This window comes from Triticum dicoccoides, chromosome 7B (genome assembly GCF_002162155.2).
Source record: "Triticum dicoccoides isolate Atlit2015 ecotype Zavitan chromosome 7B, WEW_v2.0, whole genome shotgun sequence".
In the NCBI taxonomy this organism is placed as follows: Eukaryota; Viridiplantae; Streptophyta; class Magnoliopsida; order Poales; family Poaceae; genus Triticum; species Triticum dicoccoides.
In genome coordinates, this window is record NC_041393.1 from 482,970,047 (window position 1) to 483,042,135 (window position 72,089).

At 44.7% G+C, this 72,089-nt stretch overlaps 1 protein-coding gene across 2 annotated transcripts; it reads left to right on the forward strand.

Annotated features, from left to right (window-relative positions):
- Nucleotides 1-38,192: 38,192 nt before the first annotated feature.
- LOC119337591 (probable protein phosphatase 2C 57) lies at nucleotides 38,193-43,006 on the forward strand. Of its 2 annotated transcripts, XM_037609752.1 has the most exons (5): nucleotides 38,193-38,452; nucleotides 40,714-40,920; nucleotides 41,186-41,244; nucleotides 41,331-41,397; nucleotides 42,187-43,006. In XM_037609752.1, the coding sequence occupies exons 2-5, from the start codon at nucleotides 40,772-40,774 to the stop codon at nucleotides 42,752-42,754; spliced, it is 843 nt and encodes a 280-aa protein (XP_037465649.1). In that variant the 5' UTR covers nucleotides 38,193-38,452; nucleotides 40,714-40,771; the 3' UTR covers nucleotides 42,755-43,006. The 2 variants fall into 2 exon arrangements, with proteins under 2 accessions (XP_037465649.1, XP_037465648.1); XM_037609751.1 differs by having other exon boundaries at nucleotides 41,186-41,397.
- Nucleotides 43,007-72,089: the final 29,083 nt, after the last annotated feature.

Here is a 72,089-nt window from a genome sequence, read left to right on the forward strand (position 1 = left end):
TTAAATCGAAAGTTTGATGTCAGATGAGCTGGGAGTATCACCATCCTCCTAACCATCCAACCACATGTTGGTCTTCCTTGCTTCCATTTTCTTCCATTTTCTTCTCTACTAGGACTAAAAATGTGTAATCAATCATTGTTCTGACAAGATAGGCCACCCTGCTAAAAGAGACAAAAGGTGGGGGTGCAGAGGTTTTTGTATTATCGTTGGAAGTCCGAGCTTCATGTTGATAGTTGGAACATGTGACCAAGATTTCCCAAAGTAGAGACATATGCAATGGATAGCTTCAAGCTTCTTCTTGAAACTTGTGAATGTGGTTCAACGTTTTGCAACTTTTTTTTGGATAAAATTTAGTAGAAAGTTTCACGATTTTCATAATATTTTGAAAGCCAGACTCTTCCCAAATTTGGAAATCGCAAATTCAAATTAGTGAAGCCAATGAAAAGAAGTTGTGAGTATTTGTTTGTGTTAATTACAAGTTTTAGTCCTAGTTTCATGATCATGATAGGAAATGCCCCATTTTGGAGACATTTCACATTTTTACGCAATATAGACAAACTTGTGGCAATGGTATTTTTCGTAAATTAGGTAAAAGTGTAAAAGTCTGCTAAATGGGGCATTTTCTGGCGTAACCGTGAAACTAAGGGGTCATGCAACTATATTTATCTTTCTATGTTGCCACCAAGAAGAGAGTAAAAGTGTGCTGATAATGTCAAAAGAGATCAATCGGGGTAGTTCAAATTTGATATGAGAAGAGACCGTTAAAAGAGGTATGAAGAACTGAAATATCATCAAAAAAGCTTGTCATGGATCAGGATGCGTGAAAAATTCTATCTACGTATCAGAACCGAGTTGATATCAGAGATTTTGCTGGTTTTTACTCTAAACTATCACAACTTGGTTGGGACTAGAAACTTTTTGGACGTTGATGTTGTTGCACTGTTCATCGGAATAGTATCCGCGCAGGGCACTTGACTGGGTTATAGAGAAAGAGGGAGGAAAGGTGCAGATGGGACTGGCTATGACTGGCCCTAAATCTGTCCCTTGTGTGTTTTTTTTTATCATCGATCTCTAACCGATATGAAGAGGTCAGAGAAGGATACCATCGTTCATGTCTTGCATGCTCGGTCAAGAAGTTTTTTTTTTTTGAGGGGACACTCGGTCAAGAAGTTAACAACCATACGTTTGCACAGTTTATTAGTCTATTCTAGAGGAAGAGTCAACGCACTGATCGGACCGTCTACATATGTGGGTACACCTAGTATGGCGGCAATAGTGAGACTGAGCCGCACACGGGTGACGTTGGCGTTGAAAAGAAGTCGCCGTGCCACCGCGTGCACCGCAGACGCTGTCTGCATGGGCACTGGCTGGCCGCTGGCGCGCGCGCCACGTAACGTGAGCACCGCGCCAGGAAGATGAGCACGGCCCCGAGACACTACACGCATGGACCTTCTAGAAGGTAAATCTTACGAGCGGAAAATTCTGCAATGCATCGATCTTTGGTTCAGATAAAAGTTCGCAGCTTTTATTAGTGTGCCCGCTGGTTTTCACGTCCTCTATGGTCGATTAGATTTAGAGCATCTCCACTCGTTTCCCCAGGGACTTACAAAAGTGCCGTCTTAAGGCGCGCCGGCGAAAATATCGGCGTGAGGGCGGTTGATTTTCCAGCCGCCGACCTCAGGCCGCCCTCAAACGTCGATTTTTAAAATATTTAAAATAAAAAAAACGGCCAAACACAACACATTTCGGGCAAACTAGAGATTGTATTAATGTTTGTACATAAAAACTTAAAAACATAATTAAAAAACTAAAAAAACAACTAGGGCGCCGCCGTCCGCCGCACCTACAGGCCGAAGAACGTGTCGAAGGCGCCGTAGCTGCCGTCGTCGGCCTCCTCCTTCTTCACGCCGCCACCATCCTTACTGCACCCCTGGCCTGCGTCGCCTTGGCGGGCGGGCTTGGTTGGCGGCGGTGGGGCGTCGTCGTCGAGGAGATGACACCGCCCTCGCCGCGGCCACGTCGCCGGGCGGCGATCTCCTCAAGGGTGTGGTGCTGGCGCTCCATCTCCAGCTTGACGTAGTCCTGGCGCGCTCACTTGAGGGTGGCCTCGTCATCGGCGGCCATGTCGTCGTGCTCGTTCTTCACAGTGACGAGCCCCGGCTCCGGCTTGGGCTTCATGAGGCGGGAGGAGGAGGAGCCACGGCCGCCCTCGTTGATGAAGAGGGCGCTGTCGCGGGTGCGCCGCCCGAGCGGCGTCTCCACGGGCTCGGGCTTGACGCTGGTCAGCACCGGCGAGTCAGAGGAGAGAGAGGAGGAGGAGGATGACGAACCCGTCATGCGCCTCGGCATCCAAATGTCGCCACTCCGGCAGGGGACAGGTGTCGGGGCCGCCGGGTACTGGAGCGGCGGCGCATTGCCGCCCTCGAGGTGCTCGAGGACGTAGTGCAACGTCCGCCCGGGGACGCCCCACAATAGGCGGCAGTCATCGACGTTGTGGCGCCCCCTCACCGGCGCATTGTTGGTGGAGGCGATCTACTCGTCGTAGCGGTGCTAGAAGTACGCCGCCCATCTTGCTTGGTTGTTGGCGGCGTACTCCGGGAGGCAACGCACCACCTCCGGCAGGGAGGCCCGGACGCATGCAATCTCGTCGTGGAATTGGTCGGGGTGCTCGGCGTCGGGCAGGGAGGGGACTGGGACTCCTCCGGCCCTGCGCCTCGACCGCCCCGGCGCGCGCATGCCAGGCGGCGCCGGGTAGTCCGCCTCATGCAGGAGGTATGCCTCCCATTCGTGCAGTGTGCAGCGGCCGAAGCCGTTAGCCACCGCACCGTCGCCGAGGAAGCGTTCGCCCATCAGAGGCTGGTGGCGGGGGGAGAAGAAGACGAGATGGGGTGCCGACGATGAGAAAGAGAGGGGGGACTGCGGGGGCGAAGGAGTTTACATCCACCGGCGAGGAGGGGTGGCTTTTTGTAGCCGTCGGGGGGCGGCATGTTGGAAATATGCCCTAGAGGCAATAATAAAAGGATTATTATTATATTTCTTTGTTCATGATATTTTATTCATGCTATAATTGTATTATCCGGAAATCGTAATACACGTGTGAATACATAGACCACAATACGTCCCTAGTAAGCCTCTAGTTGACTAGCTCGTTGGTCAACAGATAGTCATGGTTTCCTGACTATGGACATTAGATGTCGTTGACAACGGGATCACATCATTAGGAGAATGATGTAATGGACAAGACCCAATCCAAAGCATAGCACAAGATCGTGTAGTTCGTTTTGCTAGAGCTTTTCCTATGTCAAGTATCTCTTCCTTAGACCATGAGATCGTGTAACTCCCGGATACCGCAGGAGTGCTTTGGGTGTACCAAACGTCACAACGTAACTGGGTGACTATAAAGGTGCACTACATGTATCTCCGAAAGTGTCTGTTGGGTTGACACGGATCGAGACTGGGATTTGTCACTCCGTATTACGGAGAGGTATCACTGGGCCCACTCGGTAGTGCATCATCATAATGAGCTCAAAGTGACCAAGTGTCTGGTCAAGGGATCATGCATTACGGTACGAGTAAAGTGACTTGCCGGCAACGAGATTGAACGAGGTATTGGGATACCGACGATCGAATCTCGGGTAAGTAACATACCGTCTGACAAAGGGAATAGTATACGGGGTTGCTTGAATCCTCGACATCGTGGTTCATCCGATGAGATCATTGAGGAGTATGTGGGAGCCAACATGGGTATCCAGATCCCACTGTTGGTTATTGACCGGAGAGCCGTCTCGGTCATGTCTGCATGTCTCCCGAACCCGTAGGGTCTACACACTTAAGGTTCAGTGACGCTAGGGTTGTATGAATATGAGTATGCAGCAAACCGAATGTTGTTCGGAGTCCCTGATAAGATCCCGGACGTCACGAGGAGTTCCGGAATGGTCCGGAGGTAAAGAATTATATATAGGAAGTGCTGTTTCGGCCATCGGGAAGGTTTCGGGGTCACCCGGTATTGTACCGGGACCACCGGAAGGGTCCCGAGGGTCCACCGGGTGGGGCCACCTATCCCGGAGGGCCCCGTGGGCTGAAGTGGGAGGGGAACCAGCCCCTAGTGGGCTAGTGCGCCCCCCTGGCCCCCCCCTGCGCCTAGGGTTGGAAACCCTAGGTGGGGGGCACGCCCCACTAGCCTTAGGGGGCACTCCACCCCCCCTGGCCGCCCCCTTGGGAGATTGGATCTCCCAGGGCCGGCGCCCCCCTGGGGGCCTATATAAAGGAGGGCAAGGGGGAGGGCAGCCGCACCCTGTGTCTTGGCGCCTCCCTCCCCCTGCTACACCTCGTCCTCCTCCCGCAGCAGCTTGGCAAAGCCCTGCCGGAGTCCTGCTGCATCCACCACCACGCCGTTGTGCTGCTGGATCTTCATCAACCTTTCCTTCCCCCTTGCTGGATTAAGAAGGAGGAGACGTCATCCACTCCGTACGTGTGTTGAACGCGGAGGTGCTGTCCGTTCGGCACTTAGTCATCGGTGATTTGGATCACGGCGAGTACGACTCCATCATCCCTGTTCCATTGAACGCTTCTGCACGCGATCTACAAGTGGTATGTAGATGCAATCTCTCTCCTATGACTCGTTGCTTAGATGAACTCATAGATGGATCTTGGTGAAACCGTAGGAAAAATTTTAATTTTCTGCAACGTTCGCCAACAGTGGCATCATGAGCTAGGTCTATGCGTAGTTCTCTATTGCACAAGTAGAACACAATTTTGTTGTGGGCGTAGATCTTGTCAACTTGCTTGCCGCTACTAGTCTTTTCTTGCTTCAGCGGTATTGTGGGATGAAGCGGCCCAGGCCGACCTTACACGTACGCTTACGTGAGACAGGTTCCACCGACTGACATGCACTAGTTGCATAAGGTGGCTAGCGGGTGTCTGTCTCTCCTACTTTAGTTGGAGCGGATTAGATGAAAAGGGTCCTTATGAAGGGTAAATAGAAGTTGACAAAATCACGTTATGGTTATTCGTAGGTAAGAAAACGATCTTGCTAGAACCCAATTGCAGCCACGTAAAAGATGCAACAACAATTAGAGGACGTCTAACTTGTTTTTGCAGCAATTGTCATGTGATGTGATATGGCCAGAAGTTGTGATGAATGATGAATGATATATTGTGATGTATGAGATCATGTTCTTGTAATAGGAATCACGACTTGCATGTCGATGAGTATGACAACCGGCAGGAGCCATAGGAGTTGTCTTTATTTTTGTATGACCTACGTGTCATTGAAGAACGCCATGTAAATTGCTTTACTTTATTGCTAAACGTGTTAGCCATAGAAGTAGAAGTAGTCGTTGGCGTGACAACTTCATGAAGACACGATGATGGAGATCATGATGATGGAGATCATGATGATGGAGATCATGGTGTCATGCCGGTGACGAAGATGATCATGGAGCCCCGAAGATGGAGATCAAAGGAGCTATATGATATTGGCCATATCATGTCACTATTATATAATTGCATGTGATGTTTATTATGTATGCATCTTGTTTACTTAGAACAACGGTAGTAAATAAGATGATCCTTTATAATAATTTCAAGAAAGTGTTCCCCCTAACTGTGCGTCGTTGCTAAAGTTCGTCGTTTCGAAGCACCACGTGATGATCGGGTGTGATAGATCCTTACGTTCACATACAACGGGTGTAAGACAGTTTTACACACGCAGAAACACTTAGGGTTAACTTGACGAGCCTAGCATGTACAGACATGGCCTCGGAACACAAGAGACCGAAAGGTCGAACATGAGTCGTATGGAAGATACGATCAACATGGAGATGTTCACCGATGATGACTAGTCCATCTCACGTGATGATCGGACACGGCCTAGTCGACTCGGATCGTGTAACACTTAGATGACTAGAGGGATGTCAATCTGAGTGGGAGTTCATTAAATAATTTGATTAGATGAACTTAGTCTAAAGTCTTTGCAAAATATGTCTTGTAGATCAAATGGCCAATGCTCATGTCAACATGAACTTCAACGCATTCCTAGAGAAAACCAAGTTGAAAGATGATGGCAGCAACTATTCGGACTGGGTCCGGAACCTGAGGATCATCCTCATAGCAGCCAAGAAAGATTATGTCCTAGATGCACCGCTAGGTGAAGCACCCATCCCAGAGAACCAAGACGTTATGAACACTTGGCAATCACGTGTTGATGATTACTCCCTCGTTCAGTGCAGCATGCTTTACAGCTTAGAACCGGGGCTCCAAAAGCGTTTTGAGCGACACGGAGCATATGAGATGTTCGAGGAGCTGAAAATGGTGTTTCAAGCTCATGCCCGGGTCGAGAGATATGAAGTCTCTGACAAGTTCTATAGTTGTAAGATGGAGGAAAACAGTTCTGTCAGTGAGCACATACTCAAAATGTCTGGGTTGCACAACCGCCTGTCCCAGCTGGAGATCAACCTCCCGGACGAGGCGGTCATTGACAGAATCCTTCAGTCGCTCCCACCGAGCTACAAGAGCTTTGTGTTGAACTACAATATGCAGGGGATGGTGAAGACCATTCCTGAAGTATTTTCAATGCTGAAGTCAGCAGAGGTTGAAATCAAGAAAGAACATCAAGTGTTGATGGTCAATAAGACCACTAAGTTCAAGAAGGGAAAGGGTAATAAGAACTTCAAGAAGGACGGCAAAGATGTTGCCACGCCCGGTAAGTCAGTTGCCGGGAAGAAGTCAAAGAATGGACCCAAGCCTGAGCCTGAGTGCTTTTATTGCAAAGGGAAGGGTCACTGGAAGCGGAACTGCCCCAAATACTTAGCGGACAAGAAGGCCGGCAACACTAAAGGTATATTTGATATACATGTAATTGATGTGTACCTTACCAGTACTCGTAGTAACTCCTGGGTATTTGATACCGGTGCCGTTGCTCATATTTGTAACTCACAGGAGGGGTTGCGGAATAAGCGGAGACTAGCGAAGGATGAGGTGACGATGCACGTCGGGAATGGTTCCAAGGTCGATGTGATCGCCGTCGGCACGCTACCTCTACATTTACCTACAGGATTAGTTTTAAACCTCAATAATTGTTATTTAGTGCCAAGTTTGAGCATGAACATTGTATCTGGATCTCGTTTGATGCGAGATGGCTACTCATTTAAATCCGAGAATAATGGCTGTTCTATTTATATGAGAGATATGTTTTATGGTCATGCCCCGATGGTCAATGGTTTATTCTTAATGAATCTCGAACGTAATGTTACACATATTCATAGTGTGAATACCAAAAGATGTAAAGTTGATAACGATAGTCCCACATACTTGTGGCACTGCCGCCTTGGTCACATTGGTGTCAAGCGCATGAAGAAACTCCATGCTGATGGACTTTTAGAGTCTCTGGATTATGAATCATTTGACACATGTGAACCATGCCTCATGGGCAAAATGACCAAGACCCCGTTCTCCGGAACAATGGAGCGAGCAACCAACTTATTGGAAATCATACATACTGATGCGTGTGGTCCAATGAGCGTTGAGGCTCGCAGAGGATATCGTTATGTTCTCACTCTCACTGATGACTTGAGTAGATATGGGTATGTCTACTTGATGAAACACAAGTCTGAGACCTTTGAAAAGTTCAAGGAATTTCAGAATGAGGTAGAGAATCAACGTGACCGAAAGATAAAATTCTTACGATCAGATCGTGAAGGAGAATATTTAAGTCACGAATTTGGTACACACTTAAGAAAATGTGGAATCGTTTCACAACTCACGCCGCATGGAACACCTCAGCGTAACGGTGTGTCCAAACGTCGTAATCGCACTCTATTAGATATGGTGCGATCTATGATGTCTCTTACCGATTTACCACTATCATTTTGGGGATACGCTCTAGAGACAGCTGAAGGAAATATGCCCTAGAGGCAATAATAAAGTTATTATTTATTTCCTCATATCATGATAAATGTTTATTATTCATGCTAGAATTGTATTAACCGGAAACATGATACATGTGTGAATACATAGACAAACATATAGTCACTAGTATGCCTCTACTTGACTAGCTCATTAATCAAAGATGGTTATGTTTCCTAACCAAAGACATGTGTTGTCATTTGATTAATGGGATCACATCATTAGGAGAATGATGTGATTGACATGACCCATTCCGTTAGCCTAGCACTTGATCGTTTAGTATATTGTTATTGCTTTCTTCATGACTTATACATGTTCCTGTAACTATGAGATTATGCAACTCCCGTTTACCGGAGGAACACTTTGGGTACTACCAAACGTCATAACGTAACTGGGTGATTATAAAGGAGTACTACAGGTGTCTCCGAAGGTACATGTTGAGTTGGCGTATTTCGAGATTAGGTTTTGTCACTCCGATTGTCGAAGAGGTATCTCTGGGCCCTCTCGGTAATGCACATCACTATAAGCCTTGCAATCAATGTGACCAATGAGTTGGTTACAAGATGATGCATTACGTAACGAGTAAAGAGACTTGCCGGTAATGAGATTGAACTAGGTATTGGATACCGACGATCAAATCTCGGGCAAGTAACATACCGATGACAAAGGGAACAACGTATGTTGTTATGCGGTTTGACCGATAAAGATCTTCGTAGAATATGTAGGAACCAATATGGGCATCCAGGTTCCGCTATTGTTTATTGACCGAGAATAGTTCTAGGTCATGTCTACATAGTTCTCGAACCCGTAGGGTCCGCACGCTTAACGTTACGATGACAGTTTTATTATGAGTTTATAAGTTTTGATGTACCGAAGTTTGTTCGGAGTCCCGGATGTGATCACGGACATGACGAGGAGTCTCGAAATGGTCGAGACATAAAGATTGATATATTGGACGACTATATTCGGACACCGGAAGTGTTCCGGGTGATTTCGGAGAAAATCGGAGTGCCGGAGGGTTACCGGAACTCCCCCGGGAGAGTTAATGGGCCACATGGGCCTTGGTGGGAAGAGAGAGGGGCGGCCAGGGTGGGCCGCGCGCCCCCTCTCCCTCTGGTCTGAATTGGACTAGGTGAGGGGGCGGCGCCCCCCTCTTTCCTTCCCCCTCTCCCTCTTCCTTTCCCCCTCCTAGTAGGAGTAGGAAAGGGGGAGTCCTACTCCTACTAGGAGGAGGACTCCTCCTCCTTGGCGCGTCCCAAGGGGTCGGCCGGCCTCCCCCCTTGCTCCTTTATATACGGGGGCAGGGGGGCACCCTAGGACACACAAGTTGATCTACAGATCGTTCCTTAGCCGTGTGCGGTGCCCCCCTCCACCATATTCCACCTCGGTCATATCGTCGCGGAGTTTAGGCGAAGCCCTGCGCCGGTAGAGCATCATCATCATCACCACGCCGTCGTGCTGACAGAACTCATCCCCGAAGCTTTGCTGGATCGGAGCCCGGGGATCGTCATCGAGCTGAATGTGTGCTGAACTCGGAGGTGCCGTACGTTCGGTACTTGGATCGGTCGGATCGTGAAGACGTACGACTACATCAACCGCGTCGTCATAACGCTTCCGCTTACGGTCTACGAGGGTACATGGACAACACTCTCCCCTCTCGTTGCTATGCCATCACCATGATCTTGCGTGTACGTAGGAATTTTTTGAAATTACTACGTTCCCCAACAGTGGCATCCGAGCCTGGTTTTATGCGTAGATGTCATATGCACGAGTAGAACACAAGTGAGTTGTGGGCGATACAAGTCATACTGCTTACCAGCATGTCATACTTTGGTTCGGCGGTATTGTGAGATGAAGCGGCCCGGACCGACATTACGCGTACGCTTACGCGAGACTGGTTTCACCGTTACGAGCACTCGTGCTTAAAGGTGGCGGGCGGGTGTCTGTCTCTCTCACTTTAGCTGAATCGAGCGTGGCTACGCCCGGTCCTTGCGAAGATTAAAACAGCACTAACTTGACGAACTATCGTTGTGGTTTTGATGCGTAGGTAAGAACGGTTCTTGCTAAGCCCGTAGCAGCCACGTAAAATTTGCAACAACAAAGTAGATGATGTCTAACTTGTTTTTGCAGGGCATGTTGTGATGTGATATGGTCAAGACGTGATGCTATATTTTATTGTATGAGATGATCATGTTTTGTAACCGAAGTTATCGGCAACTGGCAGGAGCCATATGGTTGTCGCTTTATTGTATGAAATGCAAACGCCCTGTAATTGCTTTACTTTATCACTAAGCGGTAGCGATAGTCGTAGAAGCAATAGATGGCGTAACGACAACGATGCTACGATGGAGATCAAGGTGTCGCGCCGGTGACGATGGTGATCACGACGGTGCTTCGAAGATGGAGATCACAAGCACAAGATGATGATGGCCATATCATATCACTTATATTGATTGCATGTGATGTTTATCCTTTATGCATTTTATCTTGCTTTGATTGACGGTAGCATTTTAAGATGATCTCTCACTAATTATCAAGAAGTGTTCTCCCTGAGTATGCACCGTTGCGAAAGTTCTTCGTGCTGAGACACCACGTGATGATCGGGTGTGATAGGCTCTACGTTCAAATACAACGGGTGCAAAATAGTTGCACACGCGGAATACTCGGGTTAAACTTGACGAGCCTAGCATATACAGATATGGCCTCGGAACACGGAGACCGAAAGGTCGAGCGTGAATCATATAGTAGATATGATCAACATAATGATGTTCATCATTGAAACTACTCCATCTCACGTGATGATCGGACATGGTTTAGTTGATTTGGATCACGTGATCACTTAGATGACTAGAGAGATGTCTGTCTAAGTGGGAGTTCTTAAGTAATATGATTAATTGAACTTAAATTTATCATGAACTTAGTACCTGATAGTATTTTGCTTGTCTATGTTTGTTGTAGATAGATGGCTCATGCTATTGTTCTGTTGAATTTTAATGCGTTCCTTGAGAAAGCAAAGTTGAAAGATGATGGTAGCAATTACACAGACTGGGTCCGTAACCTGAGGATTATCCTCATTGCTGCACAGAAGAATTACGTCCTGGAAGCACCGCTGGGTGCTAGGCCTACTGCTGATGCAACTGACGACGTTAAGAACGTCTGGCAGAGCAAAGCTGATGACTACTCGATAGTTTAGTGTGCCATGCTTTACGGCTTAGAACCGGGTCTTCAACGACGTTTTGAACGTCATGGGGCATATGAGATGTTCCGGGAGTTGAAGTTAATATTTCAAGCAAATGCCCGGATTGAGAGATATGAAGTCTCCAATAAGTTCTATAGCTGCAAGATGGAAGAGAATAGTTCTGTCAGTGAACACATACTCAAAATGTCTGGGTATAATAATCACTTGATTCAACTGGGAGTTAATCTTCCTGATGATAGTGTCATTGACAGAATTCTCCAATCACTGCCACCAAGCTACAAGAGCTTCTTGATGAACTATAATATGCAAGGGATGGACAAGACTATTCCCGAGCTCTTCGCAATGCTAAAAGCCGCGGAGGTAGAAATCAAGAAGGAACATCAAGTGTTGATGGTTAACAAGACCACCAGTTTCAAGAAAAAGGGCAAAGGGAAGAAGAAGGGGAACTTCAAGAAGAACAGCAAACAAGTTGCTGCTCAAGAGAAGAAACCCAAGTCTGGACCAAAGCCTGAAACTGAGTGCTTCTACTGCAAGCAGACTGGGCACTGGAAGCGGAACTGCCCTAAGTATTTGGCGGGTAAGAAGGATGGCAAAGTGAACAAAGGTATATATGATATACATGTTATTGATGTGTACCTTACTAATGCTCGCAGTAGTACCTGGGTATTTGATACTGGTTCTGTTGCTAATATTTGCAACTCAAAACAGGGACTACGGATTAAGCGAAGATTGGCTAAGGACGAGGTGACGATGCGCGTGGGAAATGGTTCCAAAGTCGATGTGATCGCGGTCGGCACGCTACCTCTACATCTACCATCGGGATTAGTTTTAGACCTAAATAATTGTTATTTGGTGCCAGCGTTAAGCATGAACATTATATCTGGATCTTGTTTGATGCGAGACGGTTATTCATTTAAATCAGAGAATAATGGTTGTTCTATTTATATGAGTAATATATTTTATGGTCATGCACCCTTGAAGAGTGGTCTATTTTTATTGAATCTCGATAGTAGTGATACACATATTCATAGTGTTGAAACCAAAAGATGCAGATTTGATAATGATAGTGCAACTTATTTATGGCACTGCCGTTTAGGTCATATCGGTGTAAAGCGCATGAAGAAACTCCATGTTGATGGGCTTTTGGAATCACTTGGTACTTGCGAACCATGCCTTATGGGCAAGATGACTAAAACGCCGTTCTCCGGAACTATGGAGCAAGCAACTGATTTGTTGGAAATCATACATACTGATGTTTGTGGGCCAATGAATGTTGAAGCTCGCGGCGGGTATCGTTATTTTCTCACCTTCACAGATGACTTGAGCAGATATGGGTATATCTACTTGATGAAACACAAGTCTGAAACATTTGAAAAGTTCAAAGAATTTCAGAGTGAAGTGGAAAATCATCGTAACAACAAAATAAAGTTTCTACGATCTGATCGTGGAGGAGAATATTTGAGTTACGAGTTTGGTTTACATTTGAAACAATGCGGAATAGTTTCGCAACTCACGCCACCCGGAACACCACAACGAAATGGTGTGTCCGAACGTCGTAATCATACTTTACTAGATATGGTGTGATCTATGATGTCTCTTACTGATTTACCGCTATCGTTTTGGGGTTATGCTTTAGAGACGGCCGCATTCACGTTAAATAGGGCACCATCAAAATCCGTTGAGACGACGCCTTATGAACTATGGTTTGGCAAGAAACCAAAGTTGTCGTTTCTTAAAGTTTGGGGCTGCAATGCTTATGTGAAGTAACTTCAACCAGATAAGCTCGAACCTAAATCGGAGAAATGTGTCTTCATAGGATACCCAAAAGAGACCATTGGGTACACCTTCTATCACAGATCTGAGGGCAAGATTTTTATTGCTAAAATCAGATCCTTTCTAGAGAAGGAGTTTCTCTCGAAAGAAGTGAGTGGGAGGAAAGTAGAACTTGATGAGATAACTGTATCTACTCCCTTGTTGGAAAGTAGTTCATCACAAGAACCGGTTCCTGTGACAACTACACCAATTAGTGAGGAAACTAATGATATTGATCATGAAACTTCAGATCAAGTTTCTACTGAATCTCGTAGGTCTACCAGAGTAAGATCCGCACCAGAGTGGTACGGTAATCCTATTCTGGAAGTCATGTTACTTGACCATGATGAACCTACGAACTATGAGGAAGCGATGATGAGCCCAGATTCCGCAAAATGGCTAGAGGCCATGAAATCTGAGATGGGATCCATGTATGAGAACAAAGTATGGACTTTGGTTGACTTGCCCGATGATCGGCAAGCCATTGAGAATAAATGGATCTTTAAGAAGAAGACTGACGCTGATGGTAATGTAACTGTCTATAAAGCTCGACTTGTTGCGAAAGGTTTTCGACAAGTTCAAGGGGTTGACTACGATGAGACTTTCTCACCCGTAGTGATGCTTAAGTCTGTCCGAATCATGTTAGCTATTGCTGCATTTCATGATTATGAAATCTGGCAAATGGATGTCAAAACTGCATTCTTGAATGGATTTCTGGAAGAAGAGTTGTATATGATGCAGCCAGAAGGTTTTGTTGATCCAAAAGGTGCTAACAAAGTGTGCAAGCTCCAGCGATCCATTTATGGACTGGTGCAAGCATCTCGGAGTTGGAATAAACGCTTTGATAGTGTGATCAAAGCATATGGTTTTATACAGACTTTTGGAGAAGCCTGTATTTACAAGAAAGTGAGTGGGAGCTCTGTAGCATTTCTGATATTATATGTAGATGACATATTATTAATTGGAAATGATATAGAATTTCTGGATAGCATAAAGGGATACTTGAATAAAAGTTTTTCAATGAAAGATCTAGGTGAAGCTGCTTACATATTGGGCATCAAGATCTATAGAGATAGATCAAGACGCTTAGTATGACTTTCACAAAGCACATACCTTGATAAATTTTTGAAAAAGTTCAAAATGGATCAGGCAAAGAAAGGGTTCTTGCCCGTGCTTCAAGGTGTGAAGTTGAGTCAAACTCAATGCCCGACCACAGCAGAAGATAGAGAGAAAATGAAAGATATTCCCTATGCTTCAGCCATAGGCTCTATCATGTATGCAATGCTGTGTACCAGACCTGACGTATGCTTAGCAATAAGTTTGGCAGGGAGGTACTAAAGTAATCCAGGAGTGGATCACTGGACAGCGGTCAAGAACATCCTGAAATACCTGAAAAGGACTAAGGATATGTTTCTCGTATATGGAGGTGACAAAGAGCTAGTCGTAAATGGTTACGTCGATGCAAGCTTTGACATTGATCCGGACGATTATAAATCGCAAACCGGATACGTGTTTTTATTAAACGGTGGAGCTGTAAGTTGGTGCAGTTCTAAACAAAGCGTCGTGGCGGGATCTACATGTGGAGCTGAGTACATAGCTGCTTCGGAAGCAGCAAATGAAGGAGTATGATTGAAGGAGTTCATTTCCGATCTAGGTGTCATACCTAGTGCATCGGGACCAATGAAGATCTTCTGTGACAATACTGGTGCAATTGCTTTGGCAAAGGAATCCAGATTTCACAAGAGGACCAAGCACATCAAGAGACGCTTCAATTCCATCCGGGACCAAGTCCAAGTGGGAGACATAGAAATTTGCAAGATACATACGGATCTGAATGTTGCAGACCCATTGACTAAGCCTCTCTCACGAGCAAAACATGATCAGCACCAAGACTCCATGGGGGTTAGAATCATTACTATGTAATCTAGATTATTGACTCTAGTGCAAGTGGGAGACTGAAGGAAATATGCCCTAGAGGCAATAATAAAGTTATTATTTATTTCCTCATATCATGATAAATGTTTATTATTCATGCTAGAGTTGTATTAACCGGAAACATGATACATGTGTGAATACATAGACAAACATATAGTCACTAGTATGCCTCTACTTGACTAGCTCATTAATCAAAGATGGTTATGTTTCCTAACCATAGACATGTGTTGTCATTTGATTAATGGGATCACATCATTAGGAGAATGATGTGATTGACATGACCCATTCCGTTAGCCTAGCACTTGATCGTTTAGTATATTGCTATTGCTTTCTTCATGACTTATACATGTTCCTATAACTATGAGATTATGCAACTCCCGTTTACCGAAGGAACACTTTGGGTACTACCAAACGTCACAATGTAACTGGGTGATTATAAAGGAGTACTACAGGTGTCTCCGAAGGTATATGTTGAGTTGGCGTATTTCGAGATTAGGTTTTTTCACTCCGATTGTCGGAGAGGTATCTTTGGGCCCTCTCGGTAATGCACATCACTATAAGCCTTGCAAGCAATGTGACCAATGAGTTGGTTACGGGATGATGCATTACGTAACGATTAAAGAGACTTGCCGGTAACGAGATTGAACTAGGTATTGGATACCGACGATCAAATCTCGGGCAAGTAACATACCGATGACAAAGGGAACAACGTATGTTGTTATGCGGTTTGACCGATAAAGATCTTCATAGAATATGTAGGAACCAATATGGGCATCCAGGTTCCGCTATTGGTTATTGACCGAGAATAGTTCTAGGTCATGTCTACATAGTTCTCGAACCCGTAGGGTCCGCACGCTTAACGTTACGATGATAGTTTTATTATGAGTTTATAAGTTTTGATGTATCGAAGTTTGTTCGGAGTCCCGGATGTGATCACGGACATGACGAGGAGTCTCGAAATGGTCGAGACATAAAGATTGATATATTGGACGACTATATTCGGACACCGGAAGTGTTCCGGGTGATTTCGGAGAAAACCGGAGTGCCGGAGGGTTACCGGAACTCCCCCGGGAGAGTTAATGGGCCACATGGGCCTTGGTGGGAAGAGAGAGGGGCGGCCAGGGTGGGCCGCGTGCCCCCTCTCCCTCTGGTCCGAATTGGACTAGGTGGGGGGGCGGCGCCCCCCTCTTTCCTTCCCCCTCTCCCCCTTCCTTTCCCCCTCCTAGTAGGAGTAGGAAAGGGGGAGTCCTACTCCTACTAGGAGGAGGACTCCTCCTCCTTGGCGCGCCCCAAGGGGCCGGCCGGCCTCCCCCTTGCTCCTTTATATACGGGGACAGGGGGCACCCTAGGACACACAAGTTGATCTACGGATCGTTCCTTAGCCGTGTGCGGTGCCCCCCTCCACCATATTCCACCTCGGTCATATCGTCGCGGAGTTTAGGCGAAGCCCTGCGCCGGTAGAGCATCATCATCGTCACCATGCCGTCGTGCTGACGGAACTCATCCCCGAAGCTTTGCTGGATCGGAGCCCGGGGATCGTCATCGAGCTGAACGTGTGCTGAACTCGGAGGTGCCGTACGTTCGGTACTTGGATCGGTCGGATCGTAAAGACGTATGACTACATCAACCGCGTTGTCATAACGCTTCCGCTTACGGTCTACGAGAGTACATGGACAACACTCTCCCCTCTCGTTGCTATGCCATCACCATGATCTTGCGTGTACGTAGGAATTTTTTTGAAATTACTACGTTCCCCAACAACAGCTACGTTCACTTTAAATAGGGCACCGTCTAAATCCGTTGAGACGACACCGTATGAATTATGGTTTGGGAAGAAACCTAAGCTGTCGTTTCTAAAAGTTTTGGGATGCGATGCTTATGTCAAGAAACTTCAACCTGAAAATCTCGAACCCAAGTCGGAAAAATGTGTCTTCATAGGATACCCTAAGGAAACCATTGGGTATACCTTCTACCTTAGATCCGAAGGCAAGATCTTTGTTGCCAAGAACGGATCCTTTCTGGAAAAGGAGTTTCTCTCGAAAGGAGTAAGTGGGAGGAAAGTAGAACTCGATGAAGTACTACCTCTTGAACCGGAAAGTAGTGCAGCTCAGGAAAATGTTCCTGTGGTGCCTACACCGACTGGAGAGGAAATTAATGATGATGATCAAGGTACTTCGGATCAAGTTGCTACTGAACTTCGTAGGTCCACAAGGACACATTCCACACCAGAGTGGTATGGCAACCCTGTCCTGGAAATCATGTTGTTAGACAACGGTGAACCTTTGAACTATGAAGAAGCGATGGCGGGCCCAGATTCCAACAAATGGCTAGAAGCCATGCAATCCGAGATAGAATCCATGTATGAAAACAAAGTATGGACTTTGACTGACTTTCCCGATGATCGGCGAGCGATAGAAAACAAATGGATCTTTAAGAAGAAGACGGACACGGATGGTAATGTCACCATCTATAAAGCTCGACTTGTCGCTAAGGGTTATCGGCAAGTTCAAGGGATTGACTACGGTGAGACTTTCTCTCCCGTAGTGAAGCTTAAGTCCGTCCGAATCATGTTAGCAATTGCCGCATACTACGATTATGAGATATGGCAGATGGACGTCAAAACGGCATTCCTTAACGGTTATCTTAAGGAAGAGCTGTATATGATGCAGCCGGAAGGTTTTGTCGATCCTAATAATGCTAACAAAGTATGCAAGCTCCAGCGATCCATTTATGGGCTGGTGCAAGCATCTCGGAGTTGGAACATTCGCTTTGATGAGATGATCAAAGCGTTTGGGTTTTTGCAGACTTATGGAGAAGCCTGCATTTACAAGAAAGTGAGTGGGAGCTCTGTAGCATTTCTCATATTATGTGTAGATGACATACTTTTGATGGGAAATGATATAGAATTCTTGGACAACATTAAGGCCTACTTGAATAAGTGTTTTTCAATGAAGGACCTTGGAGAAGCTGCATACATATTAGGCATCAAGATCTATAGGGATAGATCGAGACGCCCCATAGGTCTTTCACAAAGCACATACCTTGATAAGATTTTGAAGAAGTTCAAAATGGATCAGTCCAAGAAAGGGTTCTTGCCTGTATTGCAAGGTGTGAGATTGAGCTCGGCTCAATACCCGACCACGGCAAAAGATAAAGAAGAGATGAGTGTCATCCCCTATGCCTCAGCCATAGGATCTATTATGTATGCCATGCTGTGTACCAGACCTGATGTAAACCTTGCCGTAAGTTTGGTAGGAAGGTACCAAAGTAATCCCGGCAAGGAACACTGGACAACGGTCAAGAATATCCTGAAGTACCTGAAAAGGACAAAGGACATGTTTCTCATTTATGGAGGTGACGAAGAGCTCGTCGTAAAGGGTTACGTCAATGCTAGCTTCGACACAGATCTGGATGACTCTAAGTCACAAACCGGACACGTGTATATGTTGAATGGTGGGGCAGTAAGCTGGTGCAGCTGCAAGCAGAGCGTCGTGGCGGGATCTACATGTGAAGCGGAGTACATGGCAGCCTCGGAGGCAGCGCATGAAGCAATTTGGGTGAAGGAGTTCATCACCGACCTAGGAGTCACACCCAATGCGTCGGGGCCGATCAAACTCTTCTGTGACAACACTGGAGCTATTGCCCTTGCCAAGGAGCCCGGGTTTCACAAGAAGACCAGGCACATCAAGCGTTGTTTCAACTCCATCCATGAAAATGTTCAAGATGGAGACATAGATATTTGCAAAGTACACACGGATCTGAATGTCGCAGATCCGTTGACTAAACCTCTTCCGCGAGCAAAACATGATCAACACCAGAACTCTATGGGTGTTCGATTCATCACAATGTAACTAGATTATTGACTCTAGTGCAAGTGGGAGACTGTTGAAAATATGCCCTAGAGGCAATAATAAAAGGATTATTATTATATTTCTTTGTTCATGATAATTGTCTTTTATTCATGCTATAATTGTATTATCCAGAAATCGTAATACACGTGTGAATACATAGACCACAATACGTCCCTAGTAAGCCTCTAGTTGACTAGCTCGTTGGTCAACAGATAGTCATGGTTTCCTGACTATGGACATTAGATGTCGTTGACAATGGGATCACATCATTAGGAGAATGATGTGATGGACAAGACCCGATCCAAAGCATAGCACAAGATCATGTAGTTCGTTTTGCTAGAGCTTTTCCTATGTCAAGTATCTCTTCCTTAGACCATGAGATCATGTAACTCCCGGATACCGTAGGAGTGCTTTGGGTGTACCAAACGTCACAACGTAACTGGGTGACTATAAAGGTGCACTACATGTATCTCCGAAAGTGTCTGTTGGGTTGACACGGATCGAGACTGGGATTTGTCACTCCGTATTACGGAGAGGTATCACTGGGCCCACTCGGTAGTGCATCATCATAATGAGCTCAAAGTGACCAAGTCTCTGGTCAAGGGATCATGCATTACGGTACGAGTAAAGTGACTTGCCGGCAACGAGATTGAATGAGGTATTGGGATACCGACGATCGAATCTCGGGTAAGTAACATACCGTCTGACAAAGGGAATAGTATACGGGGTTGCTTGAATCCTCGACATCATGGTTCATCTGATGAGATCATCGAGGTGTATGTGGGAGACAACATGGGTATCCCGAACCCGTAGGGTCTACACACTTAAGGTTCGGTGACGCTAGGGTTGTATGAATATGAGTATGCAGCAAACCAAATGTTGTTCGGAGTCCTGGATGAGATCCCAGACGTCACGAGGAGTTCCGTAATGGTTCAGAGGTAAAGAATTATATATAGGAAGTGTTGTTTCGGCCATCGGGAAAGTTTTGGGGTCACCCGGTATTGTACCGGGACCACCGGAACGGTCCCATGGGTCCACCGGGTGGGGCCACCTATCCCGGAGGGCCCCGTGGGCTGAAGTGGGAGGGGAACCAGCCCCTAATGGGCTGGTGCGCCCTCCTGGTCCCCCCCTGCGCCTAGGGTTGGAAACCCTAGGTGGGGGGCACGCCCCACTAGCCTTGGGGGGCACTCCACCCCCCTGGCCGCCGCCCCCTTGGGAGATTGGATCTCCCAGGGCCGGCGCCCCCCTGGGGGCCTATATAAAGGAGGGCAAGGGGGAGGGCAGCCGCACCCTGTGTCTTGGCGCCTCCCTCCCCCTGCTACACCTCGTCCTCCTCCCGCAGCAGCTTGGCGAAGCCCTGCTGGAGTCCTGCTGCATCCACCACCACGCCGTTGTGCTGCTGGATCTTCATCAACCTCTCCTTCCCCCTTGCTGGATCAAGAAGGAGGAGACGTCATCTGCTCCGTACGTGTGTTGAACGCGGAGGTGCTGTCCGTTCGGTACTTGGTCATCGGTGATTTGGATCACGGCGAGTACGACTCCATCATCCCCGTTCCATTGAACGCTTTCGCATGTGATCTACAAGTGGTATGTAGATGCAATCTCTCTCCTATGACTCGTTGCTTAGATGAACTCATAGATGGATCTTGGTGAAACCGTAGGAAAAATTTTAATTTTCTGCAACGTTCCCCAACACGGCAGGCATGTGTGTACGCGTGATGGGTGGGGGATGGCGAGTCGCCGGGCCATTACAGCGCCGCCCGTGGGGAATCAGCGGAAGGCTGACCGGCGGCAGCCTTGGCATTGATTCCCCGCGGGAAAACGAGGCGACGAGGACGACGATGCATCGCCTGTCACTGAATCGGTGGCCCCAGCGGGCTTTCACACCAAAAACTCTTTCCCCCGCGCCCCTGGGCACCTCCCAGCGCGTCGGGTTCGGCTTGGGTCCGCCGGCGTCAATTTCGGGCCGAACCGGCAAAAATTGGACTTCTAGGACGCGACTGGGCCATTTTTTAGCGCCGACGCTAAAAAGGGCCTTGGGGCCTTTAGGGGGCGCGGCTGGAGATGCTCTTAGGCCTTAGGGCAACTCCAACCCGCCCACGCATTTCGTCCGCTCATGTTTGTTTGGATGGAAACAAACTAAAACGCCGACCTAATGTGCCGACACAAACCCGTATTTGATTCGTTTGATGTCCGTCTAGACACATTTTCGACTCAAATCTACACTTGATTTGCACCCACACGGACATGAGACGGACGCACGTCCACCTAACATGGTTCGCATCACGCGCGCGTACGAGAGATAAACAGGTAAACCACATTGCATCTCTCGGCCCTCGACCACCCACCGTAACCGGGAAATCCGTGAAAATTTCCTCACCCTCACTTCTACTATGATCTTTTATGTCATGGACGGCCCAAAGAATATCATGCAGGTGCGTTCCCGGCCCGTCTAGGACAAAAAGCTCATTTTCTGTCATGATTTTTTCTTAGAAGTAGAAGCCCACCACATCTATGATGATACGTGTTTTTGTCACAATTGTCGTCATAAAAGTGTCATAACCATGACAAAAAAAGTTTTCGTTCCGGCCATAATGTCACGGATGTGTACTTTTTTAGTGTTGAAAGTAGGAAAAAGCGAGCAAAAAATTGTCTCAATGCTTAGAAATAAGGTAAAAGGTTCGTACTACCGCTAGTGCAATCTCTCAACAACATTAACATAATTGAATCACATAACAATCCCTCAAAATGCAAAAAAAATCACTACAAAGTCTCTAGTCCTATAGGAGAAAATAGGATTAAGTCGCCTAGGTAGTAAACCACCTCAAAGTTGTGTTTCCAATCAATCTTATGAACCACCCCAAAGTGTCATGAATAGTTTTAGAGATCATACAAAGACAACACCGTATGATATTCATCAATCAACTCTTGTGTCACCTAGATACCCCAATGGCGCCATGAGTATCTGTGAGTGAGACATGCATCAAGTGATCTCAAATCCAAAATGTTCAATCCAATATAAAGAAACCTCAAAGAGCATGACTCAGTTCACCAAAAAAATAAGAGAGGGAGGTGAAAATCATTGATACGTCTCCAACGTATCTATAATTTTTGATTGTTACATGCTATTATATTATCATTCTTGGATGTTTTATAATCATTTTATAGCAACTTTATATCATTTTTTGGGACTAACCTATTGACATAGTGCCAAGTGCCAGTTGTTGTTTTCTGCTTGTTTTTTACATCGCAGAAAATCAATATCAAACGGAGTCCAAGCGTAGAGAAACTTTTTGTGAATTTTTTTGGACTAGAAGACATCTAGTGGGCCAAAGAAGTACCGAAGAAGGGGGCCGAGGTGAGCACAAGACACTTGGGCGCGCCTGGAGGCCCAGGCGCGCCCTGTTGGGTTGCGCTCACCTCAATGACCTCCCACACCGCCTCTTTGCTATATAAATACCCCAATATTCCAGAAACCCTAGGGGAGTCGATGAAAATCAATTCCAGCCGCCGCAAGTTCCAGAACCACCAGATCCAATCTAAACACCATCACGGAGGGGTTCATCATCATCATTGGTGCCTCTCCGATGATGCGTGAGTAGTTCATTATATACCTACGGGTCCGTAGTTAGTAGCTAGATGGCTTCCTCTCTCTATCTCTCAATACAATGGTCTCTTGGAGATCTATTTGATGTAACTCTTTTCGCGGTGTGTTTGAACTTTGAGTTTATGATCAGATCTATGTTTTTATCCATGAAAGTTATTTGAATCTTTTGATCTCTTATATGCATGATTACTTATAGCCTCGTATTTCTTCTTCAAATCTTTGGTTTAGTTAGGCCAACTAGATCATTTTTCTTGCCGTGGGAAGAGGTGCTTTGTGATGGGTTCGATCTTACGGTGCTTGATCCTAGTGACAGAAGGGGAACCGACACGTATATATCGTTGCTATTAAGGATAACAAGATGGGGTCTATTTCTACATAAATAGATCTTGTCTACATCATGTCATCGTTCTTGTTGCATTACTCTATTTCTCCATGAACTTAATACACTAGATGCATGTTGGATATCGGTCGATGTGTGGAGTAATAGTAGTAGATGCAGGCAGGAGTCGGTCTACTAATCTTGGACGTGATGCCTATATAATGATCATTGCCTAGATATAGTCATAATTATTTGAAGTTCTACCAATTTCCCAACAGTCATTTGTTTACCCACTGTATGCTAACACTAGTGAAATCTACGGTCCCCGAGTTTCTTCTTTATTATATTTGCCTTCGAGATCTATTTTTATTTGCTTTTATTTATAGATCTATTAATCCAAAAATACAAATCTGCAATTTTTAGTAATTTATTTTATCTCGCACTCCCGTGAGATCTATTTATCCAATCTACTACAATTTTATCTATCCTTTTACCCGCGAGGGATTGACAACCCCTCTCTTACGTCGAGTTGCAAGTATTTGTTCTTTGTGTGCAGGAGCTGTTTACGTGGTGTTGCGTGCTTCTCCTACTGGTTCTATAACCTTGGTCTCATCACTGAGGGAAATACATACCATTGTTGTGCTGCATCATCCCTTCCTCTTTGTGGAAATACCGACGTAGTTCAAGCAAATATCAAAAGGAATTTCTGGCACCGTTGCCGGGGAGACATCATCAACATCTACCAGGTTCCTAATCACAAATCTCATCTCCTTGCAATTTACATTATTTGCCATTTGCTCTCGTTTTCCTCTCCCCCACTTGACAAAAAATTGTCATTTTATTCGCCCTCTTTTTCGTTCGCCTTTTTCTCATCAAATCTCGTGTTTGCTTGTGTTTCCATGTGCCTTCTATTTGCTTGCATCTTCGCTTGCTAAAAATCTGTTGTTATGGATCCTCATCCACTTGCTAATCTTTTCAGAAGATCCAATTATCATGAACCAATTGATAGTGAATTGAGTTCACTAGATTATCTTTATGATGTTTTGGTTGAGATTTATGAATCTAAAAATTGTGATGAAGTATTAAGTGAAGGAATTTATAAAGTGATTCATGATAGCTCCTTGAATGAAAGGCATGATTGCAATGATGTTGTTATAAATTCTATTAATATCAACTGTGTTAGTGATATGCAAAACCCCAAGCGTGGGAATGCTTGTTATGTTATGTCCACTACTTATTGCAATGATCATGATTGGGTGGTAATAATTCTTATGATCATGAAAATTTATTTGAGCCTCATGATGAATATGTTATTGATAATAATTTTTGCAATAGTATTGAAAGTGGGTTTGGAAGAGTGTCAACTTTAGGTGAAAATAATCCCACATATTTGGAGAGTGTTCAATCTTGTGAAATTTTTGATAAAAGTGGGCTTGGAGAGGTCATGACTTTACTTGATGATAATCCCACTATTTTGGAAGAGTGTCAACTTTGCATGCATTTGGATTATGAAGAGGATATTTTGTGTGATAGTTATATTGTTGAATCTGATTATGATCCTACATGTAATTATTATCAGAGAGGAAAATATGGTTATAGCAATCTTCATGTTAATAAATTACCTCTTTTCGTGTTGAGATTGCTATTGTTTCTTTCTTCTTCCATGCATATGCTAGATATGTCTTGTCTTGACAATTTCTTTGCTTATAAAATTCCTATGCATAGGAAGTATGCTAGACTTAAGTGTGTTTTCCACATGTTTTATATGCTCTCTTTGTGCTTCAATACTTATCTTCCATGTGACCATCAATAAAATATCAAGCCCATCTTAATGGTTGTAAAGAAAGAGCTTGTTGGGAAGCAACCCAATGAATAAAATTTATTTTTGTATTTCTCTTCCTGTTCTTGAGTGTTTGCACAATTATGCCTCTGTTATGATTGTGTTTTTTGTGTTTAATTTAGTGTTTATGCCAAGAAAAGCCTTTGGGATGATTTGGGTGATAGTTGATTTGATTGTGCTGAAAAACATAAACTTTTGTGCTAAAAAATCACATTTTTAACAAAAGAGAGCTTTTGATTTAATTACTTTTGCAGAAGATTAATATACAAAATTCCCACATTTTCCTAATTTTTTAGAATTTTTGGAGTTACAAAAGTATTCGAAGCTCCCTGATTAGTACAAATTATTCTGTTTTTGACAGATTCTATTTTTGTTGTGTTATGTGCTTGTTTTGATAATTCTATGGTTTTCTTTGAAGTGTTTTTGCCATGGAAAGTTGAAATACAGTACATATAATACAATAACAAAATACGAATGGGTTTGCAACAGTACTTAAAGTAGTGATTTGTTTTCTTATACTAACGGATCTCACGAAGGTTTTGTTGAGTTTTGTGTGATTGAAGTTTTCATGTTTTGGGTGAGATCGCGATGGATGAAGGAATAAGGATTGGCAAAAGGCTAATCTTGGGGATGCCCGAGGCACCCCAAGATAATATTAAAGAAGTATCAAGCAACTAAGCTTGGGGATGCCCCCGAGTGGCATCCCCTCTTTCTTCTAACAACCATCGATATTTTACTTGGCGCTATGTTTTTACTTGTCACATATTATGAGTTTTCCTTGGAGCGTCTTGTATGCTATGAGTCTTTGCTTGTTTTGCTTTGTGTTTTAAGTCATCTATCCTTGCTGGTCACACCTAGTTGAGGGAGCCAAAATTATGCTATGACTTGTTAGAATTGCTCTCTATGCTTCACTTACATCTTTATGAGCTATGGAATTGCTCTAGTGCTTCACTTATATCTTTTTCAGCACGATGTGCTTTACTATTTTTGAAGAAATGCTCTCATGCTTCACTTAGATTTATTTGAGATTTAGTAAATTTTTTAAGAAATTCTCTCTTGCTTCACTTAGATTATTTTGAGAGAAGAAAATTTTTATGCTCATGATCTTCACTTAAATTTGTTTGAGCTATCAAAAGCAACATATGAAATTAGTCCCGAAGTGATAGATATTCAAGAGAGATATAATAGAAACTTGTTGGAAATATGCCCTAGAGGCAATAATAAATTGATTATTATTATATTTCCTTGTTCATGATAATCGTTTATTATCCATGCTAGAATTGTATTGATAGGAAACTCAGATACATGTGTGGATACATAGACAACACCATGTCCCTAGTAAGCCTCTAGTTGACTAGCTCGTTAATCAATAGATGGTTACGGTTTCCTGACCATGGACATTGGATGTCGTTGATAACGGGATCACATCATTAGGAGAATGATGTGATGGACAAGACACAATCCTAAGCCTAGCACAAGATCATGTAGTTCGTATGCTAAAGCTTTTCTAATGTCAAGTATCATTTCCTTAGACCATGAGATTGTGCAACTCCCGGATACCGTAGGAGTGCTTTGGGTGTGCCAAACGTCACAACGTAACTGGGTGGCTATAAAGGTACACTACGGGTATCTCTGAAAGTGTCTGTTGGGTTGGCACGAATCGAGACTGGGATTTGTCACTCCGTGTAAACGGAGAGGTATCTCTGGGCCCACTCGGTAGGACATCATCATAATGTGCACAATGTGACCAAGGGTTTGATCATGGGATGATGTGTTACGGAACGAGTAAAGAGACTTGCCGGTAACGAGATTGAACAAGGTATCGGTATACCGACGATCGAATCTCGGGCAAGTACCATACCGCTAGACAAAGGGAATTGTATACGGGATTGATTGAGTCCTTGACATCGTGGTTCATCCGATGAGATCATCGTGGAACATGTGGGAGCCAACATGGGTATCCAGATCCCGCTGTTGGTTATTGACCGGAGAACATCTCGGTCATGACTACATGTCTCCCGAACCCGTAGGGTCTACACACTTAAGGTTCGATGACGCTAGGGTTATAAAGGAAGTTTGTATGTGGTTACCGAATGTTGTTCGGAGTCCCGGATGAGATCCCGGACGTCACGAGGAGTTCCGGAATGGTCCGGAGGTAAAGATTTATATATAGGAAGTCCTGTTTCGGCCATCGGGACAAGTTTCGGGGTCATCGGTATTGTACCGGGACCACCGGAAGGGTCCCGGGGGCCCACCGGGTTGGGCCACCTGCCCCGGGGGGCCACATGGGCTGTAGGGGGTGCGCCTTGGCCTACATGGGCCAAGGGCACCAGCCCCTAGAGGCCCATGCGCCAAGATATAGGAAAAAGGGGAGAGTCCTAAAGGGGGAAGGCACCTCCGAGGTGCCTTGGGGAGGATGGACTCCTCCCCCCCTCTTGGCCGCACCCCTTTCTTGGAGTAAGGGGCAAGGCAGCTCCTCCCCCCTCTCCCCTGCCCCTATATATAGTGGAGGGGAGGGAGGGCATCCACACCTGAGCCCTTGGCGCCTCCCTCCCTCCCGTGACACCTCCTCCTCTCCCGTAGGTGCTTGGCGAAGCCCTGCAGGATTGCCACGCTCCTCCATCACCACCACGCCGTTGTGCTGCTGCTGGATGGAGTCTTCCTCAACCTCTCCCTCTCTCCTTGCTGGATCAAGGCGTGGGAGACATCGTCGAGCTGTACGTGTGTTGAACGCGGAGGTGTCGTCCGTTCGGCACTAGGATCATCGGTGATCTGAATCACGACGAGTACGACTCCATCAACCCCGTTCACTTGAACGCTTCCGCTTAGCGATCTACAAGGGTATGTAGATGCACTCTCCTTCCCCTCGTTGCTAGTCTCTCCATAGATAGATCTTGGTGACACGTAGGAAAATTTTGAATTTCTGCTACGTTCCCCAACAGTGGCATCATGAGCTAGGTCTATTGCGTAGATTCTTTGCACGAGTAGAACACAAAGTAGTTGTGGGCGTCGATATTGTTCAATATGCTTGCTGTTACTAGTCTTATCTTGATTCGGCGGCATCGTGGGATGAAGCGGCCCGGACCAACCTTACACGTACGCTTACGTGAGACCGGTTCCACCGACAAACATGCACTAGTTGCATAAGGTGGCTGGCGGGTGTCTGTCTCTCCCACTTTAGTCGGATCGGATTCGATGAAAAGGGTCCTTATGAAGGGTAAATAGCAATTGGCATATCACGTTGTGGTTCATGCGTAGGTAAGAAACGTTCTTGCTAGAAACCCATAGCAGCCACGTAAAACATGCAAACAACAATTAGAGGACGTCTAACTTGTTTTTGCAGGGTATGCTTTGTGATGTGATATGGCCAACAAGAATGTGATGAATGATATGCGATGTATGAGATTGATCATGTTCTTGTAATAGGATTCACGACTTGCATGTCGATGAGTATGACAACAGGCAGGAGCCATAGGAGTTGTCTTTATTTATTTGTGACCTGCGTGTCAACTTAAACGTCATGTAATTACTTTACTTTATTGCTAACCGTTAGCCATAGTAGTAGAAGTAATAGTTGGCGAGGCAACTTCATGAAGACACGATGATGGAGATCATGATGATGGAGATCATGGTGTCATGCCGGTGATGATGATGATCATGGAGCCCCGAAGATGGAGATCAAAAGGAGCAAAGTGATGATGGCCATATCATGTCACTATTTGATTGCATGTGATGTTTATCATGTTTATACATCTTATTTGCTTAGAACGACGGTAGTAAATAAGATGATCCCTTACAACAATTTCAAGAAGTGTTCTCCCCTAACTGTGCACCGTTGCGACAGTTTGCTGTTTCAAAACATCACGTGATGATCGGGTGTTTTATTCAGACGTTCAAATACAACGGGTGTTGACGAGCCTAGCATGTACAGACATGGCCTCGGAACACATGCAAAACACTTAGGGTTAACTTGACGAGCCTAGCATGTACAGACATGGCCTCGGAACACGGAGACCGAAAGGTCGAACATGAGTCGTATAGAAGATACGATCAACATGAAGATGTTCACCGATGAGGACTAGTCCGTCTCACGTGATGATCGGACACGGCCTAGTTTGACTCGGATCATGTAATCACTTAGATGACTAGAGGGATGTCTATTTAAGTGGGAGTTCATAAGATGAACTTAATTATCCTGAACATAGTCAAAAGTTTTTTGCAAATTATGTCGTAGCTCACGCTATAGTTCTACTGTTTAGATATGTTCCTAGAGAAAAATTAGTTGAAAGTTGATAGTAGCAATTATGCGGACTAGGTCCGTAAACTGAGGATTGTCCTCATTGCTTCATAGAAGGCTTATGTCCTTAATGCACCGCTCAGTGTGCTGAACCTCGAACGTTGTCTGTGGTTGTTGCGAACATCTGACATACACGTTTTGATAACTACGTGATAGTTCAGTTAAACGGTTTAGAGTTGAGGCACCAAAGACGTTTTTGAAACATCGCGAAACATATGAGATGTTTTGAGGGCTGAAATTGGGATTTCAGGCTCGTGCCCATGTCAAGAGGTATAAGACCTCCGATGACTTTCTTAACCTGCAAACTAAGGAGAAAAGCTCAATTGTTGAGCTTGTGCTCAGATTGTCTGAGTACAACAATCATTTGAATCGAGTGGGAGTTGATCTTCCAGATAAAATAGTGATGGTTCTCCAAAGTCATTGCCACCAAGCTGTTAGAGCTTCGTGATGAACTATAACATATCAGGGATAGATATGATGATCCTTGAGGTATTCGCGATGTTTGACACCGCGAAAGTAGAAATCAAGAAGGAGCATCAATTGTTGATGGTTGGTGAAACCACTAGTTTCAAGAAGGGCAAGGGCAAGAAGGGATACTTCATGAAACGGCAAATCAGCTGCTGCTCTAGTGAAGAAACCCAAGGTAAAACCCAAACCCGAGACTAAGTGCTTCTGTAATAAGGGGAATAGTCACTAGAGCAGAATTACCCTAGATACTTGGTATATGAGAAGGCTGGCAAGGTCGATAGAAGTATATTGGATATACATTATGTTAATGTGTACTTTACTAGTACTCCTAGTAGCACCAGGGTATTAGATACCGGTTCGGTTGCTAAGTGTTAGTAACTCGAAATAAAAGCTACGGAATAAATGGAGACTAGCTAAAAGTGAGCTGACGATATATGTTGGAAGTGTTTCCAAGTTTGATGTAATCAAACATCGCACGCTCCCTCTACCATCAAGATTAGCATTAAACCTGAATGGTTGATTGAATCTCGATCGTAGTGATACACATTTTCATGCCAAAAGATAGTAATGATAGTACCACTTACTGGTGGCACTGCCATGTAAGTCATATTGGTTTAAAATGCATGAAGAAGCTCCATGTTGATGGATCTTTGGACTCACTCATTTTTGAAAAGTTTGAGACATGCGAACCATGTCTATTGGTGTATACGCATGAAGAAACTCCATGCAGATGGATCGTTTGGACTCACTTGATTTTGGATCACTTGAGATATGCAAATCATACCACATAGGCAAGATGACTGAAAAGCCTCGGTTTCAGTAAAATGGAACAAGATAGCAACTTGTTGGAAGCAACACATTTTGATGTGTGCAGTCCAATGAGTGCTGAGGCATGCAGTGAATATCATTATGTTCTTACTTCACAGATGATTCGAGTAAATGTTGAGTATATTTACTTGATGAGACACAAGTCTGAATTATTGAATGGTTCAAGTAATTTCAGAGTGAAGTAGCAGATCATTGTGACAAGAGGATAAAATGTCTATGATATGATCATAGAGATGAATATCTGAGTTACGGGTTTTGGCACACAATTAAGACATTGTGGAAATTGTTTCGCAATTAATACCGCCTGGAACACCATAATGTGATGGTGTGTCCGAACATCATAGTTGCACCCTATTGGATATGGTGCGTACCATGATGTCTCTTATCGAACTGCCACGATAGTTTATGGGTTAGGCATTAAAGACAACCACATTCACTTTAAATAGGGCACCACGTAATTCCGATGAGATGACACCGTATGAATTATGGTTTAGAGAAACCTAAGTTGTCGTTTCTTAAATGTTTGGGGCTGCGACGCTTATGTGAAAAAGTTTCAGGATTGATAAGCTCGAACCCAAAGTGGATAAAATGCATCTTCATAGGACACCCAAAACAGTTGGGTATACCTCCTATCTCAGATCCGAAAGCAATAAGGGATTGTTTCTTGAATCGGGTCCTTTTTCGAGGAAAGGTTTCTCTCGAAAGAATTGAGTGGGAGGATGGTGGAGACTTGATGAGGTTATTGAACCATCACTTCAACCAGTGTGTAGCAGGGCACAGGAAGTTGTTCCTGTGGCACCTACACCAATTGAAGTAGAAGCTTATGATAGTGATCATGAAACTTCGGATCAAGTCACTCCCAAACCTCGTAGGGTGACAAGGATACGTACTACTTCAGAGTGGTACAGTAATCCTATCTTGGAAGTCATGTTGCTAGACAACAATGAACCTACGAGCTATGGAGAAGAAATGGTGGGCCCGGATTCCGATAAATGGCTCGAGGCCATGTAATCCGAGAGAGGATCCATATATGAAAACAAAGTGTAGACTTTGGAAGAACTACTTGATGGTCGTAAGGCTGTTAGCTACATATGGATTTTGAAAGGAAGACAGACAATGATGGTAAGTGTCACCATTGAGAAAGCTCGACTTGTCGTTAAGATGTTTTTCGACAAGTTCAAGGAGTTGACTACGATGAGACTTTCTCACTCGTAGCGATGCTAAGAGTCTGTTGGAATTATATTAGCAATTACTGCATTATTTATGAAATCTTGCAGATAGGATGTCAAAACATAGTTTCCTCGACGATTCTTGAGGAAAGGTTGTATGTGATACAACCGGAAGGTTTTGTCTATCCTGAAATATGCTAATAAGTATGCAAAGCTCCAGCAATCCTTCTGAGGACTGGAGTGAGCATCTCGGAGTTGGAATGTATGCTTTGATGATGATCAAAGATTTTGGGTGTATACAAAGTTTATGAGAAACTTGTATTTCCAAAGAAGTGAGTGGGAGCACTATAGAATTTCTGATGAGTATATGTTGTTGACATATTAATGATCAGAAATGACGTAGAATTTCTGGAAAGCATATAGGGTTATTTGGAAAGTGTTTTCAATGGAAAACCTGGATTAAGCTACTTGAACATTGAGCATCAAGATCTATAAGGATAGATCAAAACGCTTAATAGTACTTTCAAATGAGCACATGCCTTGACGTGATCTTGAAGGTGTTCAAGATGGATCAGTCAAAGAAGGAGTTCTTGCCTGAGTTGTAGGGTATGAAGTTAAGACTTAAAGCTCGACCATGGCAGAATAGAGAGAAAGGAACGAAGGTCGTCCCCTATGCTTAAGACATAGGCTCTACAGTATGCTATGCTGTGTACCGCACCTAAAGTGTGCTTTACCATGAGTCAGTCAAGGGGTACAAGAGTGATCCAAGAATGGATCACAGGACAGCGGTCAAAGTTATCCTTAGTAACTAGTGGACTAAGGAATTTTCTTAATTATGGAGGTGGTAAAAGAGTTCGTCGTAAAGGGTTACGTCGATGCAAGCTTAACACCTATCCGGATAAAGACACCGGATACGTATAATGGAGCAACAATTTAGAATAGCTCCAAGTAGAACAGTTATTTGGAATAGCTCCAAATAGAACGTGGTAGCTGCATCTAGGAGATGACATAGAGATTTGTAAAGCACTCACGGATCTGAAAGGTTCAAACCCGTTGACTATAACCTCTCTCGCAAGCAACATGATCAAACCCAAGACTCTTTGGATGTTGGTCACATGGTGATGTGACCTGTCAGTGTTAATCACATGGTGATGTGAACTAGATTATTGACTCTAGTGCAAGTGGGAGACTGTTGGAAATATGCCCTAGTGGCAATAATAAATTGATTATTATTATATTTCCTTGTTCATGATAATCGTTTATTATCCATGCTAGAATTGTATTGATAGGAAACTCAGATACATGTGTGGATACATAGACAACACCATGTCCCTAGTAAGCCTCTAGTTGACTAGCTCGTTAATCAATAGATGGTTACGGTTTCCTGACCATGGACATTGGATGTCGTTGATAACGGGATCACATCATTAGGAGAATGATGTGATGGACAAGACCCAATCCTAAGCCTAGCACAAGATCATGTAGTTCGTATGCTAAAGCTTTTCTAATGTCAAGTATCATTTCCTTAGACCATGAGATTGTGCAACTCCCGGATACCGTAGGAGTGCTTTGGGTGTGCCAAACGTCACAACGTAACTGGGTGGATATAAAGGTACACTACGGGTATCTCTGAAAGTGTCTGTTGGGTTGGCACGAATCGAGACTGGGATTTGTCACTCCGTGTAAACGGAGAGGTATCTCTGGGCCCACTCGGTAGGACATCATCATAATGTGCACAATGTGACCAAGGGTTTGATCACGGGATGATGTGTTACGGAACGAGTAAAGAGACTTGCCGGTAACGAGATTGAACAAGGTATCGGTATACCGACGATCGAATCTCGGGCAAGTACCATACCGCTAGACAAAGGGAATTGTATACGGGATTGATTGAGTCCTTGACATCGTGGTTCATCCGATGAGATCATCGTGGAACATGTGGGAGCCAACATGGGTATCCAGATCCTGCTGTTGGTTATTGACCGGAGAACATCTCGGTCATGACTACATGTCTCCCGAACCCGTAGGGTCTACACACTTAAGGTTCGATGACGCTAGGGTTATAAAGGAAGTTTGTATGTGGTTACCGAATGTTGTTCGGAATCCCGAATGAGATCCCGGACGTCACGAGGAGTTCCGGAATGGTCCGGAGGTAAAGATTTATATATAGGAAGTCCTGTTTCGGCCATCGGGACAAGTTTCGGGGTCATCGGTATTGTACCGGGACCACCGGAAGGGTCCCGGGGGCTCACCGGGTGGGGCCACCTGCCCCGGGGGGCCACATGGGCTGTAGGGGGTGCGCCTTGGCCTACATGGGCCAAGGGCACCAGCCCCTAGAGGCCCATGCGCCAAGATATAGGAAAAAGGGGAGAGTCCTAAAGGGGGAAGGCACCTCCGAGGTGCCTTGGGGAGGATGGACTCCTCCCCCCCCTCTTGGCCGCACCCCTTTCTTGGAGTAAGGGGCAAGGCTGCGCCTCCCCCCTCTCCCCTGCCCCTATATATAGTGGAGGGGAGGGAGGGCATCCACACCTGAGCCCTTGGCGCCTCCCTCCCTCCCGTGACACCTCCTCCTCTCCCGTAGGTGCTTGGCGAAGCCCTGCAGGATTGCCACGCTCCTCCATCACCACCACGCCGTTGTGCTGCTGCTGGATGGAGTCTTCCTCAACCTCTCCCTCTCTCCTTGCTGGATCAAGGCGTGGGAGACATCGTCGAGCTGTACGTGTGTTGAACGCGGAGGTGCCGTCCGTTGGGCACTAGGATCATCGGTGATCTGAATCACGACGAGTACGACTCCATCAACCCCGTTCACTTGAACGCTTCCGCTTAGCAATCTACAAGGGTATGTAGATGCACTCTCCTTCCCCTCGTTGCTAGTCTCTCCATAGATAGATCTTGGTGACACGTAGGAAAATTTTGAATTTCTGCTACGTTCCCCAACAAAACTTTCATAAGATCATTGGACAAAATAAACTTGATTCTTTGTAATAGTTTTGAGATATGATGATAGTGATATGTGAGTCATGTTGATGAGTAATTATGCTTTAGTAAGAATATTGGTGTTAAGGTTTGTGATTTCCTATACAAGCACGAAAGTCAATAGTTATGCAATGAAATTACATCCTACTTGTGGTGCATTATTCGTTGTTAGTTATGCTTAATGCTTGCTTATGAGATTTTTCATTTCTTGGTTGGGTGCTTCCTAATCTTTTGCTAGCCTTCATTTGCACTAAATATGATCACTACTTGTGCATCCAAATCCTTTAAACCAGTTTTTCCCACATGAGTCCACTATACCTACCTATATGCGGTATTTCCGTTCCGTTCTAAGCAAATTTGTATGTGCCACCTCTAATTTCAAAATAAATTTCTCTTTTGTGTGCTCGTACTGCTCATGAAATGGTACAGGGTGGCTGATATATTTCCATGCTAGATATGTTATTCTCAAGATGAGTGTTTATTCACTTGTCATTGCACGAGAGTATGGCAAAGGTATTAGGGATTCCTAGTCCCGAAATGAAAAATGAAGTTACTTTATGTTGTCAAATAATAAATTCCTTGGAAAGTGTTGGTATGGAGGGCACCCGTGGACACGGTTAGCCATGGAAATGAAAGTATGGTGGAAAAAGGAATAAACTTTATTTCTGTTTGGGAACCTCCTATGATATATCTAGTATGGAAAGTATTGGGAACTACTCGATCATTTTCGTTGATAGGAAAAGCATGCCACCCAAAATGTTTTATCTCTATCTTTTTCGCTTTGAGCTCTGGCACCTCTACAAATCTCCACTTCCCTCTGCGAAGGGCCTTTCTTTCACTTTATGCAATTTTTTTACTTGAGTCTACATCTTCTCTTATACAACACCAACTATGGGGCACTATGATCGTACTTGAGCATTGGGTGTAGCTAATATGCGAGTGTGTTTCATGAATGGATCAATGATTGAGCATAATGGGCTAGGCATAACTTGCTTTAGTGTTGATATTTTGACAGACATGGTTGCTTGTTGATATGCTGGAGTATTAAAGTCTTTATGCCAAAAGTAGACTATTGCTTTGAACCATATAAAAGTCGAAATGTCCATGCTACAAAGAAATAATATGTGATGAACATGTTAGGCAACATTCCGCATCAAAAATTCTGTTTTTATCATTTACCTACTCGAGAACGAGTAGGAATTAAGCTTGGGGATGCTGATACGTCTCGAACGTATCTATAATTTTTGATTGTTCTATGTTATTATATTATCATTCTTGGATGTTTTATAATCATTTTAAAGCAACTTTATATCATTTTTGGGACTAACCTATTGACATAGTGCCAAGTGCCAAGTGCTGTTTTTTGCTTGTTTTTTACATCGCAGGAAATCAATATCAAACGGAGTCCAAACATGCCGAAACTTTTTGTGGATTTTTTTGGACCAGAAGACATCCAGTGGGCCAAAGAAGTACCGGAGAGGGGGCATGAGGTGAGCACAAGATACCTGGGCATGCCTGGAGGCCCAGGCGCGCCCTGGTGAGTTGCGCCCACCTCGGTGACCTCCCACACCGCCTCTTTGCTCTATAAATACCCCAATATTCCAGAAACCCTAGGGGAGTCAACGAAAATCGATTCCAGCCGCCGCAAGTTCCAGATCCAATCTAAACACCATCACGGAGGGGTTCATCATCCTCATTGGTGCCTCTCCGATGATGCGTGAGTAGTTCATTGTAGACCTACGGGTCCGTAGTTAGTAGCTAGATGGCTTCCTCTCTCTCTCTCTCTCTCTCTCTCTCTCTCTCTCTCTCTCTCTCTCTTTCTCTCTCTCTCTCTTGAATCTCAATACAATGGTCTCTTGGAGATCTATTTGATGTAGCTCTTCGTCCTCGTCGGGCTTCCATTCCTCCGAGTCGCTAGCGCTCCTCCCCGTCAAGCCAGAGCCGCGGGAGACGCAGCTCGGGCAACGCACTTGCGGCGGCGCCCTCATCATCAACAAGGGCGGCCGTGTCCCTTCTCTTCCCTCCTCCTGCCTCATCAAGCCGAAGATCGAGCCGACGCTCCTTCCCGAAAAGAAGGAGCATGAGGCCCTGGCCGCCGACCTTGAGGACGACCTGGCGTGGTCGTGCCAGGACTATGTCCGACAGGAAATGGAGCGGCAGCGCCGCGCTCTGGAGGAGATCGCTGCGTGGCATCGCAGCCGCGACGAGGGCGGCATCGTCATCCTCGATGACAGCGATGAGGAGGGGCCGGCGCCGACCACCCCCTGCCCCCCCATCGACGTCGCATGTCAGGGGTGCAGCAAAGACTACAGTGGCGGCGTGCAGGACGACGACGGCGCGGCGACTACACCGCCTTCTACAAGCTCCTTGACATGTAGAAGGCACGAGCGGTGGCGGGCGGCGTAGTTCTTTTTAATGTTTTTATTATGTCTTCTTATGTACAAATATGAATGAAAACCGCCAAATGTTAGCCGAATTCGTGTCTTTCTCGTCTAGTTTAAGCCAAATTTGAATTTAAAAAACGGCCTCTGGGGGCCGACCTGGGGCCGTGGTTGGGAACCCGACCGCCCCCACTGTCAAAAAAAGCCGGCTAGCCCCCAGGAGGCGCTATTTCTATCCCTGGGGATGCCGAACGTCTGAAGATGCTCTAAAAGACATGGCAACCTGTTATAGCCAGGAGCCAACTGTTCTAAATAAACCGGATGATTTCTCGAGTCTTCAAGCCGCCTCGAGCCGGTGACACGCGTCATGTGGGACCGCTGAACCGCACGCCCCCCGCAACCTTATCTTCTCCCTTGTCCCCTCGCAACCTCATCTTCTCCTCTAACAGAGTCGTCTTCTTCCTTCAGATGTGCCCGATCTCCTCTCTTCACACTCCCCCGTGCAGGCTAGCTTTGTTCCTCTCCCCATGCGCCTCACCCTTTGTCCATGACCTATCTCATCCCGGCTGGCGGGGCTACTCCTGCTACAAAGGAGGGGCGCCACTGCGCTGCATGGGATGGCTGTTTGATGACGAGGGACGATGGAGTCGTTGCTACAAAGGGGGCGGCGATGTAGGCTGGCCGGTGGCAGCAACAGCCGGTGATGCTGCAAACCCCCCCATCATGGCAGTCGACGTTGTTGCAGGGGAGGGGTAGGCCGCCGGCTTCTCCCTGTGCTTCAAGCGAGTGGCGGTGCTGCAAATAGGGGCTCACCGACTTTGCGATGAAGCATCACCGGAGGATCGCCGGAGCTGCAATGAAACGCGAGGGGTCGTTGAAGCAGCGCCGGAGTTGCAATGGAGCATCGCCGGAGCTCCATTGAAGCGCCGCCGGAGTTGCAATGAAGTGCCGGAGCTGCAATGGAGCGTCGCCAGAGCTCCAATGAAGCGCCACCAGAGCAACAATGAAATGCCACCGGCGTTGCAAAGGAGCATGCATGTCACGTCGCGAGTGATGCCACGCAACGCTCGTCAAAGCTTGTCGGCGCTGCGATGCTATGCAGCAACACGTGCCGCTGTGGAGAGGCTGCAGGTGCTTGTTGGAGTTAGGAGCGGCGATGGTGCTGCACTGCGTCAATGATGGGGGTCGGCATTGCAAAGTTGCATCCACGGCGTCTTCGATGACGAGATGGTGACGGGCGTCGCTGCTGCAGAGAGGTTGCACATCTCATCACTGGCTTTTCTTGGTGTAGATGGGAGAAAGAGGAACAAAGACGCGCGCTCGCCTTCCGGATCGAATGACCACGCGCTTTGAATCGGACGGCTGCGCAAGCGGCTGATCTTTCCCTAAGATCAAGCGGCTGATTTGTAGCGGTCGCCATATTATTAACCAATGCTCTAATCTCCTTGTATCACGCCACGCCGCCATCAGCCGCGCTGGCAGCACCGACCCACGTGCCACCACACCGGATCACGTGGCCCGCAAAATTAACCGCGATTTCAGTTTAACGATTGCCAAATTTACCGTACTACCCCTCCCATGCTCCTCCACTGATATTTTTCTCTCTGGGACGGCCAGCGGCTACTGTTCACACTCCACAGTACTACTCCGTACTGATCTACTGATGCTGGCGGCAGCGGCTTCGCTCCAAGTCCAAACCCTAACCCTAGCCATCTCCGACTCGATCCGAGGCCACGAGGCTCCCCGCGGCGGCGGCAGAGGAGATGGAGGAGCTTAGGCTCGGCGGCGGCGGCGGCAGGGGGAAGCCGCCGATCCCGTCGTCGGCCTCGGCGAGGAAGTCGGTGCTCTCACGGCACGCATCCTTTGTAAGTAATAACGCCTCAGAATCTCGATTCTCGGCGCGCTTAGCTTGGTTGATCGTGTGATCCGTGCGGAAAGCGGGAGCTTTACGTGGCGCCCCGCCTGATTCCTGCTCAATGTTTGCTGTTCGGTGCGATTCCTTCGCTTCAAGGTGAGCTGTTTGCGCCGAGGAGCTAGAGTTTGCACCCTTCTGATGGGAAGTTCTGTTGTGCATCTTGGAGGTGGGGAGAGAGGGGAAGGCATCTTTCTTCTGGAATTTTCTTGGCGGTACATACATGTTGTACTAGAGTACTAGCATCCTGCAATGGGGTGTTCAGATCCGTGCGGTTAATGTGGATGCCAGTTATCGGGAGACTACAAAGCCGTATTAGATGCTTGATGCTCCTAATCAGGTGGTCTTTTGATAAGTCTGCGTTGGGTCCTATGAAATCATTGACTGCATCAACTGGATGTGGTACTGGATATGCAGAGCTTTCAGAATTCTCGTGTAAACTAGAAAGCTGTTTTAGATGCGTATGTTCAGGTGATCTTTTCAAAGAACTGCCTTGGGTTCTATGAAATGATTTGAAATGCAGAGTTTTCAGAATGTTTGTGTAAACTAGAAAGCCGTTTTAGATGCGTATGATCAGGGGGTCTTTGGAAAAGACTGTCCTGGGTTCTATGAAATGGTTGATATGCAGAGTTTTCAGAATGTTCGTGTAAACTAGAAAGCCATTTTAGATGCGTATGATCAGGTGGTCTTTTGGAAAGACTGTCTTGGTTTCTATGAAATGATTGGTATGCAGAGTTTTCAGAATGTTCGTGTAAACTAGATCAGTCGCATGTGCTGCCGTGGTTTTTTATATGGGATGGTGGGCGATGTAGCTTGTGAACATGATACATTATTCATCTTGAAGGGCATATCTTCCTGGAAAGGTTGCTATCTGGCAATCTGGAACTTACGTGTCATGGAAGTCTCTTAACTTCTTGTGTACTTGCCATTCCCTGTTCTGACCTAATGTCCTCTGAACATTATTCAAACAAGTTGGTGCTAGAAAAACTATTCTCGTGCTTCTTTCAAGTAGTAATCGGCAAACTGCAGTTGAAAAACTCCTAGAGCCTCTTTGCATGTTTTAAGGAGTTTGCAAAACGTTGGTTTGATTTACTCTTATTACCCTGTTCCATCTTTTGGTTCTCATCTCATTGCTCTACTTGAGGTTTGGTTTGGGTTATTGAAAAATTGAAGTCCCTAGTTCTGTCAGATTGAACATTGCTTTCTTGATAGAGGCCAAAACAAAGGTGGTGTACATGTCATGTATGGCTTCCCTTCTCAGTATTACAGTACAAATAGTATATTTGTATTTCTACTAATCTATAGCGTGTACGAGCTGATACCGGAACAGTACTGCTTGGGATTTTTAGGAGGCAAAACATTGTGTTTAACAAGAGAGTGAAAATGTTATCAGGTCACATTGATTTCACATGGTACTATGATAGGGAAGGGGATTAGTCTTTCCACAACTCTTATGCTTATTTTGATGATGTGGTGTGATGGGGTTCGTATTTTTGCTTGGTGGGATCAACCTTATCAGCAAGGTTCTGGAGTGAAGAGCTAGTGATAGCTGCGGTATACCTTTTTTGGACCCTAGTTGCTAAGTTATGGACTGACAGCCAAATGTTCTGCTTTAGTAGTGGCTATAGCTTCAACTAGCTCTGCTATTTTTTATCTTATAGGCAATGATTGCTGTGCTGTACCATATATGTACTTCTACCAATAGAACATGCTAATTTTGAAAATCAACTTCATTGAATGGCCTAAATACATCTACTGACAGTAAAGTATGAAAAAACCTATCGAAAGATCTCAATATCCTCCTTTCCAACACTCCAACATCCATACTATGATTGAATACTTACTGAGACGAAAATTGTGCTCTGGACTTCTGGTTATGGACTTTTACATCAAGACTTGTCCTATATGACTCAATGGGGTATGCATCGTTATTATTTTTTCTATTTATATTAAAATGCAATAAGTAGCTTTGGCAATATCTTTCAATAGTTTAGCTAGCCACTAGGACCTCACCGTGAAAAAGAAATTTAAGCCCTTGCTTATAAGTATCAGCATGATATGCTTCCACCACTTAATAATAAAGTACTCCCTCCATTCCAAAATACTTGTCGAGCATGACAAGTATTTTGGAACGGAGGGAGTAGTATGCAATATGTTGTAACTTTTTTTTTTTGGTAAGGTTAACTAATTATCTTGCATGGCTTCAACTCGCAGGCGAGGGGCCCTTTGAGCAGTACAAAATCTGAAACAGAGAGAACTTTTGAAAGCACAGATGTTGAATATATCCCAGTTGTACGGTCTGGAGGCTGGGCTGACATTGGGTCAAGGAGCTCAATGGAGGATGTCTACATTTGCTGTGACAACTTCCTGCAAGATTTTGGACCTGAAAACTGTGAAGAAGGGCCCAGTTCATTTTATGGGGTATGCTTTTATTCTAATATGTGTGTCAAATTTTCTCTCCTTTTCCTGGAAACTGGAAAGAACTATTTTAAACAAACTGATCACACTGCCACAAGAAGGGCAAGTGTGATTGAAAATTTCTGTCTTGATGTTTGTAATAATTGTCAGCAAATTTTAGTCATTTCATGATTGATAGACATCATGAACTCTCTACTGACAGAGTACATTTGTACATCTGACAGGCACTTCCTGTGTATGTACTGTTCACACGATTTTAATGTTTTAGGTTTTTGATGGGCATGGTGGAAAGCACGCTGCAGACTTTGTGTGCAGCAATTTGCCAAGGTTCATCGTTGAGGGTGATGGTTTTCCGGGGGAGATCGAGAAAGCTGTCTCCTCAGCATTCTTACAGACTGATGCTGCTTTTGCAGATGCTTGCTCTGTGAACTCCTCTCTTGCATCTGGCACGACTGCGCTTGCTGCTCTCATCATCGGGAGGTATTGCCCTAACTTGTGTAACTATAAGCCTTGTAGTAAGTTATTCTGTAGCATTACTGTCTAGACACTACTCCCTCCGTCCCATAATATAAGAGCGTTTTTGACACTACACTAGTGTAAAAAACGCTCTTATATTATGGGAAGTGTAAAAAACGCTCTTATATTATGGGACGGAGGGAGTAGATATGAAGTATTTTAGTAACTACTTATTCCTCCTTATGGCCTTGTGGTTCCTGTTTAGTTATCTGTGTGAATAAATTCTTCTATGTATGCACTCTACACTCCATTTTCCCACATATTTAGTTTATTTATTTATTTTGGCAATGACAAGTTATTCCTTCCGTAGCTTTAAAGTCCAGCAAAGGCTTATACATAACATATGCCTTTCTCCCTTAGTGAGTGATACATATATCATTATATCTGTTAGCAAGGTTTTCTCTGCAAGTATTTGAGCATCACTTCCCACTGATATCAGTTTCTCGTTCTTTGAAATTGAAAGTTTTCCTGTTCTTGTCATGCCTTTGAAGTGCTTTAGCAGGTTTTCATACATGCTTTGCTCCTTTACTGAGTAATATGCATGGCATATATATGTTTTCTGAATAAACCAGTGCATCCCTTTTATGCCTACTCTTTTATTTAACAATGTTAATACCAGCATGATTTTCCTTTCTTTTGTTTCAACTGTTCTTTCTTTCCATTTATCTATAGTTTCGACAGCGTTATCTCTGGAAAATCGGTATTTTTGCTTGAGTTATTTTTCTTTCTTAAACATTTCTGCATGATTGACAGGTCACTTCTGGTGGCAAATGCTGGTGATTGTCGAGCAGTTGTATGTTGCCGTGGAAAGGCGGTTGAGATGTCCAGGGACCATAAGCCATCTTGCAACAGAGAGAAGATGCGCATTGAAGCCTCGGGTGGTTATGTTTACGATGGATACCTGAATGGGCTGCTGAATGTTGCTAGAGCAATTGGGGACTGGCACATGGAAGGAATGAAAGCATGTGATGGTCTTGGGCCTCTTAGTGCGGAGCCGGAGGTGATGATGCGGAATCTTACTGAGGAGGACGAATTCCTGATCATCGGCTGCGACGGGATCTGGGATGTATTCCGCAGCCAAAATGCGGTAGACTTTGCACGCAGGAGGCTTCAAGAGCACAATGACCCTGTCGCCTGCTGTAAAGAGTTGGTCGATGAGGCCATCAAGAGGAAGAGCGGCGACAACCTTTCCGTAGTTGTCGTCTGCTTCAACTCCATAGCGCCTCCTGTCTTAACAGCTCCCAGGCCTCGCGTGCAGAGAAGTATATCCGCAGAAGGCTTGAGGGAGCTGCAGGGCTTCCTCGATAGCTTGGCGGACTGATATGTGTGGCTTGAGAACCCTGGCAGGTGGCAGCGCTGTAGTAATCCCATTTTTCCATAGCCTAGCTTGGAATTTAGGTTTAGTATGTGCCCCATCTCATAACCTGAGATGGTTGTTGTTGAGTAATGCATCACTGTAACATATTATGCGGCTAATTTTATCTGCACCTGGAGGTACTTATTTGCTTGTTTCGGACACTGCTAGACTTCACAAGTTTGAAAGGTTAACAGAGATTCCAGTGATCTTCTTTTATGATATCTGTGTTTGTGATTTTTTTACAGTGCAACTGGACTCGAGACGAGCCACCAGGTTTGGAAAGCCGATTCCTCTAGATGTTCTTATGTACGCGCTTTCTGTGAGCAAGCGTGAGAGGATGTTATGTACTGACATCTTGAAGGATCCGTGCCGCTATTGATTTCATGCACCAGCCAATTCATCAAAAATCCGAGCCGGGAGAGGGGGTCGGACATGTGCAGCTATTTCAGCCAATCCACCAAAAGCCCGTACCGAGAGAGTTGGACTGTCAAAGTAACCGCCGCTTGTTTGAGCGGGAAGTATACCCCGGGAGCCCATGAAAAAGAAAGAAAGCTGCAAGGACTAATCATTCATGTGTCCTGTGATTGAAATCGCCAAGGTTGATGTGTTCCGTTGCTCCCTACCCCCTCCGTCCCATAATGTAAGACGTTTTTTTTGACATTATACTAGTGTCAAAAAACGTCTTACATTATGATTAATGTCAAAAAAAAAACGTTTTACATTATGGAACGGAGGGAGTAATAAGCAAGCTTTGTGGGCGTGCTAGGATCATCTGATCATGCATCTTGTCAATCTCGCTCTTCATCATGCAGCTTTTTTTGTTGGCCCATAACCGTCGAGAAGCAGCCCATGATTCATCGAGAAACAACAAGCCACACTCAGGTGGCATTGCACAGTAGTCTGTCTTGGACAACAACCTCCACTCCACCGGGTTTTGTCAGATGAGATCCAACAGCAAGCACAGCGAGCCTACGTACAACAAGGCGGCACACCACAAAAGCGTGCATCACCTCAACATTTCATGAATGGTTTCTCCGTTCAATCATTGAGCCTAGGCCAGACCAGGCTAGAAACTAGGCGTGACCACGCACGCCCTCTTGAGTAAACACCAAGCTTCGCAGTCTCCTTCCTCCCTCGCTCCCACCGCGAGATTCCATGGACCCCCAGCCTCGCCACTGAACCGCTCGCGAGTGAGCCGACAGCGCGAGAGACTCCGGCACCAGCCACCGGGCACGGGCGACCGTCACGTCGTCGGCCGTTAACCGCACCAGTCATGCACGTACGACCGCATCGCATCGGATGCCACTCCGGTCCGGAGTCTATCATTGCGTCCCGGACTTGTTTCATCTGTCCAAGCGGGAAGTCGTCTGCGTCTTCGACAGTGCCGCTGCGCGCATCATTGCGAGACGCAGAGCACTGAGTGAAGCGAACTGGTCGAAAAGGACCAGACTGGGAAGGCAACCCAGCCTTGCCCCGCGTAGTGGGATGGCTGGCCCGATGAAAAGCCCCATCTTGGACGCCAACGGTTCATGTTTCTTCATCGCTTCATCGTTGAAACTCTAGCAAGATACTTATTGCAATAAGTGGGAACTAAATTTGATGATGCCATCTTTGGTTAGGTCGAGGTCGAGCGTTTGATGAGCAGAGAGCTATTACTAGACCAATTGATGCGATTCTCACTGGATGGATCTCTATCTGGTTGGGGTCTACATGCCCCTTAATCATCGCGATCATAACGTACTAGTCGTAGTGCATGATAAAACCTAATGAGGTGTACTTTGGGCTCGGAGCGCAATGATGACGCGCGGGGAGCAGGATTTGGATCTTGTGAAGAATAATCATAAATTCTCCTGCTGCTGCCATGGGCATTGAAGCTGCCTTTGCTGGACACTGTGCGTGCATGCTCAATGGATCTGCATGCTGCGGCCGGCCTGCGTGGTGGGTCAGCCGGCCTGGATCGCAAAGGACGTACGTCTCCATTTTTTTGGGGGACGTACGTCTCCATTTTAATGAGCGAGGGGAGAAAGCTAGCCTTGATCTTTTGTGAGTAAACAAGTCTTTTTTGGGCCAAAGGATCAAAGGTTAAGATCCACTCAAACATGAAGAACGCTGATATCTGGCGATCGCTGGGGGAGGTGGACCCATCAAACGATTCGATCGCTATGAGGCTAGGCCCAAAAAGCTGTTTCCATAAAAAAAACTACCATTAACCAAAAAACAAATATTTTTCTGATACAAGAGAAGGATAAAAACATAATTTACAACAGCAATACTCTATTTACATAAAAAATGCCATGCCTAAAAACTGCCTTCCTCATATATTTCTGAAATTACCAGAGAAAAATTCAAAAAATTAAAATGAGCCATGGAATCTTTTTTTTTGAAATTTCCATGCCCTAATAAAATATAAACAAACATAATGGTCTGATGATAAAATTAGCAGAAAAAATGAGTATCTATATCAAGGCAAACATTATAAAAAAATACCATTTATGGATGTTTCAAAAAACGGAGACTAAAAAAAGAGAAATGCCATCGCTAAAATAATAAAAATGCCATCCTATGAATAAAAATTGCCATGCTACCTAATAAAAGATTGTCATCGTTTAAATAGTAAAAATGGCATAGCCAAAATAAAAAATGCCATGTTACCTAATACAAGCCCGCTAGGCGCGCTCTAGGGGGGCGCCCCAGGCTTGTGGGCCCCTCGTGGCACCTCTTGACCTAATCTCACCTCTATAAATTTCCAAATATTCCCACTATACCAGAGAGCCACCTGAAACACTTTTCCGCCGCCGCAAGTCTCTGTTCTTCCGTGATCTCATGTGGAGGCCATTTCTGATACTCTGCCGGAGGGGGAATCGACCACGGAGGGTTTCTACATCAACCTTGCCGCCCCACCGATGATTCGCGAGTAGTTTAGCACAGACCTACGGGTCCATAGCTAGTAGCCAGATGACTTCTTCTCTCTCTTTGATCTTTAATACCACGTTCTCCTCAATCTTCTTGGAGTTCTATCCGATGTAAATCTTTTTGCAATGTGTTTGTTGGGATCCGATGAATTGTGGATTTATGATCGGATTATTCATGAGAAATATTTGTGTCTTCTTTGAACTAATTTATGTATGATTTTTATAGCTTTGTATTTCTCTCTGATCTATCTGTCTGGTTTGGCCAACTAGATTGATTTATCTTGCAATGGGAGAAGTAATTTATAATGGGTTCGATCTTCAGGTGCTCCATCCCAGTGACAGAAAGGCAAAGGACACATATTTGTATTGTTGCCATTAAGGATAAAAAGATGGGGCTTATTCATATTGCTTGTATTTACTTTGTCTACATCATGTCATCTTGTTTAAGGCGTTACTCTGTTTTATTAACTTAATGCCCTATATGCATGCTAGATAGCAGTTGATGGGTGAAGTAATAGTAGTAGATGCAGGCAAGAGTCAGTATACTTGTCTCGGACGTGATGCCTATATACATAATCATTGCCTTGAATATTGTCATAACTATGCGATTTTCTATCAATTGCCCAATATTAATTTGTTTACCCACCGTATGCTATGTGTTCGAGAGAGAAGCCTCTCGTGAAAACTATGGCCCCCGGGTCTACTTTTATCATATATAAAATTGAAAAATACCCCGCTGCAATTTTACTTCTTTTTATTTTATTTTATCTATCTACCACTACGATATTTGATCCTTGCAAATAACCGTCAAGGGGATTGACAACCCTCTTGTTCGCGTTGGGTGCAAGTATTTGCTTTTGTGTGTGCAAGTGCTGCTAACGAGGTTCTGTGTCGTTCTCCTACCGGATTGATAACTTTGGTTCTTAACTGAGGGAAATACTTATCTCTACTGTACTACATCATGCTCTCCTCTTCGAGGAAATCTCAACGTTGCTCACAGGTAGCAGGAAGAATTTCTGGCGCCTTTCTCGGGGAGACATCACTGAAACTTATCAAGTACCTTCCCATAAATTATCATCTACTTGATCTTATTTTTATTTACCTTTTTATTTGACTTTGCCTCTTGTTTTCATCTCCCCCACTTCTAAAACAATTTTAAAAAACACAAAAACATTTTTTTGCTACCTTTGCTTGTGTTGCCACGTGCCTTCTATTTGCTTGCACCTTCGCTTGCTAAACATCTATTGATATGGATCCTCACCCACTTGCTAATATTTTCAAAAGATCAATTATGATGAAGCAATTGCTAGTGAGTTAAGTGCACTTGATTATCTCTATGAAGTTTTTCTTGAAAATCACGAATCTAAAAATTGTGATGAAGTGCCGAAAGAAGAAATTTCTAAAGTGATTCGTGATAGCTCCTTCAATGAAAAGCATAATTGCAACGATGCTATTATAAATTCTAATAATGTCAATTGTGTTAATAATATGCAAAACTGCAAGCTTGGGATGATGAATTTGATATATCCACTACTTATTGCAATTATCATGATTGAGTGATAATGCTTCTTACAATCTTGAAAATTTATTTAAGCCTCATGATGAATATGTTATTAATAATAATGTTTGCAATAATATTGTAAGTGGGTTTGGAATATATTAAACTTTAGTTAAAGAGAATCCCGCGTATTTGGAGAGTGTTCAGTCTTATGATTTTTTTGGTAAATGTGGGTTTGGAGAGGTCACGGCTTTAGTTTATATTAATCCAACTATCTTGGAAGACTATAATACTTTTATGCATGTGGATCATGAAGAGAAAATTTTATATGATAACTATATTGTTGAATTTGATTACTCTTATTATGATTGAGGAAAGTAGAAATTTTCATGTTACTAAATTACCTCTTGTTGTGTTGGGATCGTCAATGTTTTATTCTTCTCCCTTACATATGCTAGACATTTCTTCTCTTGATTACCTAATTGCTTATAAAATGCCTATGCATAGGAAGTATGTTAGAATTAAATGCGTTTTCACGTGCTACATGATGCTCTTTTTGTGTTTCAGTTATTATCTTTCATGTGAGCATCAATAAAATCTCAAGCCTATCTTAATGGTTATAAAGAAAGAACTTGTTGGGAGACAACCCAATAGTTATCATTTTATTTTTTGTGTGTTGACACAATTATGCTACTGTTATGATTGCATTTTTATGTTTTAATTAGTGTTTGTGCCAAGTAAAGCATTTGGGATGATTTGGTTGATAGTTGATTTGATTCTGTGAAAAAATATAAACTTTTGCGCTCAGTCCACGAATTCTTAAAAATCACCGGAACATGCTTTTGATCTAAATGTTTTACACGTGATTCATATACAAATTGCCCATGTTTTCCTAATTTTTCTGATTTTTTAATAGAGGAAGTATGACCATAATTAAGATCTTTACAGAATTAACTTTTTTTTGATGGATTCTATTTTCGTTGCATTGTTTGCTTATTTTGATGAATCTATGGATTATATCAGGGGGTATAAGTCATGGAGAAGTTTGAATACAGTAGGTATTATGCAATAATAAAATATGAATGGGTTCATAACAGTACCTAAAGTCTATGATTTGCTTGTTATACTAAAAATACTCATGAGGTTTCTGTTAAGTTTTGTGTGCTAAAGTTTTCAAGTTTTGAGTGAGAACGGGATGGACGAAGGAATAAGGAGTGGCAAGACCCTAGTCTTGGGGATGCCCAACGCACCCCAAGGTAATATTCAAATAAGACCCAAGCGTCTACACTTGCGGATGCCCCGGAAGGCATCCCCTCTTTCGTCTACAGACGATCAGTAAATTACTTGGAGCTATATTTCTATTCATCACATGATATGAGTTTCGCTTGGAGCATCATCTATTATAGTGGTATTTTATTTGTTTTCTTTTTAGTTTACCACAATCATATTTTGCCGGACACACCTTTTTAGAGGGACGCACATTTATTCGTGATTTATTAGAATACTCTTTGTGCTTCACTTACATCTTTTGAGCTAGGCAGTTGCTCTAGTGCTTCACTTATATCTTTTAGAGCACGCCGGTGGTCATATTTTAAAGAAATAGTTTTACTCTAATGCTTCGCTTATATCTTTTTGAGAGTCTAATCAATAGTAATGGAAATATGCACGGGTTATGAAATTGGTCCTAATATGATAGGTGTTCAAGAGGGATATAATAAAATCTTTTGTGTAGATCACCGAATATGATAAGTTTGATTCCTTGCAATAGTTTTTGCGATATTAAGATGGTAATTTTTGGGAGGTACTAGTCCATAATTGTGGTTTAGTAAGAATATTGATGTTAAGGTTTATGATTTCCGAAGCATGCACGTATGGTCTCTAGTTATGCCAAGAAGTTGGCGCATGATTTATTATTGATAATCTTCCTTATGAGTGGCAGTCGAGGATGAGCAATGGTCTTTTCCTACCAATCTACCCCCCTAGGGGCATGCGTAGTAGTACTTTGCTTCTAGGGCTAATAAACTTATGCAAGAAGTATGTGAGTTATTTATGACTAATATAAGTCCATGGATTATATGCACTATCACCTTTCCGCAATTTGCTAGCCTCTTCGGTACCATGCATTGCCCTTTCTCACCTCGAGAGTTGATGCAAACTTCACCAATGCATCCTAATCCTATGATATGATACACTCTATCACACATAAGCCTGCCTATATCTTCCTAAAAAATCCACCATACCTAGATATATTTCCATACAACTTCCACCGTTCCATTTATATGACGCGCATGACCATTGTCATATTGCTTTGCATGATCATATAGCTGACATAGCATTTGTAGCTCAGCCACCGTTCATCAATTTTTATACATGTTACACTAGATCATTGCACATCCTGGCACACTGCCAGAGGCATTCATATAGTGTCATTTTTTTTTTAGTTTTATCAAGTTGTAAGTAAATGGAAGTATGATGATCATCGTTATTAGAGCATTGTCCCAGTGAGGAAATAAAAAAATAGACAAAAAAGAGAGGCCAAAAAGAGCCCACCAAAAAAAGAGAAGGGGCAATGTTACTATCCTTTTCCGTACTTGTGCTTCAAAGTAGCACCATGTTTTTCATATAGAGAGTCTCCTATGTTGTCACTTTCATATACTAGTGGGAATTTTTCATTATAGAACTTGACTTGTATATTCCGATGATGGGCTTCCTCAAATGCCCGAGGTCTTCATGAGCAAGAAAGTTGGATGTCTCCAACGTATCTATAATTTTTTATTGTTCCGTGATATTATAGTATCAATCTTGGATGTTTTATATGCACTTACAAGCAATTATATATCATTTTTTGGGACTAACCTGTTAACTTAGTGCCTAGTGCGAGTTGTTTTTTTGCTTGTTTTTGGTTTTCCGGAATATCTGTACCAAACAAAGTCCAAATGCCATGAAACTTTTTGGCAATTTTTTTCAGGACATAAGAGACCCTGGAAGCCTCAGGAGAGGACCAGAAGAAGGAGCAATGGCCCACGAGGCACAAGGGTGCGCCTTGGTGGCTCATGGGACCCACGTAGCTCTGTTTGACCTAACTTTGCCTCTATAAATTCTCTAAAATCAGGAAACCAACAAAGGAGTCCACGAAATACTTTTTCCGCCGCCGCAAGTCTCTGTTCTCATGAGATCCCTTCTGGAGGCCTTTTCTGGCAATTGCTGAAGGGGGAGTCAATCACGGAGGGGCTCTACATCAACCTAGCTGCCCTTCCGATGATGTGTGAGTAGTTTACGACAGACCTACAGGTCCATAGTTAGTAGCTAGATGGCTTTATCTCTCTCTGAAAATGCAACTAATCCCTGGGTGGTTTTGGTAATTCCTAACAAAATATAGCTCATTGAACTAGTACTCTTTCAAGATGACTATTTCAGGAAGTTCAATGATTGGCATTGCATGTACTAGAGATGTGGACCTCTCAAAATGCTAAGGATACATATTGGAAAAAAGCTCAAGACTCTACATTTTCATTTAAGTGGTCCAAGATCACATTGAGTCCATAGGAAAGCCAATACTATTGAAAGGGGATGAGGTGTTGCTTAATGGCTTACTTGCTCAAAATGCTTAGTGATATTCTCCAAAAACACTCAACCACTTTCTCAGTTCCACATATGTCCTAAACCTAAAGTCAAACTTGGCCCCACCGATTTGATCTATCCGACGCCATCGAGTTCATTTGACATAGCCACTGCCACAAACACTAATCACTTCGGTCTCACCGAGATGGGATTGCAAACTCTCTGTTTCCCTTCATAACGTTTCGGTCTCACCGAAATGAGCAATCAATCCCACCGAGTTCGCAATGTAAACTCTCTGTTTCCTTTTCGTAACATTTCGGCCTCACCGAAATGAGCGATCGGTCCCAGCGAGTTTGCCTGACCAACTCTCTATTTGCCTATTACTGAAATCGGTCCCACCGATTCATGTTATCGGTCTCACCGAGATCAAGTTATGCCCTAACCCTAGTGTAAGAGCATCTTCTGCCCTAGGGTTTTGGTGATGATGACAACACTCGTGTGGACTAATCGTGCGTCCTAGTTCTCTCACGTACACATTGTGTGGCGCTAGACGGTTAGGCCTTCCCTCTATGCGGAAAAGATCGAAGACGGAGCTTTCGTCATTTTTATTTCTTTGGTCGTAGGATATTTGTATCTTTAAGAGTGAATCCACGCCGGAAGGTATTGGGTGAATCTCTACACATACACATTCTTTGCACCCACCATAGACCCTCCATTCGAGGAGAGAGAGGTTTCCAAAGTCCTCTGTGACTGTGCAGTTGTGCCCAGGGCGGTAGTACCGCTCTCTTGAGAGGTTGTACCGCTTGCATGCAGTTCCGGTCAAACCACCGCTCCAAGTACCGCTCAGGGGTGACACCCTTCTGTACCGGGTACGGTGGTAGACCGCTGGTGGAACGAAAGTTCCGGTTTGTCTTAACAAACCGGTACTACCGGTGTTCAGGGCGGTAGTACCACCTGAAACTCCACCGCCCAGGAATTGCTGGTACAGCGGTAGCTCCAGCTCTACCACCGCTCGAACTACCGGTCTAGGGTGAAAACCTTCTGTTGGGTAGCGGTGGTTGAGCGGTGGTGGAACGGTAGTTCCGGTTTATTCCGATATATCGGTACTACCGGTTTCCCCACTGGAAGTACCGCCCTGGTGCCCTAGCAGGGGTTTCCTGCATTCACCGGTTGTACCGGTGACCCTTGCGGAAGTACCGCTCCTATGTGTTTCTGCGCAAACGGTTGGATCTGAGGGGACCGTATTTAAGGAGGTGCTTGTCCCACCTCCCACCCACCTCTTGCCTCACTCTCTCCTCCATTAATGCCCTTGAAGCTTTCTTGCCCGATCTCTCTCTAGCCACTCAAACTTGTTGATTTGCTAGGGATTGAAGGAGGAGACCCAGATCTACACTCTTACCAAAGGAAACTTGATTCCCCCATACTTTCTTGTGTGGATTTTTTTACTCTTAGGTTCTTGGGCACCCTAGTCGGAAGAGGTCACTTCGGAGCCACATTCCATTATGGTGAAGCTCTAGGGTTTCGTTGGGATCCTCCAATTAAGTTGTGGAGAGAGCCCCAACCTTGTTTGTAAAGGTCCGGTTGCCGCCTTCAAGGGCACCAATAGTGGAATCACGGCATCTCGCATTGTGTGAGGGCGTGAGGAGAATACGGTGGCCCTAGTGGCTTCTTGGGGAGCATTGTGCCTCCACACCGCTCCAACGGAGACGTACTTCCCCTCAAAAGGAAGGAACTTCGGTAACACATCCTCGTATCCATCGGTTCCACTTTTGGTTATTTCTCCCCTTTACTTGTGCAAGCTATATTGTGTTATTTCCCTTGCTTACTTGTGTGCTTATTGTTGTTGCATCATATAGGTTGCTCACCTAGTTGCATATCTAGACAACCTACTTTGATGCAAAGTGTAATTTGGTAAAGAAAAGCTAAAAATTGTTAGTTGCCTATTCACCCCCTCTCTAGTCAACTATATCGATCCTTTCAATTGGTATCAAAGCCTTGTCTCTTTATTAAGTACTTTGCCGTCCGAAGAGTATGGTTGACACTGTAAACGGAGAGGAGGAGCACCCGGTTGTGATTCTGTCCTCGTCTACAGCCGATGGGGGAACCTCGGTCTCACGTGAGGAGTTCAATGTGGCTTTGGACACATTGAAAACCTCCATGACGGCCGAGGTCAAAGGCATGCTTAAGAACTTTCTTGATGGTCTTAAATTGTCCACCGCACCATTGGAAGTGGTCGAACCCACTAACAAGGTGACAGATGCTAACTCCGACAAGGGGGAAGCTACTAGTGAAAAAGTTCCTTTGACCAGTGGTAAAAGTGGAAACGACATCTATTACTTATAGACCCAAGATTCCTTTGACTAATGGTTTAAATGACGTTTAAAGCTACTAGTGAAAACTTTCTTGGGGGAAGCTACTAGTTGAGCCACCTCTTACTTATGGAGGACCGGTTCCCTCCACTCATTTAAATCATGCAGGTTCTCCTCCTAAGATTGTGAAAAATGAGGATTTTGACTCTTGGGTCTATCACTTTAAACGTCATTTAAACCATGTTAATACTAATCTTTGGAGAATTATTGAGCAAGGTTTCTATCCGCATGACCCAAGCAACTTTACCCCGAGAGAAGCCGCGGGTCATCAATTCAATGAGAATGCCCTCTTCATCATCCAAGGTGCAATTCCATCCGAAGACATTGCACATCTCTGACCATTCATCATGGCCAAGGAAGCATGTTGTTTCTCTTTACAAGGGAAGTGCAAGCATTCAACGCTCCAACTATGAAGTGGTGCAGGATAAAGCTGATGAGTTTGCAATGAATGAAGATGAAGAACCTCGTGAGCTTTACCGGAGATTAACCACTCTCGCGGTCTCTCTCCGAGACCATGGGAGCAAGGATACGGATGATAATTGTATCAAGCGCAAATTCCTCAAGGCCATGATGCCTTACCACAAGGCCATGTCCTCCGTAATCCGTCAAAGCCAGACTTCCACACCTTGTCCTCAAGTGAAGTGTTGGATGAGTTTGTGGCGATGAGGATCTTGGACAAGATCGCCGACAATGTGGTGTTACGTTCTCAAAGAGCAAAGAAGCCCAACCTTGCCTTGAAAGCCAAGGCTAGTGTAGAATAAGAAGATGAAGCGGAAGATGAGGAGAGCAACCCCGAAGATATGAAATATGATTATCATGAGCACATGGCTCTTGCTTCAAGGCAATTTTGGAGCAAGAAGAACTCAAGGCCCAATTTCAACAAGAACAACTCAAGTGGCTTCAAGGGCAAGCAACATATGAGAACATGTTAAAATTGTGGCAATGTGATCCATTTTGTTGCGGAGTGCCCTTACGAGAAGCGGAAAGACAATGGTGGCAAGCCCATCCGAAAATACAAAGCCAAGTCCTACCCTAACAAGAACAACTTCACCAAGAAGACTCCGACCAAAGGGTAGGTGGCACAATAAGAATACAATGAGGATGATGATGATGATGAAGATGGTGAAGCCATGGCCATGGCCTCCGTTGCCATTGCCAAAACTCCACGGGTGTTTCTCTTTGATTCACCCAACGAGAACATCATCGCCAAGTGCCTCATGGCCAAAGCCACCAACAAGGTAACCCCCAACATCAAAAATACCATCAGTACTAATCCTTCCTTGATGGATTGAATTGATGAAAGTGAGGGGTCTAATGAGGAAGTAAATGAATTTGAGTCTTTTATGAGTAGACTCAAGGGAAAATCCAAGAAGCACTTCGTTGCTCTCTTGGAACAAGTTGGTGAAGCCAGTGACATGATCAAGGCTCATGAAGAAACCATCTCTAAGATGGAAGGTCATAGTCCTGACTATGCCGATGAGATATTGGATCTCTCTAATGCACTTAAGGAAGAGCATGTTCGTTGTTTGACTCTTGAGGAGTCACACAACGATGACCATGCTAAATTAAAGAAAGATCTTGATCATGCTCTTGTTGTATCGCGTGTGCTCGATTTCGAGAAGGCTAAACTCGGGGTTGACCATGCTAGCCTCAAGGAGGAGTTTGATATACTTGACAAGGCTCACAAGGACTTTAAGGGTGCTCATTCTAGCCTCAAGGAGTCTCATGATCAACTCCAAGTGAAGCTAACCAAGGAGAAATCCACTTTTCCTCATATGGTCTTAATTGAGAATGCAAATGCTACTAACCCGTGTTGTGAGCATGTGCATCTTGTGGAGGAGAATGCCAAATTGAAGGAGCAACTTGAGAAAGGCCTTGTGTCTTGCATACAAGATGAGAAGAATCTGAATGACCTTTTGAGCAATCAAAAGGAAGTTGTGGCCAAGGAGGGACTGAAGGAAATATGCCCTAGAGGCAATAATAAAGTTATTATTTATTTCCTTGTTTCATGATAAGTGTTTATTATTCATGCTAGAATTGTATTAACCGGAAACATGATACATGTGTGAATACATAGACAAACATATAGTCACTAGTATGCCTCTACTTGACTAGCTCATTAATAAAAGATGGTTTTGTTTCCTAACCATAGACATGTGTTGTCATTTGATTAATGAGGTCACATCATTAGGAGAATGATGTGATTGACATGACCCATTCTGTTAGCCTAGCACTTGATCGTTTAGTATGTTGCTATTGCTTTCTTCATGACTTATACATGTTCCTGTAACTATGAGATTATGCAACTCCCGTTTGCCGGAGGAACACTTTGGGTGCTACCAAACGTCACAACGTAACTGAGTGATTATAAAGGAGTACTACAGGTGTCTCCAAAGGTACATGTTGGGTTGGCGTGTTTCGAGATTAGGTTTTGTCACTCCGATTGTCGGAGAGGTATCTCTGGGTCCTCTCGGTAATGCACATCACTATAAGCCTTGCAAGCAATGTAGCTAATGAGTTAGTTACGGAATGATGCATTACATAACGAGTAAAGAGACTTGTCAGTAACGAGATTGAACTAGGTATTGGATACCGACGATCGAATCTCGGGCAAGTAACATATCGATGACAAAGGGAACAATGTATGTTGTTATGCGGTTTGACCGATAAAGATCTTCGTAGAATATGTAGGAGCCAATATGAGCATCCAGGTTCCGCTATTTGTTATTGACCGAGAATAGTTCTAGGTCATGTCTACATAGTTCTCGAACCCGTAGGGTCCGCACGCTTAAGGTTTCGATGACAGTTATATTATGAGTTTATGAGTTTTTATGTACCGAAGGAGTTCGGAGTCCCGGATGAGATCGGGGACATGACGAGGAGTTTCGAAATGGTCGAGACGTAAAGATCGATATATTGGAGGACTATATTCGGAGTTCGGAAAGGTTCCGAGTGATTCGGGTATTTTTCGGAGTACCGGAGAGTTACGGGAATTCGCCGGGGAGTATATGGGCCTTATTGGGCCATACGGGAATAGAGGAGAGAGGCCGAAAGGAAGGAGGCACGCAGCCCCCCTCTGGTCCGAATTGGACAAGGGGTGCATCCCCCCTTTCCTTCCTCCTCTCCCCCTCTTTCCCCCTTTCTCCTACTCCAACAAGGAAGGAGGGAGTCCTACTCCCGGTGGGAGTAGGACTCCCCTTGGCGCGCCCCTCCTAGGCCGGCCGTCCCCTCCCCCCTTGCTCCTTTATATACGGGGGCAGGGGGGCACCTCTAGGAAGAACACACAAGTTGATCTACGGATCGTTCCTTAGCCGTGTGCGGTGCCCCCCTCCACCATATTCCACCTCGTTCATATCGTCGCGGAGTTTAGGCGAAGCCCTGCGCTGGTAGAGCATCATCATCGTCACCACGCCGTCGTGCTGACAGGACTCATCCCCGACACTTTGCTGGATCGGAGTCCGGGGATCGTCATCGAGCTGAACGTGTGCTGAACTCGGAGGTGCCGTATGTTCGGTACTTGGATCGGTCGGATCGTGAAGACGTACGACTACATCAACCGCGTTGTCATAACGCTTCTGCTTACGGTCTACGAGGGTACATGGACTACATTCTCCCCTCTCGTTGCTATGCCATCACCATGATCTTGCGTATGCGTAGGAATTTTTTTGAAATTACTACGTTCCCCAACAGTGGCATCCGAGCCTAGGTTTTATGCGTTGATGTTATATGCACGAGTAGAACACAAGTGAGTTATGGGCGATACAAGTCGTACTGCTTACCAGCATGTCATACTTTGGTTCAACGGTATTGTTGGATGAAGCGGCCCGGACCGACATTACGCGTACGCTTACGCGAGACTGGTTTTACCGCCGTGCTTTGCACACAGGTGACTAGCGGGTGTCTGCTTCTCCAACGTGATGAGATATAAGTTGTTGTATGAGATGATCATGTTTTGTTGAAGTTATCGGCAACTGGCAGAAGCCCTATGGTTGTCTCTTTGTTGCATAAGATGCAAGTGCCAAATAATTGCTTTACTTTATCGCTATGCGATAGCAATAGTTGCAAGAGCAATAGTTGGCGAGACGACCATGTGACGACACATTGATATAGATCAAGATGATGAAGATCATGGTGTCGTGCCGGTAAGGATAGAGATCATGACAATACTTTGGAGATGGAGATCAAAAGGCGCAAGATGATCATGGCCATATCATGTCACATATTTTGATTGCATATGATGTTTATCTGCTATACATCTTATTCTGTTTTGTTTGACGGTAGCATTATAAGATGATCTCTCACTAATTATCAAGAAGTGTTCTCCTTGAGTATGCACCATTGCGAAAGTTCTTCGTGCTGAGACACCACGTGATGATCGGGTGTGATAGGCTCTACGTTCAAATACAACGGGTGCAAAACAGTTGCGCACGCGGAATACTCAGGTTAAACTTGACGAGCCTAGCATATACAGATATGGCCTCGGAACACGGAGACCAAAAGGTCAAGCGTGAATCATATAGTAGATATGATCAACATAGTGATGTTCACCGTTGAAACTACTCCATCTCACGTGATGATCGGACATGGTGTAGTTGATATGGATCACGTAATCACTTAGAGGATTAGAGGGATGTCTATCTAAGTGGGAGTTCTTAAGTAATATGATTAATTGAACTTTAATTTATCATGAACTTAGTCCTGGTAGTATTTTGCAAATTATGTTGTAGATCTATAGCTTGCGTTGTTGCTTTCATATGTTTATTTTGATATGTTCCTAGAGAAAATTGTGTTGAAAGATGTTAGTAGCAATGATGCGGATTGGATCCGTGATCTGAGGTTTATCCTCATTGCTGCACAGAAGAATTATGTCCTTAATGTACCGCTAGGTGACAGACCTATTGCAGGAGCAAATGCAGACGTTATGAACGTTTGGCTAGCTCAATATGATGACTACTTGATAGTTTTGTGCACCATGCTTAACGGCTTAGAATCGGGACTTCAAAGACGTTTTGAATGTCATGGACCATATGAGATGTTCCAGGAGTTGAAGTTAATATTTCAAGCAAATACCCGAGTTGAGAGATATGAAGTCTCCAACAAGTTCTATGGCTAAAAGATGGAGGAGAATCGCTCAACTAGTGAGCATGTGCTCAGATTGTCTGGGTACTACAATCGCTTGAATCAAGTGGGAGTTAATCTTCCAGATAAGATAGTGATTGACAGAATTCTCTAGTCACCATCACCAAGTTAGTAGAACTTTGTGATGAACTATAGTATGCAAGGGATGACGAAAACGATTCCCGAGCTCTTCGTGATGTTGAAATCGATGAAGGTAGAAATCAAGAAAGAGCATCAAGTGTTGATGATTGACAAGACCACTAGTTTCAAGAAAAGGGCAAAGGGATAGAAAGGGAACTTCAAGTAGAATGACAAGCAAGTTGTCACTCCCACGAAGAAGCCCAAAGCTGAACCAAAGCCTAAAACTGAGTGCTTTCACTGCAAAGGAAATGGTCACTAGAAACGGAAATACCCTGAATATTTGGTGGATAAGAAGGATGGCAAACTAAACAAGGGTATATTTGATATACAGATTATTGATGTGTACCTAACTAGTGTTTATAGTAACCCCTGAGTATTTGATACTTGTTTGGTTGCTAAGATTAGTAACTCGAAACAGGAGTTACAGAATAAACAGAAACTAGTTGAGGGTGAAGTGACGATGTGTGTTGGAAGTGGTTCCAAGATTGATATGATCATCATCACACACTCCTTTCGGGATTAGTGTTGAACCTAAATAAATGTTATTTGGCGTTTGCGTTGAGCATGAATATGATTTGATCATGTTTATTGCAATACGGTTATTCATTTAAAATCAGAGAATAATTGTTGTTCTGTTTAAATGAATAAAACCTTTGATGGTCATACACCCAATGAAAATAGTTTGTTGGATCTCGATTGTAGTGATACACATATTCATAATATTGATGCCAAAAGATGCAAAGTTGATAATGATAGTGCAACTTATTTGTGGCACTGCCGTTTGGGTCATATCGGTGTAAAGCGCATGAAGAAACTCCATAAAGATGGATTTTCGGAATCACTTGGTTATGAATCATTTGATGCTTGCGAACCGTGCCTTTTGGGCAAGATGACTAAAAGTCCATTCTCCGGAACAATGGAATGAGCTACTGACTTATTGGAAACAATACATACCGATGTATGCGGTCCAATGAGTGTTGATGCTTGTGGCAAGTATCATTATTTTCTAACCTTTACAGATGATTTGAGCAGATATGGGTATATCTACTTGATGAAACATAAGTCTGAAATAGTTGAAAAGTTCAAAGAATTTCAGAGTAAAGTGGAAAAATCATCGTAACAAGAAAAATAAAGTTTCTACGATCTGATCATGGAGACGAATATTTGAGTTACGAGTTTGGTCTTCAATTAAAACAATGTGGAATAGTTTCACAGCTCACGCCACATGGAACACCACAACGTTATGGTGTGTCCGAACGTTGTAATCGTACTTTACTAGATATGGTGCGATCTATGATGTCTCTTATCAGTTTACCACTATCGTTTTGGGGTTATGCATTAGAGACAGCTGCATTCACGTTTAATAGGGCACCATCTAAATCCGTTGAGACGACACCGTATGAACTATGGTTTAGCAGTAAACCTAAGCTGTCGTTTCTTAAAGTTTGGAGTTGCGATGCTTATATGAAAAAGGTTTTCAACCTTATAAGCTCGAACCCAAATCGGAGAAGTGCGTCTTCATAGAATGCCCAAAGGTAACTATTGGGTACACCTTCTATCACAGATCCAAAGGCAAGTTATTTCGTTGCTAAGATGGATCCTTTCTAGAGAAAAAGTTTCTCTCGAAAGAAGTGAGTGGGAGGAAAGTGGAACTTGATGAGGTAATTGTACCTTCTTCCTTATTGGAAAGTAGTTCATCACAGAAATAAGTTCCAGTGATTCCTACACCAATTAGTGAGGAAGTTAATGATGATGATCATGAAACTTCAGATCAAGTTGCTACCAAACCTCGTAGGTCTTCCAGAGTAAGATCCGCACCAGAGTGGTAAGGTAATCATGTTCTGGAAGTCATGTTACTAGACCATGATGAACCTACGAACTATGAGGAAGCGATGATGAGCCCAGATTCCGCGAAATGGCATGAGGCCACAAAATCTGAGATATGATCCATGTATGAGAACAAAGTATGGACTTTGATTGACTTGCTCAATGATCAGCAAGCCATGTTAAATAAATGGATCTTCAAGAGGAAGACGGACACTGATAGTAGTCTTACTATCTACTAAGCTCGACTTGTTGTGAAAGGTTTTCGACAAGTTCAAGGTGTTGAATACGATGAGATTTTCTCACTCGTATCGATGCTTAAGTCTGTCTGAATCATGTTAGCAATTGCCACATTTTATGAAATCTGGCAAATGAATGTCAAAACTGCATTCCTTAATGGTTTTCTTAAAGGAGAGTTGTATATGATACAACCAGAAGTTTTTGTCATTCCGAAAGGTGCTAACAAAATGTTCAAGCTCCAGCGATTCATCAATGGACTGGTGCAAGCATCTCAGAGTTGGAATATACGCTTTGATAAGTTGATCAAAGCATATAGTTTTGTACAGACTTACGGTGAAGCCTGTATTTACAAGAAAGTGAGTGGGAGCACTACAACATTTCTGATAAGTATATGTGAATGACATATTGTTGATCGGAAATAATGTAGAATTATTCTGCAAAGCATAAAGGAGTGTTTGAAAGGATTTCTTTCAAAGAAAGACCTCGGTGAAGCTGCTTACACATTGAGCATCAAGATCTATATAGATAGATCAAGACGCTTGATAAGTTTTTCAATGAGTACATACCTTGATAAATTTTTTGAAGTAGTTCAAAATGGAACAGTCAAAGAAAGAGTTCTTGTGTGTGTTGCAAGGTATGAAATTGAGTAAGACTCAAATCCCGACCACAGCAGAAAATAGAAAGAGAATGAAAGTCATTCCCTATGCATCAGTCATAGGTTATATAAAAGTATGCCATGCTATGGACCAGAACTATTGTATACCCTGCAAAATACATACGACTCTGTAATATGACAGACGCGTTGACTAAACCTCTCTCACGAGAAAAACATGATCATACCTTAGTACTCTTTGGGTGTTAATCACATAGTGATGTGAACTAGATTATTGACTCTAGTAAAACTTTTGGGTGTTGATCACATGATGATGTGAACTATGGGTATTAATCACATGCAGATGTGAATATTGGTGTTAAATCACATAGTGATGTGAATTAGATTATTGACTCTAGTGCAAGTGGGAGACTGAAGGAAATATGCCCTAGAGGCAATAATAAAGTTATTATTTATTTCCTTGTTTCATGATAAATGTTTATTATTCATGCTAGAATTGTATTAACCGGAAACATGATACATGTGTGAATACATAGACAAACATATAGTCACTAGTATGCCTCTACTTGACTAGCTCATTAATCAAAGATGGTTTTGTTTCCTAACCATAGACATGTGTTGTCATTTGATTAATGAGGTCACATCATTAGGAGAATGATGTGAATGACATGACCCATTCCGTTAGCCTAGCACTTGATCGTTTAGTATGTTGCTATTGCTTTCTTCATGACTTATACATGTTCCTGTAACTATGAGATTATGCAACTCCCGTTTGCCGGAGGAACACTTTGGGTGCTACCAAACGTCACAATGTAACTGGGTGATTATAAAGGAGTACTACAGGTGTCTCCAAAGGTACATGTTGGGTTGGCGTATTTCGAGATTAGGTTTTGTCACTCCGATTGTCGGAGAGGTATCTCTGGGCCCTCTCGGTAATGCACATCACTATAAGCCTTGCAAGCAATGTAGCTAATGAGTTAGTTACAGAATGATGCATTACGTAATGAGTAAAGAGACTTGCCAGTAACGAGATTGAACTAGGTATTGGATACCGATGATTGAATCTCGGGCAGGTAACATACCGATGACAAAGGGAACAACGTATGTTGTTATGCGGTTTGACCGATAAAGATCTTCGTAGAATATGTAGGAGCCAATATGAGCATCCAGGTTCCGCTATTGGTTATTGACCGAGAATAGTTCTAGGTCATGTCTACATAGTTCTCGAACCCGTAGGGTCCGCACGCTTAAGGTTTCGATGAAAGTTATATTATGAGTTTATGAGTTTTGATGTACCTAAAGAGTTCGGAGTCCCGGATGAGATCGGGGACATGACGAGGAGTCTCGAAATGGTCGAGACTTAAAGATCGATATATTGGACGACTATATTCGGAGTTCGGAAAGGTTCCGAGTGATTCGGGTATTTTTCGGAGTACCGAAGAGTTACGGGAATTCGCCGGGGAGTATATGGGCCTTATTGGGCCATACAGGAATAGAGGAGAGAGGCAGAAAGGAAGGAGGTGCACAGCCCCCCTCTGGTCCGAATTGGACAAGGGGTGCGGCCCCCCTTTCCTTCCTCCTCTCCCCCTCTTTCCCCCTTTCTCCTACTCCAACAAGGAAGGAGGGAGTCCTACTCCCGGTGGGAGTAGGACTCCCCTTGGCGCGCCCCTCCTAGGCCGGCCGCCCCCTCCCCCCTTGCTCCTTTATATACGGGGGCAGGGGGGCACCTCTAGGAAGAACACACAAGTTGATCTACGGATTGTTCCTTAGCCGTGTGCGGTGCCCCCCTCCACCATATTCCACCTTGGTCATATCGTCGCGGAGTTTAGGCGAAGCCCTACGCCGGTAGAGCATCATCATCGTCACCACGCCGTCGTGCTGACAGGACTCATCCCCGACACTTTGCTGGATCGGAGTCCAGGGATCGTCATCGAGCTGAACGTGTGCTGAACTCGGAGGTGCCGTACGTTCGGTACTTGGATCGGTCGGATCGTGAAGACGTACGACTACATCAACCGCGTTGTCATAACGCTTCCGCTTACGGTCTATGAGGGTACGTGGACTACACTCTCCCCTCTCGTTGCTGTGCCATCACCATGATCTTGCGTGTGCGTAGGATTTTTTTTGAAATTACTACGTTCCCCAACAGGGACTTGGGTTCACACCCAAGTACAAGAACAAGAAGAAGAATGACAAGGCCAAACGACCTCCTCCTCTCAAGCAAACTTTTGTGAAGGAGGGAGAGGGTGCTCCTAAGGAGAAGACGAACAATGTGAAGGGTGGTGATGTCAAAAAGGGCAATGCCACCCCTTCCAACAAAGCCGGCGACTTTAACCCTTCTTATGTGTTGTGCCGTGCTAGTGATGGGCATGTTTATGCCAAATTTGTTGGTTCTCCTTATGAGCACATTGAGTGGTCTATTTGGGTTCCTAAGACCCTTGTTGCTAACATCAAAGTACCCATTACAAAATGGGTACCTAAAACCAAGCATTGATCTCTTGTAGGTGTTTGCTTCCGGTGGGGGATCATGGTTGCTCGATAGTGGAGCCACAAATCATATGACAGGAAGCAAGGATTTGGTGGTGGACGTGCACAAGATTCCATCTATGCCCACCAATGTCGAGCGGGGTGATGCCTCGTCTTCCAAGGTATTGGGTCTTGGCAAGATTGTCATTTCTCATGATCTCACGATCGATAAAGTCATGCTTGTTGAGTCCCTTGCATACAATTTACTTTCCGTTCGTTAACTTGCACTCATGGGCTTTGCCACATTCTTTGATATCGATACCGTGGCCCTTTTGTGGAGCAAGACTCTTAAAGTAGCCTTTGTTGGGCATGTCGAGAACGGTCTTTATGCGATTAACTTTTCGGAGCGACCCACTAAGACCGCGACATGCCTAATGGCTAAAGTTGATGTGGGGTGGCTTTGGCATCGCCGTTTAGCCCATGTCAATATGAGATATTTGCAAAGTATTATCAAGGGGGACCATATCCGTGGACTAACCAACATTAGCTTTGCCAAAGATCGTGCTTGCAGTGCTTGTATCGAAGGTAAGTTACATGAAAAGGCTCACCCTCCCACAACTATCATCTACTCGAAGAGACCCTTGGAGCTCCTTCACATGGATATCTTTGGGCCTCCATACTTTGATAGTCTTGGGGGTAGAAAGTATTGCTTGGTGATTGTGTATGATTACTCAAGGTACACTTGGATATATTTCTTCAAGAGGAAGAGTGAAACTCAACAAACTGTCATCGACTTTGCAAATGAAACTCAACGTCAACACGATGCAAAGATCTTGACAATAAGAAGTGACAACGGCACCGAGTTCAAGAACTACACCTTGGATGAGTTTCTTAGTGATGAGGGGATCAAGCATCAATATTCCGCACCATACACCCCTCAACAAAATGGTGTAGTAGAGAGGAAGAACTAGACATTGATGGATGCGGCAAGGACCATGATGGCGGAGTTCAAGTATCCTTACAACTTTTGGGCCAAAGCCATCAACACCGCGTGTCAAGCATCCAATCGGCTCTATCTATGCAAAGGCTTGAACAAAACTCCATATGAAATACTCACTGGTAACAAGCCCAACCTCAAGTACTTCCAGGTGTTCGGTTGTAAGTGTTTCATTCTCAAGAAAGGTGTTCGTTTGTCTAAATTTGAGGCTAGAGCTCATGAGGGCATATTTGTTGGTTATGCTACAAACTCTCATGCTTACCGTGTCCTCAATAAGTCGACGAGACTCATTGAGGAGACGTGTAACGTGGAGTTTGACGAGAATAACGGCTCCCAAGTGGAGCAAAGTGGTACTTGTGATGTAGGTGATGAAATTCCTCCCCAAGCCATAAGAAGAATGGGTGTTGGTCATACCCTACCCATTGAGGAATCCCTTGTGGCTGAAGGAGAAGGACAATGCTCCACTCAAGTGGAGCCATCACCAACCCAAGATCCACACGCTTCCGAAGAACAAAGTGAAGGCCCTCAAACAAGTGGACAAGATCAAGGGCAAGATCAACCTCAAGATGGTGATGAGCCACCAAATGATGCCCAAGGTCGAGTTCTCCCTTCCGAGCAAGTTCAAGATCAAGAGCAACCTCAAGATCAGGAACAAGCTCAAGACGACGCTCAAGATGATCAAGTTTCCGCTCCTCTTCTCACACCTGAGGAGGAACTGGAGTGTCGTGCCGCTAAGATTGCATCCAGGCTCACAACCAAAGTTCATCTCATGAAGAATGTGCTTGGAAGCCTAAGAAAGGGGGTAAGCACTCGTAGACAATTAGCAAACTATTGTGAACATCACGCTCTATTTCTTGTATCAAACCCCAAAGGGTCTATGAAGCGCTAGAGGATCCGGATTGGCTCAATGCCATGCATGAAGAACTCAACAACTTCGCGCACAACCAGGTGTGGAGATTGGTGCCAAGGCCAACGGGGAATCATAATGTCATTGGAACCAAGTGGATATTCAAGAACAAGAAAGATTCTCATGGAATCATTGTTCGCAACAAGGCTTGTTTGGTAGCACAAGGCTACTCCCAAGTCGAGGGTATCGACTATGGTGAAACCTTTGCTCCCATTGCTCGCCTTGAATCTATACGTTTGTTGATTTCTTATGCTTCTCATCATAACTTCAAGTTGCAACAAATGGATGTGAAGAGTGCTTTTCTTAATGGTCCTATTAATGAGTTGGTGTATGTCAAACAACCCCCGGGGTTCGAGGATCCCTATTTCCCCGATCATGTGTACCAACTCGACAAGGCACTCTATGGCCTTAAACAAGCCCCACGTGCGTGGTATGAGACCCTTACCGAGTTGTTGCAAGATTGTGGGTTTGAAATTGGGAAAATTGACCCCACTCTTTTTACTTAGAAGGTCAAAGGGGAGTTGCTTGTATGCCAACTATATGTTGATGATATTATCTTTGGTTCCCCTAATAAAGCTTTCAATGAGGAATTTGCCGCTCTCATGACCTCAAAGTCCAAGATGTCCATGATGGCAGAGTTAAAGTTCTTTCTCGGGTTCGAAATCAAGCAAGGAAGAGAAGGAACCTTCATCAACCAAGCAAAATACACTCAAGACCTGCTCAAGAGATTCAAGCTAAGTGATGTCAAGCTGGTCTCCACTCCAATGCCCGTCAAATGCCAACTTGACATAGATCCCAATGGTAAAGCAGTTGATCAAAAGTAATATCGCTCCATGATTGGCTCCTTGCTTTACCTTTGTGTGTCTAGACCAGATATCATGTTGAGTGTGGGAATTTGTGCATGGTTTCAAGCCGCACCTAAGGAAAGTCACTATGTGGCGGTCAAGCAAATCTTTCGATATTTGGCTCATACCCCAAACTTTGGCTTATGGTACCTAAGAGGAGCCAACTTCAACCTTTTGGGCTATTCAGACTCAGATTGGGCGGGAGACAAAGTGGATAGGAAGTCCACCTCCGGAGGGTGCCAATTTCTTGGTTGCTCTTTGGTGAGTTGGTCTTCTAAGAAGCAAAGTTGTGTGTCTCTCTCATCCACCAAAGCGTAGTATGTGGCTGCTGATAGTTATTGTGCTCAACTTCTATGGATGAGGCAAACTTTGAAGGATTACAGTGTCATTTGTGAAGAAGTGCCTCTTTGGTGTGATAATGAAAGTGCCATCAAGATCTCTCTCAACCCGGTGCAACACTTCAAGACGAAGCATATTGAGATTCGGTATCACTTCATCTGGGATCACATTAGGAGAGGGGAGATCAAGCTCAAGTATGTCAACACTCATGATAACCTTGCAGATATTTTCACGAAGCCCTTGGATGAAGCAAGATTTGGCGAGTTAAGGCATGAGCTAAATATCATTGATTCGAGCAATGTGGCTTGAACCATTGCACACCCCACCATACTCTTCATGATGTCTTGTTTAGGTGTAGGCATGGACATAGGGGGAGTGTTGTTCTCTTAATGAACTCTCCCTCCCCCCATTATGCATAAATTGACCGAGTCTTTCACATTAGCCATTTTTATGGTACCTGTGCTTCAAAGACGAGTTTGGTCATGGGCCCAAGGATAATTCTTCGCGGCGCCATACCATTTGACTCAAACATAGGTGTCTCCAGCCACCACCCTGGTGCTAGGGTGTTTTCTTTGTTGAGTGTTTCCTTTTGCCTTGCTCCTTCGGTTCTCCTAGATGCTTGAACTCTTCAAGGAGTGGCTTTTATTGTTTGTTTCTTGCACTATTGGGGGCTTCATCATCATATTACAGTGTCTTGCTTCTATCCTAAGCCTTCTCATCTCAAGCCATCTTTTCCAAATGCACACAAGTTTGATCTTTTGTGCATGGGCTGATGCAACTTGGCGGTACAACCGGTGGTTAGAGCGGTTCTACCGCTCTTCCACTAAGTTGTGTTGTCCCAGCGGTACTTCCGATCTTGTACGAGCGGTTCTACCGCTCTTGCTTGTACCTGTACCTCTGGCCGGTAGCACCGGTTTTTGGAAGCGGTACTACCGTTGCTTCTGGCGCGAAAGTACCGCCCTCAAACACCGGCTAGCTACAGGAGCGGAACTACCACTCTTCCGAGCGGTACCACCGGCTGACATCTGGGCGCATCTATAAAGGGTGCGGGATGAAGGAGTATTCCATTTTCCCCTTCGCGCCCGTCTCTCATCTGAACCCTAGCCACCGTTTGCTCCGCCCATTGCCCCGGAGCTCCCTCAGGCGCTCCGGATCGGTCGACCCTTCCTCAGATCCGCTCCGTGGAGGTTGCCTCCCTTCCGATCTCCTCCCATGGATACCGATAATGCTCTGTTCTTCTTGTTCTTAGGGTTCCTTTTGTTGAATCCTTCCTCTAGGGCATTGCTTGTACTCCCGCATTTTTAGCCAAATGATTGGTGGGAGAGATCCTTATAAACTCCTCTATTTCTTGTGTGTAGTTAGAAGTAGGAATATTGCATCTAGATTCAAAGTAGGGTTGTACCCGTTATTCAACTCGACATATCCTCTCTCAGCGGTACTACCGCTCCTCGCGAGCGGTACTACTTCTTTGGCGGTTCTACCGGTTGAACAACCGGAACAACCGCTTTCTCTGAACCCATCTACACTGTTCTTATTCTACTTACGAACTTGAGATTTATTCTTCTGATCTTGTGTACATTCCTCTCATCTTTGTTGTTGTATCTGTGTGCTCTCTGTGTGCATTTGCAGGTGGCTCTAGCTCTCGTGCTGCTCAGAGGCCTCGGAACTCTAAGAAGAGGGCCCGTAGGGGCAAACCATCGGATGACAGTGAGGATACTTGCGAGGTTGTTCTCCCTACCAAGGCCACTCGCCGGGAGAAGTGTGCTGCTGCCAAGCAGCATGCTGCGTTATCTATGCACAAATGGAAGCTTTCGGACTGGGAAAAGTTCCATTTCTAGGATCCCTACACCATGCCACCACATCCTCGGTGGAACAACCCTCAGTTCCAGAATGAGTTGCAGTTAAGGGTTGTGTCAGAAATTTTCGAGCACCACAAGAACAAGTTCACCCGGATGTGGTCCATTGACATTGATCACTGGAGGAACAACCTTGGTTACTTTGGAGAGGCTCTGGAGATCTGTGAGGAGTTTGATTTGATCAAGCTCATGACTGTGAATTGTGACTTTGATGTGCAGCTCATTCATCAGTTCTATGCTACAGTCCACTTCAGCACCGATGATGAGCGTCACCTATCTTTTATGTGCCGTGATGAGTTCTTTCATGTCCCTTGGAGGGCCTTATGCAATGCTCTTGGCTATGAGGATACCATATTGAAGGGCTAAGGTGGTCTCTGTCCTCACGACCGAGCCCACCCCATGGACAAGGTGAAGCTTGCCCCTCTGTACATCCCAGGTCATGGTATCATGGGCAAATCCAATGACCTTCTGCCCGTCTATGATATTCTGCATCGTGTGTTCCGCTGTGTGCTGCTACCCAAGGTTGGGAATCAAGATGATATTTATGGTTATCCTGTGAATTTTCTTGTGGCCATGAAGACCAAAAGGGGTTCCAGTGCCATGTTTGATGTCTCCAAGTGGACGTGGGAGGAGATGTACAACATGGTGTGGTACTCCAAGGTACCGATCTATGCTCCTTTTGTGAAGCAATTTTTGAACTCTGTTTGGGAGTCCGTAGGCCAGGTGAACCTCTCATCGCTCCAGCTAATCTCACGGACCATGAGGTTAAGGTGTTGAGGAAGAAGAAGCATAAGACTCCTCATTTTTCTAGGGGCAATCAGGAGGACGTGTATGCTACCTCGGACGACGACGACTTTGAGTCGGAGGCTGGGCCCCAGCCCACTTGGGTTGAAAAGCTGACTTCCAAGATCAAGAAGACTTTTTGCTTGCAGACTCATAAAGCTCTACCAGTCTCATGTTGCTGAGAAGATGGCGTGTCGCAGGCAGATTCAGTTGATGAAGCACCTTAATGTGCTAGATGTGAAGAGTGGCTCTGAGAAGACCATCTCTCCTGAGGACACATGGTGCTTGGAGAACTGTCAGTGGTCTGATGAAGAGCCTGCTACCTCTACTGTTCGTGGTCCTAAGGGTGTTATCACGGAGTCTGAGGGGACTGAGGATTCTGAGGGTGCTGATGATGCTGATGATGCTGATGATTTTGATAGCTCTGCAACAACTCGCGAGGAGATCTACTGAGCCCCGAGGAGTTAGTTTCGCTCATTTCCTTTTTGGTGTCTTGATGCCAAAGGGGGAGAGAGCTCTATTAGGTCACGAGAGTTGCATGGGGGGGGGGTTATTTTGCAGTTGTTCTTGCGCATTCATTTGTAGTTGCTCTTTCTAGTGTCTTGTGAACCTGTCCTATGTTGTGACTTTGTGCATGGTGTAAGACATGCATCCCTTATCTATTTATCTATGCACTCTTTTGTCAGTAAAGCTTGCATGCTAATGTTCTACTAATACATACTTTATGTGTGGTATTGTGTTTCGCTATCATTGGTTGATCTATAAAATCTAGGGGGAGCATTGATCCTAGTGTGAGCATTTTGCATTCTCAAAGCAAACTCTAAATAGTGCTCACACTCAGGGGGAGCCTCGTATATATTTTCTATATATCCTATCCTTTTTGAGTGGTTGTCATCATCCACCAAAAAGGGGGAGATTGTAAGGGCATCTTCTACCTTAGGGTTTTGGTGATGATGACAACACTCGTGTGGACTAATCGTGCGTCCTAGTTCTCTCAGGTACACATTGTGCGGCGCAAGACAGTTAGGCCTTCCCTCTATGCGGAAAAGATCGAAGACAGAGTTTCCGTCGTTTTTATTTCTTTGGTCGTAGGATATCCGTATCTTTTAGAGGGAATCCACATCGGAAGGTATTGCGTGAATCTCTACATGTACGCATTCTTTGAATCCACCATACACCCTCCATTCGAGGAGAGAGAGGTTCCCAAAGTCCTCTGTGACTGTGCAGTTGTGCCCAGGGTGGTAGTACCACTCTCTTGAGCGGTTGTACCATTGACATGCAGTTCCGGTCAAACCACCACTCCAAGTACCGCTCAGGGGTGACACCCTTCTGTACCGGGTACGGTGGTAGACTGGTGGTGGAACAGAAGTTCCGGTTTGTCTTGACAAACCGGTACTACCAGTGTTCATGGCGGTAGTACCGCCTGAAACTCCACCGCCCCGGAATTGCTGGTCCAGTGGTAGCTCCGGCTCTACCACCGCTCGAACTACCGGTCTAGGGTGAAAACCTTCTGTTGGGTAGCGGTGTTTGAGCAGTGGTGGAACGGTAGTTCCAGTTTATTCCGATATACCGGTATTACCGCTTGCCCCACCGGAAGTACCGCCCTGGTGCCCTAGCAGGGGTTTCCCGCATTCATCGGTTGTACCGGTGACCCTTGCGGAAGTACCGCTCCTATGTGTTTCTGCGCATAATGGCTGGATCTGAGGGGACCCTATTTAAGAAGGTGCTTCTCCCACCTCCCTCTTGCCTCACTCTCTCCTCCATTAATGCCCTTGAAGCTTTCTTGCCCAATCTCTCTCTCTAGCCACTCAAACTTGTTGATTTGCTAGGGATTGAAGGAGGAGACCTAGATCTACATGCTCACCAAAGGAAACTTGATTCCCCCATACTTTCTTGTGTGGATTTTGTTACTCTTAGGTGCTTGGGAACCCTAGTCGGAAGAGGTCACTTCGGAGCCACATTCCATTGCGGTGAAGCTCCGGGATTTCTGTAACGCCCCAAGATCGATGTGCCAGGTGTCCTCCAGTTATTCACCGTCATTGCCATGTCATTTGCTTGCATGTTGCACATTGCCATGTCATCATCTGCATGTTTTTCAAAACTTGCATCCATCTGGGTCCTCCCAGTTCTCTCTGTTGCCTGTTCTGAGCCCAGACACACTCGCATGCGCCCGTGGCACATCTGAAATATTATTTTATATGTGGCATAAAAATGTTCTCGGAATGGGGGTGAAAGTTGGCGTGCGGTTTTATTATAGTGTAGGTAGACCGCGTGTCAAATTTCATCGCATTCGGAGTCCGTTTGATAGCCCAACCGTCATCCATAGTGGCACCATTGCCGGTTTATTCGTCGGACGTTTGCGGTCTCTGAAAACCGTTGCCGGGCTGCCATCTCTTCTCTCCCTAAAGCCTAGCCCACTCTACACAGTCCACTAAGGCCTGCCTACACTACCCCTCCTCTCCGGACCGTCCGATGGAGATTAAACGGCTCTAAAACGGCCTCAAAACCCCCTCTCCTAGCCCCTCTTCCTATATAAAGACCCCCTAGTCCATTTTCGGACTAAAACCTAGCCTAAGCCTACCCCTAGCCCCTCCCCTAACCTCTAGCCGCCGCCTCCTCATCGTTTTCCACGCCACCCCACTCCAGCGCCGCCACTTGGCATCTTTCCAGTGGCCAGTGCCGCCGCAGCCGCCGCCCTCCACTACCAGCATCGCGCCACATCATCCCTGTCTCCCTTCACCTCCCGTAGGGCCCGCCAGGACCCAGATCGGGCCGTGGGAAGCCCGTTCGGGCCCAAAGCCCCCGTGTCCCGCCCGAGCCTCCCGTGCAT

Excerpts from the sequence above, each read along its gene's own strand:
- LOC119337591 (XM_037609751.1), top strand. The coding sequence starts at position 38,351 with ATGGAGGAGCTTAGGCTCGGCGGCGGCGGCGGCAGGGGGAAGCCGCCG. Across the intron at positions 38,453-40,713 it reads TCTCACGGCACGCATCCTTT|GCGAGGGGCCCTTTGAGCAG; the intron begins GTAAGTAATAAC and ends TTCAACTCGCAG. Across the intron at positions 40,921-41,185 it reads GGCCCAGTTCATTTTATGGG|GTTTTTGATGGGCATGGTGG; the intron begins GTATGCTTTTAT and ends TTAATGTTTTAG.